This window comes from Salvelinus fontinalis, chromosome 5 (assembly GCF_029448725.1).
Source record: "Salvelinus fontinalis isolate EN_2023a chromosome 5, ASM2944872v1, whole genome shotgun sequence".
In the NCBI taxonomy this organism is placed as follows: domain Eukaryota; kingdom Metazoa; phylum Chordata; class Actinopteri; order Salmoniformes; family Salmonidae; genus Salvelinus; species Salvelinus fontinalis.
Window position 1 is genome coordinate 58445742 of NC_074669.1, and position 72089 is coordinate 58517830.

At 43.6% G+C, this 72089-nt stretch overlaps 1 protein-coding gene and 2 long non-coding RNA genes across 3 annotated transcripts in view; all 3 read right to left on the minus strand.

Moving 5' to 3' along the window:
• Window positions 1–17108: 17108 nt before the first annotated feature.
• Window positions 17109–45452, minus strand: LOC129855944 (uncharacterized). Its single transcript, XR_008759583.1, has 3 exons — window positions 44179–45452; window positions 21640–21692; window positions 17109–17202 (listed from the first exon to the last, which is right to left on the minus strand). It is a non-coding gene; the product is annotated as an uncharacterized LOC129855944 (long non-coding RNA).
• A 20006-nt stretch (window positions 45453–65458) lies between these two features.
• Window positions 65459–70483, minus strand: LOC129855941 (uncharacterized). Its single transcript, XR_008759580.1, has 2 exons — window positions 69815–70483; window positions 65459–67760 (listed from the first exon to the last, which is right to left on the minus strand). It is a non-coding gene; the product is annotated as an uncharacterized LOC129855941 (long non-coding RNA).
• Window positions 70484–70953: 470 nt separating this feature from the next.
• LOC129855924 (gastrula zinc finger protein XlCGF49.1-like) overlaps window positions 70954–72089 on the minus strand; it is a 3393-nt gene continuing 2257 nt past the window's right edge. Inside the window, exon 2 of the mRNA XM_055924036.1 lies at window positions 70954–72089. This exon is cut by the window's right edge and continues 977 nt beyond it. The gene's annotated coding sequence lies outside the window, so the exon portion shown is untranslated.

Here is a 72089-nt window from a genome sequence, read left to right on the forward strand (position 1 = left end):
GACAGTAGCTGGCTACTTATTTAGATTTAGTTTGACATAATGAACTGCCTTAAATGTGCTGTAGTAAAAGAAAATGTATTCGCACTAATCAATCAACACATTCCTGTCTTTGTATGTCTCAATATAATAGTATTATTTAATGAAATCCATTTAAAATAATATTTTCCTCAACTGCGTTTCCCACTCCAGTCAGCAGACGGCGATTTGCGTCGTTCAGGCGATGCTGCTATCGTGACGTATAATCTAGTGGACGGTTCTTCAAAAACAACAAGTCAACCACCTAGGTAGCTTGCTAGCCAACGTAGCCGAAAGATTCAAGCTGTTTTAACGCTTTCGGTGTATATTAGCTGCTGTGTTTTAGACACACTTCTATCGTATCTACTTGTTAACCTATTTAATTTAATATGACGTTATTTTTTATTAGTCAGATATAGTAGCTGGCTGGTTAAATTAGCACTAGCTTAGTTGCTAATGATAGCTAGCTAGCTAATATCCCCGAAACATGAGGTCACTAAGCTTCTCCCCTCCTGCTAAATAAGAGGTCTGCTGGACGGAGAAAGAAACTCTGGGGCTGAACATTGTAGTGAAAGAGGAGAAGGAAGAGGAGGATGTCACAGTTAAAAAATAAATTGAGGGCGAGGCTGTTACAGTGAAAGAGGAAGAAGCGTTCACAGTGAAAGAGGAGGATGAGAAAGAGGATGCCGTTTTTGACGTGAAGAAGGAAGGGGAGATTTCTGTCACATTGAAAGATGAAGAGGTGGAGGTAGGAGATATGATTTACATCAGTAAGTACCACCTTCAATTTGGTTTTCACTTTGGGTATTCGGAGTTGGCTCGTCAATACCTCATCAAGGGAGGGCCCTGGGATGATGACTGATATGTCTGGAATCAGACGACGTAGAGAGCAAGCTACCCCTTGTTTTCTCCGTTCCGTTTCCAAAAAGTGACTTAACATATATATTTGAGAAGGGTCTATCTGGGGGCCACGGCATGTAGTGATTTTAATGTAGTTATGATTTACTACACACAGTGCCCCCCAATAGTGCCTTGCGAGAGTTGGGTTGGCTACACCAACGATTATGGATATACTGACAATAAGTCTCTGCCCTAACAAGGGGAGTCGTTGTCCACAAAGCAGCACTGTGGGTTGTCTAGCTCCCGCCTATCCTTTCTTTGGATTGGTGGATCTTATTATTATTGTAATCTATTGTTTATATTCTATGAGGGTTGTTGTCGTCAACCGCCTGTATTCAATGGAGAGAGTTACTAAGCTACTAGCATGAATATGCATAGCGATCTGGAGACAACTTCTATAGTGTTTTTTATCAAAGTTGTCGGTATGTCACGTGTCAACATAACAATTTAAGAATTACGACACTTCTGTTAGATCAAGTAAACCTCACGTAGCAAATAAGCCATTCATTTTGTTGTTGACCAAATTCAACACTTTCCACATTGGGTTGATAATTGTTTCCACTAGAGAGACAACCAATTGGGTACCACCTACTGTAACCTACTGGCATGACCTAGAGAGAAAACCAATTGGGTACAACCTACTGTAACCTACTGACACGACCTAGAGAGAAAACCAATTGGGTACAACCTACTGTAACCTACTGACATGACCTAGAGAGAAAACCAATTGGGTACAACCTACTGTAACCTACTGACATGACCTAGAGAGAGAACCAATTGGGTACAACCTACTGTAACCTACTGACATGACCTAGAGAGAAAACCAATTGGGTACAACCTACTGTAATTGCATGAGAAAATAATGGTACCAGTCAAAAGTCTCCATGACTCTGCCGTTGTGCTGTAGAATTTGTGAACTTTGTCGCTTGTATAATAAGGGACTATCATTTGTCCCAACATCACAGGCCACAGACTTTGATAAAGACTTCCAAAAGTTTTTCCGCAGTTTTTGTAATGGGGTTTCTCCCTGTGCACCTGCCAATGTAAATCCATTGAACGAGACAAGTTACCAGACAGGACATATTGCTGATGCTCTTCCTATTGATAACCTGAATGACAATTAACTTGTGGGTGGTGGTCGTGATGACGGCCTATTCGAGGACGTCCATCGGGATTCCCCCCCCAAAAAAGAAGACGCTCTGGATTGATCACTGGAGTCAGATGTGAAGGAGGAGGTTGATCATCAGGAGTCAGATGTGAAGGAGGAGGTTGATCATCAGGAGTCAGATGTGAAGGAGGAGGTTGATCATCAGGAGTCAGATGTGAAGGAGGAGGTTGATCATCAGGAGTCAGATGTGAAGGAGGAGGTTGATCATCAGGAGTCAGATGTGAAGGAGGAGGTTGATGACCACATCAGTGAATTGTACTTTTTGGAGAAATGTCCTCTGGTCTGATGAAACAAATATAGAACTGTTTGGCAATAATGACCATCGTTATGTTTGGAGGAAAAAGGGGGAGGCTTGCAAGCCAAAGAACACCATCCTAACTATGAAGCACGGCGGTGGCAGCATCATGTTGTGGGGGTGCTTTGCTGCAGGAGGGACTGGTGCACTTCACAAAATAGATGGCATCATGAGGAGGGGAAATTATGTGGATATATTGAAGCAACATCTCACGACATCAGTCAGTAAGTTAAAGTTTGGTCGCAAACGGGTCTTCCAAATGGACAATGACCCCAAGCATACTTCCAAAGTTGTGGCAAAATGGCTTAAGGACAACAAAGTCAAGGTATTGGAGTGGCCCTCACAAAGCCCTGATCTCAATCGTATAGAAAATTTGTGGGCAGAACTGAAAAAGCGTGTGCGAGCAAGGAGGCCTACAAACCTGACACAGTTACACCAGCTCTGTCAGGAGGAATGGGCCAAAATGCACCCAACTTATTGTGGGAAGCTTGTGGAAGGCTACCCGAAACGTTTGACCCAAGTTAAACAATTTTAAGGCAATGCTACCAAATACTAATTGAGTGTATGTAAACTTCTGACCCACTGGGAATTTGATGACATAAAAGGTGAAATAAATCATTCTCTCTACCATTATTTTGACATTTCACATTCTTAAAATAAAGTGGTGATCCTAACTGACCTAAGACAGGAAATTTTTACTAGGATTAAATGTCAGGAATTGTGATGAGATTAAATGTATTTGGCTAAGGTGTATGTAAACTTTCGACTTCAACTTTAGGTACCGTTACTGTGTTAAAAACAGAGGCAGTTGTGGGACTGATGTGTGTGGTGTTAAAGGGGAAATCTGACATTTGTTTCTAAACATTGGAGTAAAAAATGAATGACAGCTTTGTTATTGTTTCAACTGCAGATTGGTTGTTTGTTGTGTGGCTTTTTTAAAGGGGCAACCTAGGTTTTAAACAGAAACAAAATGGCAGCCCAGAGACCTGAGCTGTGTTGGAATACTAATACTAACTGTACTATTTGTGACGTACATTGAGTTTGTAGTATGCTTATTGGTCGTAGTATGATATAGTTGGTTTAGCCAAAAGTTCCCTGGTAAGCAAGCATTTCTAAACTTTATTCACTGTTATGGGGTACTATTTTGGTGTGATGTCATTATGGGGTATTGTCTGAAGATAGATAATTTAAAAAATAAAATGTCATCCATTTTAGAATAATAGCCAAAGAACATTTTACTGGTTAAAGTCGTTTTTAAATACAAAGTAGTACATTTGACAAAAACATAAACATTATATTAATCAGGACATTCAAATGAACCTTACAATTATAATCCAAAGTAGTGTGAAATGCACTCATAAGTAACCTGTAAATGGAGGCTATATCTGCTGTCAGCCTCTGAGAACTCCCCTGAGTTTTCCCCCACGGTGGTGAATTAGTGAATAGACACAGAGCTTAATGTGAGTTTCCTTGAGTAGCACTCCTGATCTTGCACTGATAGTGTGTTGTCATATTCAGAATACATTGTGGAAAAACTCTAATCTTTGCTCACCTTTTTTGCTCCATGCAGATATACAACATCCATAACCATTGGTTTCTGCATTATCAGGGAGGTGTTTCTGCAACCAAATTGCATGTGCATCGCCCTTGTCGCAATTTTAGAAAGCACAGAAAGGGGCCTATATTGGAGACCAAAAGTCATCTGGCACACTGCTTAGGATTTCAACAACTTTTACTTTTTTCTAGCCTAAAATCATTGATGTTACTACTAATGTGAAAAAAAGACTAAATATGACTATTGTTGCTCACTTGACTGTCTTAAGACATTTGTCAAGTAATTTTAACATTCATTACAGACGTCAATTGTTGTACAACATCATGGCTACGCTGTTGGCATCACCTTTTACAGTGGATTTCTGCTGTTGTGGGCCTTTAACCATCTGTCTGACTTGATGTTCACACAGAAGAGAGACGTGACTATCGTGTATCCTCTGGGGAGCCTCAACAACATCATGAAGCTGACGAGGCAGAGAAGAGTCCCTCCCGATCAGAACACCTCAAGAAACACCAGCAGAGACCCACAGGGAAGAAATCTCACTGCTCTGACTGTGGGAAAAGTTGCAAATCTTCATCAGAACTTAAAATACACCAGCGAGTACACACAGGAGAGAAATCTCACCACTGTTTTGATTGTGGGAAGAGTTACTTAAGATCAGAATCACTAAAAGTACACATGAGAATTCACACTGGAGAGAAACCTTATAGCTGTACCCAATGTGGGAAGATGTTTAATCACTCAAGCTGCCTGATAGTACATCTGAGAGCACACACAGGAGTGAAACCTTATAGCTGTCATCAATGTGGGAAGAGGTTTACTCACTCAAGCTGCCTGATAGTACATCTGAGAGCACACACCGGAGAGAAACCTTACAACTGCGCTGACTGCGGAAAGAGTTTTGTTAGTTCAACAAATTTAAAATCACACCAGAAAATACACATAGTAGAGAAACCTTTTAACTGTACTCAATGTGGGAAGAGGTTTAATCACTCAAGCTGGCTGATTGTACATCTGAGAGCACACACAGGAGTGAAACCTTATAGCTGTGATCAATGTGGGAAGAGATTTGTTACATCTAGCCATCTGACTATACACCAGAGAACACACACAGGAGAGAAATCTTATAGCTGTGATCAATGTCACAAGAGATACTCTGATAAAATATCTCTGATCAAACATCAGAAAATACATACATGAAGTAGTTGTTTCATGATATCAATGAAATGTCACAATGTAGAATGTTTGAATGATGTCACAATGTAGAATGTTTTAACATTGTAGTAGGAATACAAAGGATTTGAATTTGATAAAAGTCCATATTGATACAGAAACATGTAGTGGGTCTAAAGTTTGTTTTAAATTATCACTCATTAAACACGAATCAATCAACACATGCTTCTCTTTGAAGGACTTAACATAATATTACACTTTTATGAAATAAATGAAAATAAACTTTTGGTTCCTCAACTGCGTTGCCCACTCCAGTCAGCAGAAAGAGACGCAGCAGAAGTGCCTCTTTTTATATTTGATTTGATTTATATATTTTTTTATTCAAAATGCAGATCTACAATTTACATTGTTACATCATACAGAACAGAACACAGGTATTAACAAGAAAATACTAAAACAGACAAAACATATAAATAATTAACTATTCTAGTGTAGTTGTAATCACTCTGAAAAAATCTATAATGATTCAGGAAGATGTTATTGTTGTTGTTATTTACTAGGATTAATGTTTTAATAAAATAGTTACATTCAATCAGAATAATGTAGAATTTTGGTATAGAATTTTGGAATTTTTGTTTGTGTATAAAGTATTTGGCAACAAGAATAAAAAAAAATGAACAATCATTTCAATGGTCTTGTTATCATTGCAATAGTAACATATTATATCTTTCATGTCAAAAACATGGGTCGTGTTCATAATGGTAAATAAGTATTTTTCAAGGTTTTCCCAAAATTCTGACACAAATTTACATTAAAGAACATTTACATTAAAGTGGGACAGATTCACACCTTTTTTTCACGGAAAACGCAGATATCATCAACAGCCACAAATGTGGATATCATAGAATTACATGGATATACAGTATCTTATGTAAAATTTTAAAGTGCACTTCCTTAACTTTGTTTGGTAACAATATTTGTAAGGCCTTAACCAGGCATTTATCCAGACAATGTCAGGAATAATAAGCATGTTCCAGAAACATTTTCCTCTCGGTGGAAGTTGGTTTTGTGAATGAAGAATTTGTCTTATATATGTATTACAACAAGATTTCTCAAGTAAGCCCACGCCTTCCAATCTGAGTTCTGGATAATCTTTGTGATCATTACCAAAGCTAAAATGAGTTTTCATGAGTGTAGTTAGACCACTGGGAACAGCTTTGATCACAGAAATAAACACTGAAAGGAATTGGAAACTCTTTCAATGTTATAAATTGTTCATATGTAAGAATATTACCTCTGTTGTCAAAAACATCAAGGACAAAGTCATTATTCCTCTCATGCCAGTTGGGGTAGAACAATGACTTATTCCTTACAGTTATGTCTGAATTATTCCACAAAAGAGCTTTATGAGGGGAACAATTGTGCAGGAAACATATTTTCCAGGCCATTAAAGCTTGTTGGTGAAACCTAGCCAATTTAGCAGGTAATCTTTCAGGAATATAATTACATTTCAGTAAAAATTGAAGACCTCCCAATTTATTAAACGCATTATTTGGAATGAAATACCATATTGAGTCAGTATCGAACAAACATTTTTTCAGCCAGTTTATCTTGAAAGTGTTATTTATGTCACAAAATCCAACACTTCTAGACCGCCTTCAGCTCTTTTGTTAGAAAGGACAGATTTTTTTAGTTTGTGAGACTTATTTTTCCAGATGAAGTCAAGAAAGGTCTTATTGATCTCTTTACAAGTAGCTGGATTTACACATAACGATAATGAGGGGTACACAAAGCGAGACAGTCCCTCTGCCTTGGACAGAAGTACTCTCCCAAGTATAAATATTTAACACAGTCCTTTACAGGAATATTTTCTATTTCTTTATCATCAGAGTCAAATAAACATCAGATTTCACATTTAGAAACATTCAGCATTGATCCTGATGCAATAGAAAATGCAGTTATAGCATTAAGGGCGACCTGGTCTTTGTCTCTTAAGAAAAGAGTAGTATCATCAGCCAGTTGGGAGATTTTGATTTCTTTGTTAAAAATGGTTAAGCCATACAAATTTGCATCATTCAGAATATCTAGAGATAGAAGATCCACAACCAAAATGAATAAAAATGGCGAAATTGGGCATCCCTGTCGTACACTTCTGCTGATACTAAATCTTTTGGAAGTATTAAGGTTTAGTAGCACAGAACTATTTATATCTTTGTAAAACATGCAAATGACTTTAATAAAATGTTCACCAAATCCAAAAAGTTTAAGAGACATAAAGAGAAATTCATGTTCAATTGTGTCAGAGGCTTTACAGAAGTCCAGAAATAGGACAACCGCATCTGAGTCAATTGCATCTGAATGATCTATAAGGTCCAAGACTAAACGAATGTTAGAGCTTATGTGACGGCCCTTCATAAATCCTGTTTGAGTCTCATTTATAATGGTATCTATTCCTTTCTTTAATCTTTTGGCATAAACCAGAGCAATCAATTTGTAATCAACATTTAATAAAGTAATTGGTCTCCAATTGTCAATGAGAGAAGGGTCTTTAGCAGGCTTCGGAATCAATGTGTGGAGACCATTTCCCCATTCTTAATGCAATCTTGAAACATATTGAAAATCGGGTCTTCTAGAAACTCCCAAAACTGTCTATAGAATTCAACTGATAGGCCATCAGGGCCAGGTGATTTCCCTTTTTTCATTGAATTCAGAGCCTCTCTAATTTCTCCAATTGACACAGGTGAATAGCAAACTGAGTGGAAATCATCCTCAATTACAGGGACACAATTCTGAATGTGGCAAATGTAGCTTTCACAACCATCTTCCTGAAATTGAGAGCTGTAAAGGTTTTCATAAAAGGAATTGACAAATTATGATATTGTAATGGGATCTTTGCATAAAACATCGTTAATTTTGAGTGCAGTTATAGATTTTCTTTTGTAGTTTCTCTTTTCAAGTGCAAAAAAGTAACTAGTGTTTATTTCCCCCTCTTCAATCCATTTTGCTCTTGACCTTACAAAGGCGCCCTTTGCCAGATCCGTGTAAGTCTGTTCTAATTCTAGTTGTAAAGACCTGAACACAGACTCCTCTTCTTCAGATAGATTATCTTTCTTTAGAAAACTTTCAAACTTACTCATCATCTCCTTTTCTCTATGGTTCTTTAATTGCATCAGCTCTTTGGCGCATTTAATGGCTACAACTCTGACTTTATATTTGAAAAATTCCCATCTACTTCCATGACCCAAGTCTTTTCTTTCTAAAATATCTTTATCTGATGATTTGATGTTTTCAATGAGATCAGTATCTTTAAGAAGTGTATTGTTTCATTTCCAATACCCTCGAGTGCCTTTTGATTTTTTAGTAGCTCGTAAATTCAGGGAAATCAAGTGATGATCAGAAAAGGGAGCCAACTGATGATCTACATCTATAACAAATTGTAACAAAAAAGGGGAAATTAGGAATAAATCTATTCTAGATTTAGGTGACATAGTTTTGTTGGTCCAGGTATAACCCTTAGCATCCGGATTGAAATAACGCCAGGCATCCTCAACACAGAGATCTTTGCATAATTTAGTGATGATATTGCTATTCTGAAGGCTTTGACTCGTTCTAGGAGGAAAACGATCAGCAGATGCATCAGGTGTTTTATTAAAATCCCCTGAAATAATTAGAAAAGCCTCTGAGTATTTGTTGTTTAAATCCTGTACTTTCCTGGTAAATTGGGTAAAAAGGGGTCTTATTAGGAGCATGTGAGTTATGTCCGTATACATTACAGATGATGAAAATAGCATTGTCAAGTTTAACAGTTACTATGACCCATCTGCCGTCTTGTGAAGATGTGGATTCTAGAACGTCACCTTTAAACTTGTGAATAAGTGTCAAAACACCAGCAGAATGGTTTGATCCATGACTGAAATAGGCCATATCTCCCCATTGTGATTTCCAACATTTCAAATCACTTTCACCCGAATGAGTTTCCTGAAGAAGGACAAAATCTGCATTACTGCGTTTACAGTATAAAAATAAAGCTTTCCTTTTTGTAGGATTTCTCAAACCCCTAGCATTCAGACTAACGATATTGAGTGAATTGAAAACGAACTCCTGCATTAAAAAAAGAAAGAACACAAATTAGATAACAAGTATTAATATGAACAATAAAACAAACGGTGAACCTTGAGAGGATTACTCGACGGAAAACTACGCTCAGCTGAGGTAGCGGTGGTTAACAGAATAACACATCTATTTACTTCCTTTTCTTTGGCAAGTGTTCATCAGTTGTAGTTCGAACGGTACGTGTATTATTGGCAGTACATTAACTGTACTCATGGTAGTACTCACAGTTCCAATTTGGTTCATGTCAACAGAGTTACCCAGTAATCATTCTTCCTTCGATAAACGCGTGTGGGCCCTTGAACCCCGCCTTCTTTCCCTCTTGTCGCGCCTTCTGTATCAGCGGCCACAGTTTCTCTCTGGCAGCCTGATCCTGCGGTATCAGAGCTTCTTTGATGCGGAGTTTCTTCTCGTCCAGAAACTTGTTCCCCTTGGCCATTTTCCATATGATGTCCCGGGAATGGCGCATTGTTAAGAGCAAGATGATATTACAAGGGGGTTCATCAGATCTTCGTTTCCCAAGTCGATGTACCACATCAATCACGTCTCTTAGCCTGTCTTTGATGCATGGTGCCACTTTTCCCAGGATATGAATAACTACTTCTCTAATATCCTCTCCCTCCTTTACACCTTGGATTTTCAGATTCCACCTGCCAGAGTACCTTTGAAGTTCAGCTACATTCTCACACAGCTCATTATTTTTGGATTGCATTTTCTTCAGCTCATTCTCTAGGAACGTTCTTTTCCTTGTTCTCGCTCACAATTTTGTGTAGTTGATTGACAGTTTCTGACAAATGATCGATCTTCTTTGATGTTTCTTCTGTAGCCCGCTCTATGATGGACACTTTGGAGAGCGTGGCGTCTTGTTTAGTAGACAGGGACTGGATTGCAGAGAAAAGTTCCGACATGGAAATGTCGTCTTTTACTTTTTTCACCGGAGGATTTTTACTTGGGGTCTGAGGTAAAGAGGTTGCAAGGATTTCATCCTGGTCAGTTTTGTTCTTTCTCTTGTTAGAGTTCGCGGCTTCTTGTGTATCCATGCAGCTCTGGTCCTCGTTGTGGCTAGCTAGCATGTCAGCCGTCTTCTGTGAGACTTGGATATTTCGTCTACTTTTGTCTTTCTGTCGTGTTCTTCCCATTCAACTTGACAAAAACTAACTCTAAACTTATCCCATGTCCATAAAAAAAAGTTATAGTTAGTTTCTTTCAATATTAATAGCCAATATTTGACTGTTAACCACCTAACCCTCAATATTGCTTTGAAGAGCGCAAAAACACTCCCTCTCACAGCGACGCCATCTTGGCCTTCCGACAGTAACCAGGGTAACGGGGATACCTAGTCATTTTTGCGTCAACATTGCATGCGATCATCATTCTCAAAGCCGCTGTTTACTTCTAAGATCACTTTAGCACCGCCCTAAAAACCCGATTCAAATTCGACACAAACCTTCAAATAGGTATGTAATGACACGTTATATAAACTCTTTATAGTGCTTTATTTACATTTTAGAGGCGATAAGGTGATAAGTTGGACAGATCGAGTGAAAAAAAAGCAATTTCCCACACAACATCTCTCCTTCTCACTATCATGCATTAGTTTCGCTTCCCCACCCGCCATTTAAAAAAAAGACCCGACGGGGCTCATTGCCTGTTTGAATTATGCAGAAACGGCAAGCGTTTAGTTCATGTAATAGATTCTGTTGGAAAGGGGAGAAATTGTGCTTTACAATGGTATTGACATTACAGTTGATCTGGAAGTATTACGTTTTTGGGGCGCTAAAATAAGGGCAATTGTACGGACCAAGGCAATGTACGAGTTTACGTGAGTTTACATTACTGTTGCTCCTATCTAACAGATATCTTGTGTCCTACCTAACCATGTATCACTACTGTTGCTCCTATCTAAAATATATATTGTGTCCTACCTAACTATGTATCACTACTGTTGCTCCTATCTAACATATATCTTGTGTCCTACCTAACCATGTATCACTACTGTTGCTCCTATCTAACAGATATCTTGTGTCCTACCTAACCATGTATCACTACTGCTGCTCCTATCTAACAGATATCTTGTGTCCTACCTAACCATGTATCACTATTGTTGCTCCTATCTAACAGATATCTTGTGTCCTACCTAACCATGTGTCACTACTGTTGCTCCTATCTAACAGATATCTTGTGTCCTACCTAACCATGTATCACTACTGTTGCTCCTATCTAACAGATATCTTGTGTCCTACCTAACCATGTATCACTTCTGTTGCTCCTATCTAACAGATATCTTGTGTCCTACCTAACCATGTATCACTACTGTTGCTCCTATCTAACAGATATCTTGTGTCCTACCTAACCATGTGTCACTACTGTTGCTCCTATCTAACAGATATCTTGTGTTCTACCTAACCATGTATCACTACTGTTGCTCCTATCTAACCATGTATCACTACTGTTGCTCCTATCTAACAGATATCTTGTGTCCTACCTAACCATGTATCACTACTGTTGCTCCTATCTAACAGATATATTGTGTTCTACCTAACCATGTATCACTACTGTTGCTCCTATCTAACAGATATCTTGTGTCCTACCTAACCATGTATCACTACTGTTGCTCCTATCTAACAGATATCTTGTGTCCTACCTAACCATGTATCACTACTGTTGCTCCTATCTCACAGATATCTTGTGTCCTACCTAACCATGTATCACTACTGTTGCTCCTATCTAACAGATATCTTGTGTCCTACCTAACCATGTATCACTACTGTTGCTCCTATCTAACAGATATATTGTGTCCTACCTAACCATGTATCACTACTGTTGCTCCTATCTAACAGATATCTTGTGTCCTACCTAACCATGTATCACTACTGTTGCTCCTATCTAACAGATATCTTGTGTCCTACCTAACCATGTTGTAGTCTGTCCAAGAGGAGAATCACACAAGACTGACAGTCTGTAATTTTATTAAAAGCATTCAGTTGATTACATGGCAGTTTAGAGAGCAACATCATAACAATAATCTACATCATAAACTATATCATAACATTTATAATCAATAACATCATTATCTATATACTATTAACAACATCATAACAATAATCTACATCATAATCAGTAATCAATATCATAACATTTATAATCAATAACATCATGAGAGGTAAACAACAACAACAAACCCCTTAATTAAAAAATGTTTCAAAATACAAAGAATGAACAGATGATTATAATACATGAACTAATAATGGAGACACTTCAAGATAAAGAATCTAAGAGACACTAAATAAGATAAAGAATCTAAGAGACACTAAATAAGATAAAGAATCTAAGAGACACTAAATAAGATAAAGAATCTAAGAGACACTAAATAAGATAAAGAATCTAAGAGACACTAAATAAGATAAAGAATCTAAGAGACACTAAATAAGATAAAGAATCTAAGAGACACTAAATAAGATAAAGAATCTAAGAGACACTAAATAAGATAAAGAATTTACGAGACACTAAAGAATCTAAGAGACACTAAAGAATCTAAGAGACACTAAATAATCTAAGAGACACTAAATAAGATAAATAATCTAAGAGACACTAAATAAGATAAAGAATCTGAGACACTAAATAAGATAAAGAATCTAAGAGACACGAAATAAGATAAAGAATCTAAGAGACACTAAATAAGATAAAGAATCTAAGAGACACTAAATAAGATAAAGACAAAAGCAAAAATCAATAAATTCTGGAACGCAAAACAGACGTAATTGAGCTACTCGCTTAAAATAATCAAAACCCCATGTTACCCAAAACCCCAAGTTACCAAAACCCCAAGTTATCAAAACCCCAAGTTACCAAAACCCCAAGTTACCAAAACCCCAAGTTACCCAAAACCCCAAGTTACCCAAAACCCATGTTACTAAAACCCCATGTTTCCCAAAACCCCATGTTTCCCAAAACCCCAAGTTACCCAAAACCCATGTTACCCAAAACCCCAAGTTACCCAAAACCCCAAGTTACCCAAAACCCCAAGTTACCCAAAACACCAAGTTACCCAAAACACCAAGTTACCCAAACCCCATGTTACCCAAAACCCATGTTACTAAAACCCCATGTTACCAAAACCCCAAGTTACCCAAAACCTCATGTTACCCAAAACCCCATGTTACCCAAAACCCCATGTTACCCAAAACCCCATGTTACCCAAAACCCCATGTTACCCAAAACCCCATGTTACCCAAAACACCATGTTACCCAAACGCCATGTTACCCAGAACCCCATGTTACCCAGAACCCCATGTTACCCAGAACCCCATGTTACCCAGAACCCCATGTTACCCAAAACCCCATGTTACCCAAACCCCATGTTACCCAGAACCCCATGTTATCCAAAACCCCATGTTACCCAGAACCCCATGTTACCCAGAACCCCATGTTACCCTGGTGGTAAAAACCAAACTAAAAGGAATAATGGTGGTTGCAGTCACTCCTTTTAGATTTCTTCCAAGGTTCTAGAAAGATAAACTAATTCTGAACTTGTTATTAAAATTAGAACCACTTCAGGTTTGTCACCACATTTTAAACACCAGTCCACTGTTGACCATCGATTTAAAACACAAAACTGACCTAAGATCAGCATGTAGGATCAGCTTCATTCTACTCCTACTCCGTCCCCTGGGCTGCTCTCTCCTCTCCCGGTCCAGCTTCAGCTCTGGAGCTCAGAGAGACCATCTCCATGGCATTGACATCAAGATCCATGCTGCTCACCCTGTTCACTCTCTTCTGCCTCCTGGTGGGCTAGGGAGACACAGCACCAACAGTCAGACATTTACTCTCTAGTATCTCCTTTCTCTCTCCCTCCCTCTCCTCCTCCCCCTCTCCCTCTAGTTTAAATGACTTGTAACGTCTGAGTAAATGTCTTTACCTTGTAGTACAGGTAGGAGGTGGTGATGGCTGTCAGTAGGAGCAGCAGCACTACAACGTGTCTGATGATGAAGGCTGGCAGAGGAGAGGCTGCAAACAGAAACACCTTTGATGAGGGGACTGATCATCATCACATAGATCTGTGGGAAATCTGTCAATGACAAAGTTATAAGTCTGGTTCATGTTCAGTTACCTGTGATGGTGAGGGAGAGGAGCTCACTCTCAGAGGAGAAGTTATGAGAGAAAACATAATTGTCATAAACACAGCTGTAGTTCCCTTGGTGGGAGTCATCTGCAGCAGGGAAGAGGAAGGCAGCAGAGTGATTGACAGCTGGCTGGGTCTGGGTTCTGTTGGAGCCGGTGAACGTGAGGAGGAAGGAGCCTCCTGGGTACTGTGGCTGAATGGAGCAGGTGATGGTGAAGCTGTAACCCCTGAACATCTCAGGCCCCTGGTGGCCCCTGAAGACCCCTCCCATTGAGTCAGTCAGGGAGATATCAGGCTGGACCAGGAGATCTGTAACAATAAAAGAGAAGAAGAAAAACCTCTTCAACTAGTTTCCTATAGATATGACAATAACATCAGCATGTAACAGTGCCAGCCACCCTCCCTCACAGGGCAACATGAGTAGTGGGCCTACAGTCACTGAGACAACATATGTTGATATCAGGCTTAAGCAGGACATCTGGAACAAGAGGAGAGAAAAAGAAAACGTAGCTCCTCAACTACTTTCCTCATTTAGATATGACAATAACATGACATGTGACAGTGGTAGTGAGTAGAGACGTTCACTGAGATAACACTCAAATACAAAAGCATTCTGGGATATTTAACTTGTATTTGATTCCTACTTGACTGAGTGATCTATTTAGTAAAGCAGACTTTCAAGCTAAACAGTCATCATGAGAGGTGCAGAGGAAGTTGTATGAATGAAGGAAATCAGTTGAATATAATTATAATATGTTGATATTTCCTGAGCAGATCACTGTGAGTCCAGGAAGGAGATATAATACATGGACAAAAGTATGTGGAACTCAGCAGTGAGTTTTACAACAGAGGATTATTTTTACGCTCTACGTGGTTCAACACTCGGCGGTCCGTTCTGTCAGCTTGTGTTGTCTACCACTTCACGGCTGAGCCGTTGTTGCTCCTAGACGTGCCACGTTAAGTCACTGAGATCTTCAATAAGTCCAATCTACCTTAAATGTTTGTCTATGGAGATTTCATGACTGTGTGCTCGATGATATACACATTAGATTTTATACAGCTGTCAGCAACAGTGTGGCTAAAATAGCCGAATCCACTGATGTCCACATACATTTGGCCATATGGTGTATCTTGTTATTACCTGAGCAGATCACTGTGAGTTCAGGAAGGAGATCATAGCTTCTGTAACACTCCCTCAGTGAAGACTGAGACCCAGAACAGTCAACTCCAAACCCTCTAGTGTTGTTTCCAGGAAGTACTGAAACAGTGGAGCCACAACCCAGCTGTCTACACACTACTGCAGCTATAGCCTTCATGTTCCAGTCAGTTCCCACAATCCTCCACTCTCCCTGGTCGTACCACTCCACTCCACCAGCACAGCGACTGCCTCCTCCCACCAGCCTCACATCATCAGGCTCTGAGAAAAGAAAAGAGAGAGACAGTAATCTTACTATTTTCTCACTAAAACACACCTATATTGTCTCTCATATTCTTCACTCCAGGTGAGAAACAATGTTGATTGAGTGACAAACTGTTTCTTACCTGAGCAGGTGAGTCCAACAGCATTGCCAGGTAGGCAGGTGTTGTGTTTTCTGTCTGAGGTGTCACAGTCCAGGAGAAGGGACTCTTTGCCTTTACACTGGAACTCTTTATCCCAGGTCTGACCCTCACCTCCTCCATAGAGCCCCCCCTGTAGAGCTGCAGGAGCCCCACAGCCAAGCTCCCCACAGACTACCTCTGCATCCTGCCGGTCAAAGTCAGCTTCACACACTGAGGCCCAGGACTGATTGGACTTCACCTCCACTCTCCCAGAGCAGAGACCAGCTCCATCCACAAGCCGCACAGACTCTGGAGAAAAAGAGTTGGTTGAACATTCAATCAGTTTTGTTGATGACACTGTCAAGGACTAAACACAAATATGTTGGATAAAAGATTGTAGTTTGCTATGTTTGATACTGTAAGAGGTAGAAATGGGTTCTTAGTCACTCAGGATCGGGTTGGGAATAATGCAGGCAGGAGACAGGAATAAGTTCACTTCACTTTATAGAAAATAAACAGCTGGACATCCATCAGGCAGCTTCACTTCAGTACCATCTGAACTACAATGATCTGCCCATGAACATCTCCCATAAACCAATATGACAAACACAAATATAATGTTTAAATACATCTGACATCTCTCCCTCTATTTAAATGAAATAAAAACACATAAAACATGATACATGGTAATATTGTATAATGTACAAATAAATCTCTCAATATGACCAGTCTCTTACCTGAACAGGTCACATGATGATAATATCCACCATCACAGACACCACGTCTTACTTTTATGATGTCACAATGTCTAATAGTAGACTCATCTCCATCACATCTCAATAGTGTGACTCTTCTTCCCAGTCTGAATCCTCCTCTTCCCTCTTCAATCAGACGTCCTCTAGATTCAGCTACAGGATTCCCACAGTTCAGCTCTCTACACACAACCTTAACCTCTCTCATGCTCCACCACGTAGGACATAGACCGAACCACTCTCCTTCATAGAAGAATTCCACTGTCCCAGAACAGGAAGTGGTCCCATTCACCAGTCTGACTGAGAGTTCAGCTGTAAACAGCAGAGAGGAAAACACAGTGGTGAGGACAGATGATGACAGTGATTCTGTTATTCTAACAGCAGTAATGCTTTGTGGTTGACAAGTATTAGTAGTTCCATAAAACACTACTTGTTATTGGGTTTTAGAATGGTTTGTATGGACACATGAATTTCTCCATGTGGGATAATAAAGTTGACTAATATTGAACTGTTATAGTCACTGTAGATTTATACTCTACCTACCTGGTGGACTGACGCTTTGAGCCTGGAGATCTGAGGAGAAAGACAGAGACAGAGGAGAAAGAGAGAGACAGAGGAGAAAGGGAGGAGTCAGAGGAAGAGTGAGACAGAGGAGAAAGGGAGGAGTCAGAGGAAGAGAGAGACAGAGGAGAAAGGGAGGAATCAGAGGAAGAGAGAGACAGAGGAGAAAGGGAGGAGTCAGAGGAAGAGAGAGACAGAGGAGAAAGGGAGGAGTCAGAGGAAGAGAGAGACAGAGGAGAAAGGGAGGAGTCAGAGGCAGAGAGAGACAGAGGAGAAAGGGAGGAGTCAGAGGAAGAGAGAGGCAGAGGAGAAAGGGAGGAGTCAGAGGAAGAGAGAGACAGAGGAGAAAGGGAGGAGACAGAGGAGAAAGGGAGGAGTCAGAGGAAGAGAGAGACAGAGGTTAAATGAACATCAACATGACCTTTCATGATGTGATGGGAAGATAGGCTTATCGTTGGTATGGTGCAACAACACCCATGTGTACATACACTATATATACAAAAGTATGTGGACACCCTTCAAATTAGTGGATTCTATTTCAGGCACACCCCTTCCTGACAGGTGTACAAAATCAAGCACACAGCCATGTAATCTCCATAGACAAACATTGTCAGTAGAATGGCCTTAATGAAGAGCTCAGTGACTTTCAACATGACAACATCATAGGATGCCACCTTTCCAAGTCAGACGGTCAAATTTCATAATCCACCAACTCCTCTTCTCCCTTCTCTCCTCTCCTCATCTGCCCCTCTCCTCCCCTCTTCTCTTCTCCCCCCTCTCCTATTCCTCTCCCCCTCTCCTCTCCCTCACTTCTCCTCTTATTGTCCTCTCTTCTCCTCTTCTCCTCATCTCTACTCCACTTCTCCCTCTCTCTTCTACTAATCTTCCCCTCTCTTCTCCCTCTCTCCTCCCCCTCTCATCTACTCTTCTCCCTCTCTCCTCATCTACTCTTCTCCCTCTCTCCTCATCTACTCTTCTCCCTCTCTCCTCATCTACTCTTCTCCCTCTCTCCTCATCTTCTCTTCTCCCTCTCTCCTCATCTTCTCTTCTCCTCTGTTCCCCCTCTCTTCTCCTCTGTTCCCCCTCTCTTCTCCTCTGTTCCCCCTCTCTTCTCCTCTGTTCCCCCTCTCTTCTCCTCTGTTCCCCCTCTCTTCTCCTCTGTTCCCCCTCTCTTCTCCTCTGTTCCCCCTCTCTTCTCCTCTGTTCCCCCTCTCTTCTCCTCTGTTCCCCCTCTCCTCTTCTGCCCCTCTCCTCTTCTCCCCCTGTCCTCTTCTCCCCCTGTCCTCTCCTCTCACTTTTCTTCTCCCTTCTCCACTTCTCCCCCTCTTCTGCCCCTCCCTTCTCCACCCCGCTCTCCTCTCCTCTACACTCCTCCCAGCTCTCCCTCTCTCCTCCCCTCTACTCTTCTCCCCCTCTCCTCATCTCTTCTCTCCTCTTATCCCCATCTCTTCTCCTCTTCTCCCCATCTCTTCTCCTCTTTCCCCCATCTCTTCTCCTCTCCTCAATTCTCTGCTTCTCACCCTCTCCTCTTTCCCCCCTTTCTCTCCTCTCCCCTCTTCTCTTCTCCCTTATCTTCCTCTCTCTTCTCCACCTCTCTCCGCTCTCCTCTTCTGCACCTCTCCTCACTCTCCCATCTCATCTACTCTTCTCCCCCTCCCCTATTCTCCCCCCTCTCCACACCTCCCCCTCTCTTCTCCTCTTTCCCCCCTCTCCACTCCCCCTCTCCTCTTCTCCACCTATCATCTTCTCTCTTCTCCTTCCCCACTTCTGCCCCTCTCTTCTCCTCTTTTGACACTATTCTCCTCTTCTCCCCCTCTCATTCTCCCTCATCTCCTCTCCCCTTCTCCTCTCACTTTTCTTCTCCCCTCTCCACTTCTCTCCCTCTCTTCTCCTCTTCTGCCCCTCCCTTCTCCACCCCGCTCTCCCTCCCCCCTCTACTCTTCTCCCCCTCTCCTCTTATCCCCCTCTCTTCTCCTCTTCTCCACCTCTACCCTTCTTCTCCTCAGCTCTTCTCCTCTTTCCCCCCTCTCTTCTCCCCATCTTCTCTTCTCCCCTCTCCCTTCTCTTCCTCTCTCTTCTCCACCTCTTTTCTAATCTTCTCCCCCCTTCTCCCCTCTCCTCTATCTCATCTACTCTTCTCTTCTCCCCCTCTCCTCCCCCTCTTCTCTCCCTCTCATCTTCTCCAACCCTCTCCTCTCTCGTCTTATCCCGCTCTCTTCTCCTCTTCTCCCCCTCTCTTCTCCTCATCTCTTCTCTTCTCCCTTTTCTCTTCTCCCCCTCTCTTCTCCCCCTTCCCCCATCTCTTCTCCTCCCCCTTCTCCCCCATCTTCTCTTCTCCTCTCCCCCTTCTCTTCCTCACCTCTCTTCTAATCTTCTCCCCCCTTCTCTTCTCCCTGTCCCCGCTCTCCACACCCCCCCCTCTCTTCTCTTTTGCCCCTCTTCTCCCACTCTTCTACCCTCTCATCTTTTCCAACCCTCTCTTCTCCTCCCCTTCCCCACTTCTGCCCCTCTTCCCCTCTCCAATCCTCTCCTCCTCTCATTTTTCTTCTCCCCTCTCTACCCCCTCTTCTCCCCCTCTCTTCTCCTTTTCTCCCTCTTCTTCTCTTCTCTTCTCCTCTCCCCACCTCTTCTCCTCTTCTCCCCCTTCTTCTCTTCTCTTCTCCTCTCCCCACCTCTTCTCCCCCTCTCTTCTCCTCCCCCTCTCTTCTCCTCTTTCCCCCACCGCTTCTCCTCTTTCCCCCACTTCTTCTCCTCTTTCCCCCACTTCTTCTCCTCTTTCCCCCACTTCTTCTCCTCTTTCCCCCACTTCTTCTCCTCTTTCCCGCATCTCTTCTCCTCCTCTTCCCCCTTCATCTCCTCTTCTCACCCTCTTGTCTTTAACCCCTCCCCTCTCAACATGGATCTAGTCCAATCAGACGTGTCTCGCCTCAACATGGATCTAGTCCAATCAGACGTGTCTCGCCTCAACATGGATCTAGTCCAATCAGACGTGTCTCGCCTCAACATGGATCTAGTCCAATCAGACGTGTCTCGCCTCAACATGGATCTAGTCCAATCAGACGAGTCTCACCTCAACATGGATCTAGTCCAATCAGACGTGTCTCACCTCAACATGGATCTAGTCCAATCAGACGTGTCTCACCTCAACATGTATCTAGTCCAATCAGACGTCTCACCTCAACATGGATCTAGTCCAATCAGACGTCTCACCTCAACATGGATCTAGTCCAATCAGACGTGTCTCACCTCAACATGGATCTAGTCCAATCAGACGTGTCTCACCTCAACATGGCTCTAGTCCAATCAGACGTGTCTCACCTCAACATGGATCTAGTCCAATCAGACGTGTTCACACTGATATTGATCTAATAGGCAACAGTGACTTTTTTAATGCAACAGAATAAACACTAAAAAACACATTACATTTCAATAGGTGCAATAACTTATCTCTGTACACTATTCTGATTAGATACTATTTAATGCTGAGTTTGGACACAGGTTTTTATAGGAAAACTAAGGCACCTGGACCACATATTGAGATGTGCCTTTGGTTAAGTAAATCAGTTGTTACATGAGGTGACAGTTGTAGGACTGTTAACAAAGTAGCTGAATTGTCAAAGACCGTAGCCTGAGGTCACCCAAAGAAAAGTAATCCAGCACTTTTTCTTGTAAAGAATTACAAATCTACCACTTTCATATAAACCCCTCGATACACAGCAGAAAATCTACATTGAATCCATCCACCAAACATCCTGATTTGTTTTAATCAATCAATCAATTTTATTTTATATAGCCCTTCGTACATCAGCTAATATCTCGAAGTGCTGTACAGAAACCCAGCCTAAAACCCCAAACAGCTAATAATGCAGGTGTAGAAACACTTTTTATGACACTAAAATAACCTTCAACTACAGTATATATGAAGGGATTATTGTCATTGTTACATTATATAGGCTACAGTAAGTTCTATTCTTCCATTTTAAATAACAGGCTCTCCCACCATCTAGAATCATCAGGTCTGCTTGCAGATGAACAGAATGTCTTGGAAAGACAGACCTTTACACCTCATAGGCCTGTCCAATACATTGTGGATTTTTATTATTTATACTTTCCTTACAAGTTGGGATTTAAATTGATGGACACGCCATGACGTCTCAGTGAAAATGTATTATATATATTTATTATAAAACAATTAAGAAAACGTCCCTCAAATCCTGTTAAATGTATATAGAGGTATTAGTCTCATGCTACAGTATATAAATGATATTGTTCCATTTTAAACAGCCTAACAGGCTCTCCCACCATCTCTAATGATCTGGTCTGCTTGATGATGAACTAAATGTAGACCACAGCATGATTATTATATGACTACCACATCTCTGTACCCCCCCACACACAATCCATGTTTGGTAGATGCTCTTTTCATTTACAATTTAACCTTTAGCCTACCATTTCTGCGGCCGTGTGGAAATCTGTAACGTCCGATCAGTTTGGCCTGTAAACTGTGGAAAGATGAGACTCAGGAACACGATGATGTTCTCCGTTTTGCTCTACGACCCCATAAGCATCGTCTGAAGTCATACAGTCCATCTGCCAACTTCTGTCTGTAGTGTCAGAACCGTTTGGACTACACACTAACATGACCCCACTATGGAAAGGTGAGTCTCTCAGGAACACATACAGGTTGTATTGATCTAGGACACACTAACATGACCCCACTATGGAAAGGTGAGTCTCTCAGGAACACATACAGGTTGTATTGATCTAGGACACACTAACATGACCCCACTATGGAAAGGTGAGTCTCTCAGGAACACGTACAGGTTGGTTTGATCTAGGACACACTAACATGACCCCACTATGGAAAGGTGAGTCTCTCAGGAACACATACAGGTTGTATTGATCTAGGACACACTAACATGACCCCACTATGGAAAGGTGAGTCTCTCAGGAACACATACAGGTTGGTTTGATCTAGGACACACTAACATGACCCCACTATGGAAAGGTGAGTCTCTCAGGAACACATACAGGTTGGTTTGATCTAGGACACACTAACATGACCCCACTATGGAAAGGTGAGTCTCTCAGGAACACATACAGGTTGGTTTGATCTAGGACACACTAACATGACCCCACTATGGAAAGGTGAGTCTCTCAGGAACAATATACAAATGAAGTGAGCATAGCCTTGCTATTGAGAAAGGATTGAAACAGGCAGAGAGAAGACAGGCTATGTGCCCACTGCCACAAAATGAGGTGGAAACTGAGCTGTACTTTCTAACCTCCTGCCAAATGTACAACGATATAAGAGACACATATTTCCCTCAGATTACAAGGACCCCAAAATAATTTGAAAACAAATATAATATTGACAAGCTCCCGTATCTGTTAGGTGAAATACCACAGTGTTCAATCATGTCAGCAGAATGTGTGACCTGTTGTGATGAGACCAGGGTAACCAGTGGAGAACAAACACCACAGTAAATAAAACCTAGGACTAGATTTATCACTTTAGTTCATTTCCCTTGACATTTGTACTTCTACTTTTTGTACACACAGCTCACGCTCTCCTACAGACACCAGCTGGCTGAGAGGGCCCTAGTGGAACCAGCTGACTGAGAGGGCCCTAGTGTAGCCAGCTGGTTGAGAGGGCACTAGTGGAGCCAGCTGGTTGAGAGGGCCCTAGTGTAGCCAGCTGGTTGAGAGGGCCCTAGTGGAGCCAGCTGGTTGAGAGGGCACTAGTGTAGCCAGCTGGTTGAGAGGGCACTAGTGGAGCCAGCTGGTTGAGAGGGCACTAGTGGAGCCAGCTGGTTGAGAGGGCCCTAGTGGAGCCAGCTGGTTGAGAGGGCCCTAGTGGAGCCAGCTGGTTGAGAGGGCCCTAGTGGAGCCAGCTGGTTGAGAGGGCCCTAGTGTAGCCAGCTGGTTGAGAGGGCACTAGTGTAGCCAGCTGGTTGAGAGGGCACTAGTGTAGCCAGCTGGTTGAGAGGGCACTAGTGTAGCCAGCTGGTTGAGAGGGCACTAGTGTAGCCAGCTGGTTGAGAGGGCCCTAGTGTAGCCAGCTGGTTGAGAGGGCCCTAGTGTAGCCAGCTGGTTGAGAGGGCCCTAGTGTAGCCAGCTGGTTGAGAGGGCACTAGTGTAGCCAGCTGGTTGAGAGGGCCCTAGTGTAGCCAGCTGGTTGAGAGGGCCCTAGTGTAGCCAGCTGGTTGAGAGGGCACTAGTGTAGCCAGCTGGTTGAGAGGGCCCTAGTGTAACCAGCTGGTTGAGAGGGCACTAGTGTAGCCAGCTGGTTGAGAGGGCACTAGTGGTACCGGGGTACCGGTGCAGAGTCAATGTGCGGGTCACCGGTGTCAAGGTTATTGAGGTAATATGTACATGTAGGTAGAGTTATTAAAGTGACTATACATAGATAATAACAGAGAGTCGCAGCAGCGTAGGCGAAGGGGGGGACAATGCAAATAGTCTGGGTAGCCATTTGATTAGATGTTCAGGAGTCTTATGGCTTGGGTGTAAAAGATGTTTAGAAGCCTCTTGGACCTAGACTTGGTGCTCCGGTACCGCTTGCCGTGCGGTAGAAGAGAGAACAGTCTATGACTAGGGTGACTGGAGTCTTTGACCATTTTTATGGCCTTCCTCTGACACCGCCTGGTATAGATGTCCTGGATGGCAGGCAGCTTGACCCAGTGATGTACTGGGCCGTACGCACTACCCTCTATAGTGTCATGCGGTCAGAGGTCGATCAGTTGCCATACCAGGCAGTGATGCAAACCGTCAGGATGCTCCTCTGTCCCATAGACACATCAAGTAGTTTGGGTGTGTAGAAATACAGCTAAACCTAGGGTATGGATAAATGGGGTGTGTAGAAATACAGCTAATCCTAGGGTATGGCTAAATGGGATGTGTAGAAATACAGCTAAACCTAGGGTATGGCTAAATGGGGTGTGTAGAAATACAGCTAAACCTAGGGTATGGATAAATGGGGTGTGTAGAAATACAGCTAAACCTAGGGTATGGCTAAATGGGATGTGTAGAAATACAGCTAAACCTAGGGTATGGCTAAATGGGATGTGTAGAAATACAGCTAAACCTAGGGTATGGATAAATGGGGTGTGTAGAAATACAGCTAATCCTAGGGTATGGCTAAATGGGATGTGTAGAAATACAGCTAAACCTAGGGTATGGCTAAATGGGGTGTGTAGAAATACAGCTAAACCTAGGGTATGGCTAAATGGGGTGTGTAGAAATACAGCTAAACCTAGGGTATGACTAAATGGGGTGTGTATAAATCCCCCCACCAGTTGAAGCTAATTTACTGTTCATAAAAACTCTAAAATAAAGTAGTAAAAAATAGGTATTGTAAAGTCTTTCGTCGTTGGATGGAAGAGAGGAGGACCAAATCGCAGCGTAGTACGTTTCCATACTTATTGGAACACTTATTAAACACGAACAAAACAATAAACAGAATGAAACCAACGACGCTACAGACCTGAACCTGTGAACCTAGTGAAAACAAAGAACGCAATGAACAGGAACAATCACCCACAAACAAACAGTGAACACAGCCTACCTAAATATGGTTCCCAATCAGAAACAACGTAAAACACCTGCCTCTGATTGAGAACCATATCAGGCCAATCAGACACACCTAAACCAATGAGACACAAAACATAGAATATACCCACCCAGCTCACGTCCTGACCAACTAAACAAAGACTAAACAAAGGAAATAAGGTCAGGAGCGTGACAGGTATTATGTGAACAATAGATTAGTAAGAGGAAAAAACAACAGTAAAAAGACAGTGAATAATAACAATAGTGAGGCAAAATACAGTAGAGAGGTTATATACAGTAGAGGCTATATACAGTAGAGAGGTTATATACAGTAGAGAGGCTATATACAGTAGAGAGGCTATATACAGTAGTGAGACTATATACAGTAGTGAGACTATATACAGTAGTGAGACTATATACAGTAGTGAGACTATATACAGTAGAGAGGCTATATACAGTAGAGAGGCTATATACAGTAGTGAGACTATATACAGTAGTGAGACTATATACAGTAGTGAGACTATATACAGTAGTGAGACTATATACAGTAGAGGCTATATACAGTAGAGAGGCTATATACAGTAGAGAGGCTATATACAGTAGAGAGGTTATACACAGTAGAGAGGCTATATACAGTAGAGGCTATATACAGTAGAGGCTATATACAGTAGAGGCTATATACAGTAGAGGCTATATACAGTAGAGGCTATATACAGTAGAGGTTATATACAGTAGAGGTTATATACAGTAGAGAGGTTATATACAGTAGAGAGGTTATATACAGTAGAGAGGCTTTATGCAGTAGTGAGGTTATATACAGTAGAGAGGTTATATACAGTAGAGAGGTTATATACAGTAGAGAGGTTATATACAGTAGAGGCTATATACAGTAGAGATGCTATATACAGTAGAGATGCTATATACAGTAGACAGGTTATATACAGTAGTGAGGCTATATACAGTAGAGAGGTTATATACAGTAGAGAGGTTATATACAGTAGAGAGGTTATATACAGTAGAGGCTATATACAGTTTTATTTGTATTTATTTATTTCACCTTTATTTAACCAGGTAGGCAAGTTGAGAACAAGTTCTCATTTACAACTGCGACCTGGCCAAGATAAAGCAAAGCAATTCGACACATACAACAACACAGAGTTACACATGGAATAAACAAAACATAGTCAATAAAACAGTAGAACAAAAGAAAACAAAAAGTCTATATACAGTGAGTGCAAATGAGGTAAGTTAAGGAAATAAATATGCCATGGTGGCGAAGTAATGACAATATTGCAATTAAACACTGGAATGGTAGATCGACAGAAGATGAATGTGCAGGTAGAGATACTGGGGTGCAAAGGAGCAAAATAAATAAATAAATACCAGTATGGGGATGAGGTAGGTAGATAGATAGATAGATAGATGGGCTGTTTACAGATGGGCTATGTACAGGTGCAGTGATCTGTAAGCTGCTCTGACAGCTGGTGCTTAAAGCTAATGAGGGAGATATGAGTCTCCAGCTTCAGAGATTTTTGGAAGGAAAGACGACCAAAAGTGGGTTTGGCGACGAGTATGAAGCGAGGGCCAACCAACGAGAGCGTACAGGTCGCAATGGTGGGTAGTGTATGGGGCTTTGGTGACAAAACGGTGTGTTTTGGTGTGTTTTTGGAGGCTATTTTATAGATGACATCACCAAAGTCGAGGATCGGTCAGTTTTACGAGGGTATGTTTGGCAGCATGAGTGAAGGAGGCTTTGTTGCGATATAGGAAGCCGATTCAATTTTGAATTGGAGATGCTTAATGTGAGTCTGGAAGGATAGTTTACAGTCTAACCAGACACCCAGGTATGTGTAGTTGTCCACGTATTCTAAATCAGAGCCGTCCAGAGTAGTGATGCTGGACGGGCGAGCAGGTGCGGGCAGTGATCGATTTAATAGCATGCATTTAGTTTTACTTGCGTTTAAGAGCAGTTGGAGGCCACGGAAGGAGAGTTGTATGGCATTGAAGCTCGTCTGGAGGTTAGTTAACACAGTGTCCAAGGAGGGGGCAGAAGTGTACAGGTAGGGGTTATGGAACCGGATGTGCTACCTGTCACAGACCTGCTGTTTTCAACTCTTAATGATCGGCTATGAAAAGCCAACTGACATTAATTCCTGATTATTATTTGACCATGCTTGTCATTTATGAACATTTTGAAAATCTTGGCTCTCTCTAATTCTCTCCTTCTCTCTTTCTTTCTCTCTCTCGGAGGACCTGAGCCCTAGGACCATACGTCAGGACTACCGGGCATGATGACTCCTTGCTGTCCCCAGTCCACCTGGCCTTGCTGCTATTCCAGTTTCAACTGTTCTGCCTGCAGTTATGGAACCGCCACCTGTCCCAGACCTGCTATTTTCAACTCTTAATGATCGGCTATGAAAAGCCAACTGAAAATTATTCATGATTATTATTTGACCATGCTTGTCACTTATGAACATTTTGAACATCTTGGCATAGTTCTGTTATAATCTCCACCCGGCACAGCCAGAAGAGGACTGGCCACCCCTCATAGCCTGGTTCCTCTCTAGGTTTTGGCCTTTCTAGGGAGTTTTTCCTAGCCACCGTGCTTCTACACCTGCATTGCTTGCTGTTTGGGGTTTTAGGCTGGGTTTCTGTACAGCACTTCGAGATATTAGCTGATGTACGAAGGGCTATATAAAATAAACTTGATTTGATTTGATTTGATACAGAATGGTGTCGTCTGCGTAGAGGTGGATCAGAGACTCACCAGCAGCAAGAGCAACATCATTGATGTATACAGAAAAGAGAGACGGCCCGAGAATTGAACCCTGTGGCACACCCATAGAGCATAGAGACTGTCAGAGGTCCGGACAACAGGCCCTCCGATTTGGCACACTGAACTCTATCAGAGAAGTAGTTGGTAAACCAGGCGAGGCAATCATTTGAGAAACCAAGGCTGTTGAGTCTGCCGATAAAAATACAGTGATTGACAGAGTCGAAAGCCTTGTCCAGGTCGATGAATACGGCTGCACAGTAATGTCTCTTATCGATGGCGGTTGTGATGTCGTTTAGAACCTTGAGCGTGGCTGAGGTGCACCCATGACCAGCTCTGAAACCAGATTGCATAGCGGCGAAGGTATGATGGGATTTGAAATGGTCAGTAATCTGTTGGTTAACTTGGCTTTCGAAGACCTTAGAAAGACAGGGTAGGATAGATATAGGTCTGTAGCAGTTTGGGTCAAGAGTGTCCCCCCCTTTGAAGAGGGGGATGACCGCGGCAGCTTTCCAATCTTTGGGAATCTCAGACGATACGAGGTTGAACAGGCTAGTAATATCGGTTGCAACAATTTCGGCAGATTATTTTAGAAAGAGAGGGTCCAGATTGTCTAGCCCGGCTGATTTGTAGGGGTCCAGACTTTTCAGCTCTTTCAGAACATCAGCTATCTGGATTAGGGTAAAGGAGAAATGGTGGGGTCTTTGGTGGGTTGCTGTGGAGGGTGCCGGGCTGTTGACCGGGGTAGTTGTAGCCAGGTGGAAAGCATGGCCAGCCGTAGAGAAATGCTAATTGAAATTCTCAATTATAGTGGATTTATCGGTGGTGACAGTGTTTCCTAGCCTCAGTGCAGTGGGCAGCTGGGAGGAGGTGCTCTTATTCTCCATGGACTTTACAGTGTCCCAGAACTTTTTTGAGTTAGTACTACAGGATGCAAATTTCTGTTTGAAAAAGCTAGCCTTAGCTTTTCTAACTGCCTGTGTATATTTGTTCCTAATTTCCCTGAAAAGTTGCATATCACAGGGGGTATTCGATGCTCATGCAGAACGGCATAGGATGTTTTTGTGCTGGTCAAGGGCAGACAGGTCTGGAGTGAACCAAGGACTATATCTATTCCTAGTTCTACATTTTTTGAGAGGGGCATGCTTATTTAAGATGGTGAGGAAGGCACTTTTAAAGAATAGCCAGACATCATCTACTGATGGGATGAGGTCAATGTCATTCCAGGATACCCCGGCCAAGCTGAAGAGAGAGATATAGTCTCTAGAGATGTTTAAACCAGGTGATGTCATCGCATATGTAGGAGGTGGGACAACATGGTTGTTTAAGGCATATTGAGCAGGGCTAGAGGCTGTACAGTGAAATAAGACAGTACTCACTAACCAGGACAGTAATGGACGAGGCATATTGAAATTAGAGAGAGGCATGCGTAGCCAAGTGAACATATGGGTCCAGTGAGTGGTTGGGCTGGCTGGGGACACGTCGATTCAGACGGTTAGCAGGCCGATGCTAACAAGCTAACAGTTAGTAGGCCGGGGCTAAACAAGCTAGCAGCTAGTAGACTGGGGCAAGCTAGCAGTTAGCAGGCCGGGTTAGCAAGCAAGCAGTTACCAAGGGCTAGCAGTTAGCAGACCGGGCAGGCAAGCTAGCAGTTAGCAGACCGGGTTAGCAAGCAAGCAGATAGCAGGGGCTAGAAAGTTAGCCTTTGGGGGACGTCGCGATAGGGGTAAGTCTGTTTTTGCCTCTTCGTGCGGTGACGTCGATATACTAGTCGTGGAATTAGTAGGGTTCCAAGTAGCTCTAGGTAGCTAGCAGGCCTAGCTGGTTAGCATAATTGGCCTTCAGCGGGCGTCGCGCCTGAGGGGCCTGTTGGAATCCTCGGGCAGATTATGTCGGTATTCCAGTCGTAGGGGATCTGCGGGGTTCCGTGCCCCGTACCGGCTGTAGAAGGGGTCTGGATATTATAGCCCAGGAGTATACTTTGGTGGTAGCACAGGAGCCCTGGCCGGGCTAGCTTCAAGCTAATTGGTGCTTGCTCTGGGATGGAAACGCTAGCCAGGAGTAGTCATCCGGGATTGCGGTTAGCTAGTTGTGAAGATCCAGATGAAAATGTTCAGTTTGCGGTAGGAATCCGGGGATAAAAATAACAGGTCCGTTATGCTCTGATTAGAGTCACGTTGTTCGAACTGGCGAGAGCTTTCCGAGCTGAAGGTTAGCTGATGACCGCTGGCAATGGTTTGCTGACTGATAGCTGGTAGTTAGCTGGCTAGCTTCAGTCGAGGAATTCCAGATCCGAAGTAAATCTAAATACTTTAGGGAAAAAAAGCAGATCCACGCCACATTGGGTGAGGCGGGTTGCAGTTGAGTATTTAGATGTTGAGGTTTAGCAAAATATTTTAAAGGATATGCGACGAAAAAGATGTAAAACGATACATACAAGGGACACGACAGGACAAAGACGTCTGACTGCTACGCCATCTTGGAACAATTGAGAGGCTATATACAGTAGAGAGTAGAGACAGTAGAGAGGCTATATACAGTAGAGAGGTTATATACAGTAGAGGCTATATACAGTAGAGAGGTTATATACACTAGAGAGGCTATTTACAGTAGAGAGGCTATATAGGGGTAGAGAAGTTATATACAGTAGAGAGGCTATATACAGTAGAGAGGCTATATACAGTAGAGAGGCTATATACAGTAGAGAGGCTATATACAGTAGAGAGGCGATATACAGTAGAGAGGTTATATACAGTAGAGAGGCTATGTACAGTAGAGAGGCTATGTACAGTAGAGAGGCTATATACAATAGAGTGGCTATATACAGTAGTGAGGCTATATACAGTAGAGAGGCTATATATAATAGAGAGGCTATATATAATAGAGAGGCTATATACAGTAGTGAGGCTATATACAGTAGAGGCTATATACAGTAGAGAGGTTATATACACTAGAGAGGCTATTTACAGTAGAGAGGCTATATAGGGGTAGAGAAGTTATATACAGTAGAGAGGCTATATACAGTAGAGAGGCTATATACAGTAGAGAGGCTATATACAGTAGAGAGGCTATATACAGTAGAGAGGCGATATACAGTAGAGAGGTGATATACAGTAGAGAGGTTATATACAGTAGAGAGGCTATGTACAGTAGAGAGGCTATGTACAGTAGAGAGGCTATATACAATAGAGTGGCTATATACAGTAGTGAGGCTATATACAGTAGAGAGGCTATATATAATAGAGAGGCTATATACAGTAGTGAGGCTATATACAGTAGTGAGGCTATATACAGTAGTGAGGCTATATACAGTAGAGAGGCTACATACAGTAGCGAGGCTATATACAGTAGAGAGGCTATATCTTCATCGGGATAGGGGGCAGTGTTTCCACTTTGAACAAATTGCCTGCCCAAACGAAATTTCCTCCTACTCTGTCCCAGAAGGTAATACATGCATATTATTATTACTATTGTATAGAAAACACCCTGAAGTTTCTAAAACTGTTTGAATTATTTCTGTAAGTATAACAGAACTCATTTGGCAGACAAAAACCTGAGAAGAGGTCAAAACAGGAAATGAGAACTCGATTTTCAAAACACTAGATGTCGCCGTCTTTAGATTTTAGTCTTATTATTCTACTATAAAGGAGGGGCTCATAGGAGCCGTTTTAGTGAGTGGTCGTCAGAATTCTCAGTCTGGATTTGCGAGCGAGGGAGAGAGAGAGCTCTCGTTCCAATGCTCTTTCTTCAGACAATGAAATTCTCCGGTTGGATCCTTATTGATGATTAATGTAAAACACATACTAAATATGGATTGCAAACATCATTTGACCTGTTTCTACGACCTGTAACGGAACTTTTTGAGTTTTTATCAGGAGGGATTTCTCGTGCGTCATGAAAATGGATTCGTGGGCTGAACATGCTAACAACAAGTGGCTAAATGATGGGCTTTATGGAACTTTTCAGTCATTTCTGTCGATCTGGGAATCCTGGGAGTGCCTTCTGATGAAGTTATTCGAAGGTAAGTGCATATTTATAGTGTTTTTGTAGCTTTTGTTGACGCCAAAAGGGCGACTATTTCTTTGGCTGGATTGTGCTCTAAACACCATTCTCAGATTAATCTTTTTCCGTAAAGTTTATTTTGAAATCTGACACAGCGGTTGCATAGAGGATAAGTTTATCTTTAATTATGTGAATAACACTTGCATCTTTTATCAATGTTTATTATGAGTATTTCTGCAAAATCACCAGATGTTTTGGAATCAAAACATTACTGCACGTAACGCGCCAATGTAAACTGAGATTTTTTTTATATATATATATGCACATTATCGAACAAAACATAAATGTATTGTGTAACATGATGTTATATGACTCTTATAAGCTTCCGGGTTAGAGTCCAGCACCTTGACAGTGGCAGCTCTACCCTTTAGATCAGTGCGAATGTTTCCTGTAATTCATGGCTTCTGTTTGGGGTATGTACGTACAGCTACTGTGGGGATGATGTCCCTGATGAAGATATTTATAAAGCCAGTGAATGATGTGGTGTACTCCTCAATGCAATCGGAAGAATCCCGGAACATGTTCCAGTCTGTGATAGCAAAACAGTCCTGTAGTTTAGCATCTGCTTCATCTGACCACTTTTTTAAAAACCCTCTGTACCTGCGTCTCTTTCTATTGCCAATAATGGGGATGTCGGCCTTGTCGGGTTTTCGCAGTATATCCTGTGCTTTCTGCTTGTTGAAGAAAACATCTCAGTCTAATCCGAGATGAGTGATCGCTGTCCTGATTTCCAGAAGCTCTTTCTTGCCGTAAGAGACGGTGGCAGAAACATTATGTACAAAGTAAGTTACAAACACCCCCCTCATAAGAGTACAACTGGTTAGTCACCCGTAAAACTGCTGCCATTTCTAAAGGCACCATTATATTTTACAACAATAAAAGAGAAGAAGAAAAACCTCTTCAACTAGTTTCCTATAGATATGACAATAACATCAGCATGTAACAGTGCTAGCCACCCTCCCTCACAGGGCAACATGAGTAGTGGGCCTACAGTCACTGAGACAGTGGTTCTTAACCTGGGTTCGATCGAACCCCAGGGGTTCGGTGAGTCAGTCTCAGGGGTTCGGCGGAGGTCAAGACACACATCCGACTCATATGATTCGTGATGACACTCCCCACTTGGCCATCATTGGCTGCAGGTGATCACGCTACATCGCTTGGCCTATCTGTGCTGCAGGGAATTTGGTGCGCTCAGTAGTCGACTTGTGACTGTCGTGATGGTACGTCTTTTCATTTCTTTCTTAATATTTTAATCCCTTCATACTTGCTATGTCGAGCAAAAAAAGAAAGTGGTCGGACGAATATGTACAATATGGATTCACATGTATAACGGAACGTGATGGGAGTCAGCGTCCTAACTGCATGATTTGCAATGCCAAGTTGAGCAATTCTAGTCTAGCACCGGCAAAACTAAGAGAACACTTCCTTAAGCTGCATAGAGATGGAAAATACAAGAACACAACGCTCGCTGAATTCAAGGTGAAGAGAGCCAGATTCGATGAAAAGGCTACTCTGCCTGTTCTCGGCTTTGTACCCATTAACAAACCGATCCTCACAGCATCGTACGAAGTTGCTTACCTGATCGCAAAGCAGGGCAAACCACACACCATTTGTGAAACACTCATAAAACCAGCTGTGTTGAAGATAGCGAATATCATGCTGGGAAAAGAGGCTGAAGTTAAGTTATCCCACATTCCTCTTTCAAATGACACCATCAGCGACAGAATAGAGGACATGAGCAAAGACATCTTGGCTCAAGTAGTTGCAGATCTGATTTCAAGCCCGGCAAAATTCAGCCTTCAACTCGACGAGACCACAGACGTTTCCAATCTAAGCCAGCTTGCTGTATTCGTGCGCTATGTGAAAGACGACGTGATAAAGGAAGATTTTTTATTTTGTAAGCCTCTTACAACAACAACTAAGGCAGCCGATGTGAAGAAACTTGTGGATGACTTCTTCAAAGACAACAATCTTTCGTGGGATATGGTTTCTGCAGTTTGTTTGGACGGAGCTCCAGTCATGCTGGGAAGAAAGTCTGGTTTTGGTGCGCTAGTGAAAGCCGATGCGCCACACATCATTGTTACGCATTGTATTCTGCACAGGCATGCGTTGGTAACAAAAACCTTGCCTCCAAAACTGGCAGAAGTATTAAAAATTGTAGTGGAATGCGTGAACTATGTGCGAACTAGTGCTCTGAGGCACCGCATCTTCAGTGAGCTGTGTAAAGAAATGGGCTCTGAATTCGAGGTACTTCTGTACCATTCTAACGTTCGGTGGTTATCCCGGGGACAGGTGCTGAACCGTGTTTTTGCCGTGCGTGTGGAATTAGCCCTGTTTTTGCAAGAGCACCAACATCGTCATGCAGATTGCTTCAAAAATTCTGAGTTCATTCTCATTTTAGCGTACATGGCTGATATCTTCACAGCTCTCAATCATCTCAATCAAAAGATGCAGGGCGCTGGAGTCAACATCATCGAAGCGGAGGAAAACCTGAAGGCTTTTCAAAAAAAGCTACCGTTATGGAAACGACGAACAGAGAACGATAACTTCGCAAACTTTCCCCTGCTGGACGACTGTGTAAGAAAGATCGAAGATGTATCTGGAATCGGAGACATTTCTGTACCCGCGGAACTGAAGCAAGCAATTGCCACGCACTTAGATGAGCTTGCAAAGTCTCTCGACGGATACTTCCCTACAAGAGAGTCATATCCAGCATGGGTGAGACAGCCGTTCACGTTTAGTGTTGAAACAACAGATGTCAATGATGAATACCTCGATGAATCATTGAAATTCAGCAGAGCCAGGTTCAACAGCAACTCTTCAGAACAACAACGCTTTCAACGTTTTGGTGTCAACAAATGGTAACGTACCCTGTTATTGCTAAGAAAGCTCTGGAGATTTTCATACCGTTTGTTACAACATATCTTTGCGAGCAATCCTTTGAGGATGCTGGACATAAAAACGAAGAAAAGGAACAGACTTTGTTGCGAAAATGACATGAGAGTGGCACTTGCCAAGGTGAAGCCGCGCATTTCTGAACTGGTCTCTGAAAAGCAACAGCAGAAGTCACACTGATTTGCAGTAAATATTCATTATTATGTTTTTGTTTTTGTGTGAAAATCATGTTTTGATGATTTTGTTCTTTGAACACACGGTGTTGATGTTGATGAACGGTTCATTTTGTGCACCAGTAAAATATATACCTATGTTTTGAATTTGAAAAAAATCATATTTTATTTTTCCAATTAAGAAGGGTTCGGTGAATGCGCATATGAAACTGGTGGGGTCCAGTACCTCCAACAAGGTTAAGAACCACTGCACTGAGACAACATATGTTGATATCAGGCTTAAGCAGGACATCTGGAACAAGAGGAGAGAAAAAGAAAATGTAGCTCCTCAACTACTTTCCTCATTTAGATATGACAATAACATGACATGTGACAGTGGTAGTGAGTAGAGACGTTCACTGAGATAACACTCAAATACAAAAGCATTCTGGGATATTTAAGTTGTATTTGATTCCTACTTGACTGAGTGATCTATTTAGTAAAGCAGACTGACAAGCTGAACAGTCATCATGAGAGGTGCAGAGGAAGTTGTATGAATGAAGGAAATCAGTTGAATATAATTATAATATCTTGATATTACCTGAGCAGATCACAGTGAGTCCAGGAAGGAGATCATACATTCTGGAACACTCCCTCAGTGAAGACTCAGGACCATAACAGGAAACTCTAAACCCTCTAGTGGTGTTTCCTGGTTGTACTGAAACAGTGGAGCCACAACCCAGCTGTCTACACACTACTGCAGCTACATTCCTCTGCTTCAAGTCAGCTCCCACAATCCTCCACTCTCCCTGGTCGTACCACTCCACTCCACCAGCACAGCGACTGCCTCCTCCCACCAGCCTCACATCATCAGGCTCTGAGAAAAGAAAAGAGAGAGACAGTAATCTTACTATTTTCTCACTAAAACACACCTATATTGTCTCTCATATTTTTCACTCCAGGTGAGAAACAATGTTGATTGAGTGACAAACTGTTTCTTACCTGAGCAGGTGAGTCCAACAGCATTGCCAGGTAGGCAGGTGTTGTGTTTTCTGTCTGAGGTGTCACAGTCCAGGAGAAGGGACTCTTTGCCTTTACACTGGAACTCTTTATCCCAGGTCTGACCCTCACCTCCTCCATAGAGCCCCCCCTGTAGAGCTGCAGGAGCCCCACAGCCAAGCTCCCCACAGACTACCTCTGCATCCTGCCGGTCAAAGTCAGCTTCACACACTGAGGCCCAGGACTGATTGGACTTCACCTCCACTCTCCCAGAGCAGAGACCAGCTCCATCCACAAGCCGCACAGACTCTGGAGAAAAAGAGTTGGTTGAACATTCAATCAGTTTTGTTGATGACACTGTCAAGGACTAAACACAAATATGTTGGATAAAAGATTGTAGTTTGCTATGTTTGATACTGTAAGAGGTAGAAATGGGATCTTAGTCACTCAGGATCGGGTTGGGAATAATGCAGGCAGGAGACAGGAATAAGTTCACTTCACTTTATAGAAAATAAACAGCTGGACATCCATCAGGCAGCTTCACTTCAGTACCATCTGAACTACAATGATCTGCCCATGAACATCTCCCATAAACCAATATAACAAACACAAATATAATGTTTAAATACATCTGACATCTCTCCCTCTATTTAAATGAAATAAAAACACATAAAACATGATACATGGTAATATTATATAATGTATAAATAAAACTCTCAATATGACCAGTCTCTTACCTGAACAGGTCACATGACGATAATATCCACCATCACAGACACCACGTCCTCCTATGATGTCACAATGTCTAATAGAAGACTCATCTCCATAGCAACCATCCAGTCTGACTCCTCTTCTTCCCTCTTCAATCAGACGTCCTCTAGATACAGCTACAGGATTCCCACAGTCCAGCTGTCTACACATAACCTTAGTCTCCATCATGCTCCACCGACTAGAACATAGAACTGACCACTCTCCTTCATAGAAGGCTTCCACTGTCCCAGAACAGGAAGTGGTTCCATTCACCAGTCTGACTGAGTATTCAGCTGTAAACAGCAGAGAGGAAAACACAGTGGTGAGGACAGATGATGACAGTGATTCTGTTATTCTAACAGCAGTAATGCTTTGTGGTTGACAAGTATTAGTAGTTCCATAAAACACTACTTGTTATTGGGTTTTAGAATGGTTTGTATGGACACATGAATTTCTCCATGTGGGATAATAAAGTTGACTAATTTGAACTGCTATTATCACTGTAGATTTATACTCTACCTACCTGGTGGATGGACGTTTTGAGCCTGGAGATCTGAGGAGAAAGAGAGAGACAGAGGAGAATGGGAGGAAGAGGAAGAGAGAGACAGAGGAGAAAGGGAGGAGTCAGAGGAAGAGAGATACAGAGGAGAAAGGGAGGAGTCAGAGGAAGAGAGAGACAGAGGTTAAATGAACATCAACATGACCTTTCATGATGTGATGGGAATACAGGCTTATCGTTGGTATGGTGCAACAACACCCATGTGTACATACACTATATATACAAAAGTATGTGGACACCCCTTCAAATTAGTGGATTCTATTTCAGGCACACCCCTTCCTGACAAATGTATAAAATCAAGCACTCAGCGATGTAATCTCCATAGACAAACATTGTCAGTAGAATGGCCTTAATGAAGAGCTCAGTGACTTTCAACATGGCAACATCATAGGATACCTCCTTTCCAAGTCAGACGATCAAATTTCATAATCCACCAACTCCTCTCCTCTTATCCCCCTCCCCTCTTCTCTTCTCCCCCCTCTCCTCTCCTCTCCCTCACTTCTCCTCTTATTGTCCTCCCTTCTCCTCATCTCTACTCCACTTCTCCCTCTCTCTTCTACTAATCTTCTCCCCCTGTCCTCATCTTCTCTTCTCCCCCTCTCTTCTCCTCCACTCCTCTCCTCTACACTCCTCCCCCTCTCCTCTTCTCACCCTTTCCTCTCCTCACCTCTCCCTCTCCTCTTCTGCCCCTCTCTTCCCCCCCTCTCCTCTTCTCCCCCTGTCCTCTCCTCTCACTTTTCTTCTCCCCTCTCCACTTCTCCCCCTCTTCTGCCCCTCCCTTCTCCACCCCGCTCTCCTCTCATCTACACTTCTCCCCTCTCCCAGCTCCCCCTCCCCATCTCCTCTTCTCCTCCCCCCTCTCCTCTTCTCCACCTCTACCCTTCTTCTCCCCCTCTCTTCTCTTTTCCCCCATCTCATCTCCTCTTTCCCCATCTCTTCTCCTCTTTCCCCCATCTCTTCTCCTCTTTCCCCCATCTCTTCTCCTCTACTCTTCTCTTCTATCCCTCTCTTCTCCTATTTCCCCCATCTCTTCTTCTCCTTCCCCTCTCTCCCCATCTCTTCTCCTCTTTCCCCGCTCTCGTCTCTTCAATTCTCCTCTTCTCCCCCCCACTCCCCTCCCCCTCTTCTCTTCCCCTTTCCTCTCCTTCCCCACTTCTGCCCCTCTCTTCTCCTCTTTTGACACTCTATTCTCCTCTTCTCCCCCTCTCATTCTCCCTCCACTCTTCTCTTCTTTTATCCCCATCTCTTCTCCTCTTTCCCCCCTCTCTTCTCCTCCCCTCTTCTCCCCATCTTCTCTTCTCCCCTTTCCCTTCTCTTCCTCTCTCTTCTCCACCTCTTTTCTAATCTTCTCCAACCTTCTCTTCTGCACCTCTCCTCTTCTCCCCCATCTCATCTACTCTCCTCCCCCTCTTCTCTTCTCTCCCTCTCATCTTCTCCAACCCTCTCCTCTCCTCTTCTCCCCTTCCGCCCCTCTCTTCTCCTCTTTTGACACTCTGTTCACCTCTTCTCCCCCTCTCATTCTCCCTCCACTCCTCTCATCTCTTCCCCTCCCCCCTCTACTCTTCTCCCCCTCTCCTCTCTCCTCCTCATCTCTTCTCCTCTTTCCCCCTCTGTTCCATTTTAAACAGCCTAACAGGCTCTCCCACCATCTCTAATGATCTGGTCTGCTTGATGATGAACTAAATGTAGACCACAGCATGATTATTATATGACTACCACATCTCTGTACCCCCAACACACAATCCATGTTTGGTAGATGCTCTTTTCATTTACAAATGTAACCCTTAGCCTACCATTTCTGCGGTCGTGTGGAAATCTGTAACGTCCGATCAGTTTGGCCTTTAAACTGTGGAAAGATGAGACTCAGGAACACGATGATGTTCTCCGTTTTGCTCTACGACCCCATAAGCATCGTCTGAAGTCATACAGTCCATCTGACAACTTCTGTCTGTAGTGTCAGAACCGTTTGGACTACACACTAACATGACCCCACTATGGAAAGGTGAGTCTCTCAGGAACACATACAGGTTGGTTTTATCTAGGACACACTAACATGACCCCACTATGGAAAGGTGAGTCTCTCAGGAACACATACAGGTTGTATTGATCTAGGACACACTAACATGACCCCACTATGGAAAGGTGAGTCTCTCAGGAACACATACAGGTTGTATTGATCTAGGACACACTAACATGACCCCACTATGGAAAGGTGAGTCTCTCAGGAACACATACAGGTTGGTTTGATCTAGGACACACTAACATGACCCCACTATGGAAAGGTGAGTCTCTCAGGAACACATACAGGTTGGTTTGATCTAGGACACACTAACATGACCCCACTATGGAAAGGTGAGTCTCTCAGGAACACATACAGGTTGTATTGATCTAGGACACACTAACATGACCCCACTATGGAAAGGTGAGTCTCTCAGGAACACATACAGGTTGTATTGATCTAGGACGCCCACAAGCTTTACAAGACTCGTCTGAAGGTCTCCTGGTACCAGTTTAACACATTTATGGAAGTATATATGGAGATAGTTTAGTGTAAAAAATAAGGGTTAAATACATGTCAAATATTAATATGAGTTTCCTGATCTTTTTCCCAAAATATACAAATCCCAAAACTATTTGGCCCTAAACAGACATTACATGGTGACAGACTATCTGATAGAAAACTGGCGAAAAAATGTACAATATACAAATGAAGTGAGCCTTGCTATTGAGAAAGGATTGAAACAGGCAGAGAGAAGACAGGCTATGTGCCCACTGCCACAAAATGAGGTGGAAACTGAGCTGTACTTTCTAACCTCCTGCCAAATGTACAACGATATAAGAGACACATATTTCCCTCAGATTACAAGGACCCCAAAATAATTTGAAAACAAATATAACATTGACAAGCTCCTGTATCTGTCAGGTAAAATACCACAGTGTTCAATCATGTCAGCAGAATGTGTGACCTGTTGTGATGAGAACAGGGTAACCAGTGGAGAACAAACACCACAGTAAATAAAACCTAGGACTAGATTTATCACTTTAGTTCATTTCCCTTGACATTTGTACTTCTACTTTTTGTACACACAGCTCACACTCTACTACACACACCAGCTGACTGAGAGGGCCCTAGTGGAGACAGGTGGCTGAGAGGGCCCTAGTGTAGACAGGTGGCTGAGAGGGCACTAGTGGAGACAGGTGACTGAGAGGGCCCTAGTGGAGACAGGTGGCTGAGAGGGCCCTAGTGGAGACAGGTGGCTGAGAGGGCCCTAGTGGAGACAGGTGGCTGAGAGGGCCCTAGTGGAGCCGGCTGGCTGAGAGGGCCCTAGTGGAGACAGGTGGCTGAGAGGGCCCTAGTGGAGACAGGTGGCTGAGAGGGCCCTAGTGGAGACAGGTGGCTGAGAGGGCCCTAGTGGAGACAGGTGGCTGAGAGGGCCCTAGTGGAGACAGGTGGCTGAGAGGGCACTAGTGTAGCCAGCTGGTTGAGAGGGCACTAGTGGAGCCAGCTGGTTGAGAGGGCACTAGTGGAGCCAGCTGGTTGAGAGGGCCTTAGTGGAGCCAGCTGGTTGAGAGGGCACTAGTGTAGCCAGCTAGTTGAGAGGGCACTAGTGTAGCCAGCTAGTTGAGAGGGCCTTAGTGGAGCCAGCTGGTTGAGAGGGCCTTAGTGGAGCCAGCTGGTTGAGAGGGCCTTAGTGGAGCCAGCTGGTTGAGAGGGCACTAGTGTAGCCAGCTAGTTGAGAGGGCACTAGTGTAGCCAGCTAGTTGAGAGGGCCCTAGTGTAGCCAGCTAGTTGAGAGGGCCCTAGTGTAGCCAGCTGGTTGAGAGGGCACTAGTGTAGCCAGCTAGTTGAGAGGGCACTAGTGTAGCCAGCTGGTTGAGAGGGCCCTAGTGTAGCCAGCTGGTTGAGAGGGCCCTAGTGTAGCCAGCTGGTTGAGAGGGCCCTAGTGTAGCCAGCTGGTTGAGAGGGCCCTAGTGTAGCCAGCTGGTTGAGAGGGCCCTAGTGTAGCCAGCTGGTTGAGAGGGCCCTAGTGTAGCCAGCTGGTTGAGAGGGCCCTAGTGTAGCCAGCTGGTTGAGAGGGCCCTAGTGTAGCCAGCTGGTTGAGAGGGCCCTAGTGTAGCCAGCTGGTTGAGAGGGCCCTAGTGTAGCCAGCTGGTTGAGAGGGCCCTAGTGTAGCCAGCTGGTTGAGAGGGCCCTAGTGTAGCCAGCTGGTTGAGAGGGCCCTAGTGTAGCCAGCTGGTTGAGAGGGCACTAGTGTAGCCAGCTGGTTGAGAGGGCCCTAGTGTAACCAGCTGGCTGAGATTGCCCTAGTGTAGCCAGCTGGTTGAGAGGGCCCTAGTGTAGCCAGCTGGTTGAGAGGGCCCTAGTGTAGCCAGCTGGTTGAGAGGGCCCTAGTGTAGCCAGTTGGTTAAGAGGGCCCTAGTGGTACCGGGGTACCGGTGCAGAGTCAATGTGCGGGTCACCGGTGTCAAGGTTATTGAGGTAATATGTACATGTAGGTAGAGTTATTAAAGTGACTATACATACATAATAACAGAGAGTCGCAGCAGCGTAGGTGAAGGGGGGGACAATGCAAATAGTCTGGGTAGCCATTTGATTAAATGTTCAGGAGTCTTATGGCTTGGGTGTAAAAGATGTTTAGAAGCCTCTTGGACCTAGACTTGGTGCTCCGGTACCGCTTGCCGTGCGGTAGGAGAGAGAACAGTCTATGACGAGGGTGACTGGAGTCTTTGACCATTTTTATGGCCTTCCTCTGACACCGCCTGGTATAGAGGTCCTGGATGGCAGAAAGCTTGACCCAGTGATGTACTGGGCCGTACGCACTACCCTCTATAGTGTCATGTGGTCAGAGGTCGATCAGTTGCCATACCAGGCAGTGATGCAAACCGTCAGGATACTCTCGATGGTGCAGCTGTAGAACCTTTTGAGCATCTGAGGACCCATGCCAAATCCTTTCAGTCTTCTTTTTGTCGTGCCTTCTTCACGACTGTCTTCGTGGGTTTGGACCATGTTAGGATGTTGGTGATGTGGAGACCAAGGAACTTGAAGCTCTCAACCTGCTCCACTACAGCCCCGTTGATGAGAATGGGGGCGTGCTCGGTCCTCCTTTTCCTGTCTTTCACAATCATCTCCTTTGTCTTGATCACGTTGAGGGAGAGATTGTTGTCCTGGCACCATACGGCCAGGTCTCTGATCTCCTCCCTATAGGCTGTCGCACTATTGTCAGTGATCAGGCCTACCACTGTTGTGTCATCGGCAAACTTAATGGTGTTGGAGTCATGCCTCGGCGTGCAGTCATGAGTGAACAGGGAGTACAGGAGGGGCCTGAGCACACAGCCCCCGTGTTGAGGATCAGCATGGCGGATGTGTTGTTACCTAACCTTACCACCTGGTGTCGGCCCGTCAGGAAGTCCAGGATCCAGTTGCAGAGAGAGGTGTTTAGTCCCAGGGTCTTTAGTGAGTGATGAGCTTTGAGGGCACTATGGAGTTGAACGCTGAGCTGTAGTCAATGAATAGCATTCTCACATAGGTGTTCCTTTTGTCCAGGTGGGAAAGGACAGTGTGGAGTTCAATAGAGATTGCATCATCTGTGGATCTGTTGGGACGGTATGGAAATTGGAGTGGGTCTAGGGTTTCTGGGAAAATGGTGTTGATGTGAGCCATGACCAGCCTTTCAAATCACTTCATGGCTACAGACGTGAGTACTACGGGTCGGTAGTCATTTAGGCAGGTTACCTTGGTGTTCTTGGACACAGGGACTATGGTGGTCTGATTGAAACATGTGGTGGATCTAATTTAATACATTTGCTTCTGTCTGTTTTTTAAATAATGAAATTCAAAGGTCAGGGTCAAGCTGAGCCGGACCAAGAGTGGAAGAGTGGAAAAGGTTACTGGTTGTGATGACATCACTGGTGAGAAGTCAGTAATGAAAAGATATTGAGTTGACTGCATGTTATTCTGTCAGCCCCATCTCTGTTGACATCTCCCTCTCTCTCCATCTCCCCTCCTCCTCTGTCCCATAGACACATCAAGTAGTTTGGGTGTGTAGAAATACAGCTAAACCTAGGGTATGGCTAAATGGGGTGTGTAGAAATACAGCTAAACCTAGAGTATGGCTAAATGGGATGTGTAGAAATACAGCTAAACCTAGGGTATTACTAAATAGGGTGTGTAGAAATACAGCTAAACCTAGGGTATGGCTAAATGGGGTGTGTAGAAGTACAGCTAAACCTAGGGTATGGCTAAATGGGATGTGTAGAAATACAGCTAAACCTAGGGTATGGCTAAATGGGGTGCAGAAATACAGCTAAACCTAGGGTATGGCTAAATGGGGTGTGTAGAAATACAGCTAAACCTAGGGTATGGCTAAATGGGGTGTGTAGAAATACAGCTAAACCTAGGGTATGGCTAAATGGGGTGTGTAGAAATACAGCTTAACCTAGGGTATGGCTAAATGGGGTGTGTATAAATACAGCTAAACCTAGGGTATGGCTAAATGGGGTGTGTAGAAATACAGCTAAACCTAGGATATGGCTAAATGGGGTGGGTAGAAATACAGCTAAACCTAGGGTATGGCTAAATGGGGTGTGTAGAAATACAGCTAAACCTAGGGTATGGCTAAATGGGGTGTGTAGAAATACAGCTAAACCTAGGGTATGGCTAAATGGGGTGTGTATAAATACAGCTAAACCTAGGGTATGGCTAAATGGGGTGTGTAGAAATACAGCTAAACCTAGGGTATGGCTAAATGGGGTGTGTCGAAATACAGCTAAACCTAGGGTATGGCTAAATGGGGTGTGTAGAATCCCCCCACCAGTTGAAGCTAATTAACTGTCCTATAAACTCTTAAATACTATTTGGAGAACAGCAAAAACTAACAAAAATGCCCCCAGACATTAACTATTTAACTGTACTAGAATGCTTAAAAGACCGCAAAATGTTTTATCGGTTATCGGTATCGTTTCTTTTTGGCAAGGAAAATATTGGATTTCGGAATTGGCCAAAAATGTAATATCGGTGCATCCCTAATAATAAGGTTGGTAACAAGATGGAACATCGTTGTGGAACTCTGTTGCAGCTCAAGTCGACTACAAAATCCACAATGCAATGCTCTTTGTGTGGGCTGGCTGGTAGCTAAACGTATCTACACACAATAATCCCAAAGACAATATCAGCATGTGAAGTAGCTAACTAGCTGTTAAATCACCTAAACAAACTGCACTATCAATGTAGGAGTCTACAATCTCACCATATTCAACCTGCAGATCGATGTGTCTCACAGAGTGGAATCTAACATTCACAACTTCAGAAATACTTTTGCGGAGATGGGAAACGGTGCCCTTGCTATGTCAATATGCGGCGCGGTGCATTCTGGGTGATTCTGGGACAAGGAGAGGCTCTTTCAAGGTTTGAATGGGAGTCTATTGGGCTCTAGATCAAAAATACAACATTATCATGAATTTTGTCAAAAAGAAGTACAAGATTACTGATATTTTCGGAGATGTAAGATAATTAACTTGCTATCTGTAGTATCGTATAGCTTTGGAATCGTGAAAGTACGTACTTTTGATGAAAATAGGCAGTTTCTCGACATAAAGTACACTGACTTTGAGAAGATATTACGTGACGATTGGTTTAGCAACCGCGTGACGCAGCATGACAACATGAACGTGATTGGTCGACAGTCCGCTGGGTGGGGCGTTATACAGGCACACAGATCTTTAGAAATGGGAGGATCATTTGTACATTGAAAAACGTCGTCGACCCCCTGCTATAATGTATATGAAGTCACCCTTGTGGAGCGGTTCCTATTGTGTATTATGACAGTGTCATTGTCTCATGTGCTTCCCAACAAAATTGTTGCTCTGCATTCAGAGATGTTCCTTATGATGTCTGCACCCAGCTCATTTTGTATTTGCCTGTCTGCATTATTCACCAGGGAAAGGAAACATTCGGTGAATACTGAAGCATTGCATCAACAAGGTGGCTCTGATAATATTGAAACATTGTATAAATGAACGAGGCGGCTCGGAGAAACTGAAACATTTAGTATCAACAAGACAACTCTGAGAATATTCATATTGCAACATAGTAGCCAACGCGGAGGCAGCAGGGCCAGTTTGTCTGTCTGATATTATTGTGTTGCCTACGCAGCATCTGGGTGCTCATTATATACTAAAACCAGCCCTACATCCACACTATAGATAAATAACTTAGCAATATTTAATGACGTTATGCAGCAATATTGATCTGTTCATCTTTTAATTCAGGAAGATGGACAAGCAACACTGATGGAGTGAGAGGTGGAAATGCATTATACCAGAGGTAGGTAGACTACAGGTAGGGATTAGGATGCAGACAGAGGATGATGATGTAGACCTATAGGTAAGAAGTTAATTTTGGGCTCGCTACAGAAGGCTATATCAAACCACTGATACAGTACTGGACTACTAGTGGGTGTGGCGTACAGCAGGTCAGCCACCAGGGGGAGACTCGTCGAGGCCTGGTGACAGACAGAGTATACATCACGAGCCGATGGCTCCATCTGCTGGACGTGCCAGGTCTCGACAGGCTCTCAGGCCAGGACTAATTGTGGCTGACTGGGAGTTGGTGAGTAATCAGGGGCTGATTGCTCACCAGCTGTACAAGGCCCATAGAGCTGCCAGAAGGGCAGCACACAGAGAGAGTGGGGAAGGAAAGGACTCCCGTATAGTTGGGGACGGTTGCAGAGGTATGAGGCGGGAGTTTTTGTGCTGGACAGGATACAGCAAGACCCGGAGCGTAGAAGACGGTATCCCGGAGAGGGTCTCATGGGGGAGACCTATCTTTATCTTTTTGATTTATTATTTAAATAAACACCCTTGAAACCGAGCTAATCCTACTCTGTTCGTGTCTGATCTGGGTAAACGTCTTGACCAAACCCCCTGGTCTACCACAGGGGGGGAAATGGTTTTACAAAAACTATAAAAATCTAATTACATTCATGTATTTTTCTCGGGTCGCCGCAGCACCCTCATAACGCCTACTTCCCTCGTCTATGCTCTGTCCCCTCCCCTCCTATCTCTCTCCTCTGCCCCCCCCCCCACCCCCTACTTCCCTCAGCTATGCTCTGTCCCCTCCCCTCCTATCTCTCTCCTCTGCCCTCCCCACCCCCTACTTCCCTCGGCTATGCTCTGTCCCCTCCCCTCCTATCTCTCGTTCTCTCTCTCGTCCTGCCATGTAGCATCAGGCCTGTTGAGCTTGACTCAGGTCACAGACCTCTGGCATCGACACCCCCCCCCCTTCTCCTGCTCTAACATAAGACCAATATTAAATAGATACATAAAATATACTCTCATTCATTTACATGGAGACAGATACAATCAATCATTGACACACTGAATATACAACAGTCAGATGCATGACACCATCACAACTTAACTGACATTAGTGGCTGTCCCCAGATGGACAGTTAGGCTACAGTAAAGTACATTTACAGGTGATCACATCATTTTCCTGCTTTGAGACACATTTTTACTGTCTGCTTCCAGTTGTATGTTATTTTACTAGCCCTGGAAATGGTAACATATCTTACAATATCAAAACATATCTCAGTAACTGTCACAAGTGTATATCAATATAACAGCCTCCTACCTGTGCTTCAGAACAGGGTAATCAGTACCACTGCAGGTATCATATCTGTCTCTAACTGGGGCTCCACTGAGCGAAACAAGACTACTGTCATGAAGAGAGGACTGAAGAGTGAGAAATACTGCTAGGCTTTATGACTTCTATCTCATTACTTCCTGACTTCTATGATATGACACACTTAAGATAAGATCAGTTAAACCCACCTACCTACAGGAAACACTGACATTAGAAAAACTCCACAGGAAACTGCTCACAGGGCAGCAACGTTTCACATAGCGTCTGCTATACTATCAACTCTAACTTTCTACTGCTTGAGTTCACCTTTTATAAAGGTGTACTGGACATCTTGAATAGGGTCTGGATGCCTTATATTGAAAACAGTACAACAAAAGGAGTCTGTATTGAAAAGATCCCCACTTCCTGTTTTCAACAGCTGCTGGGTTGTTCAGTCCTGTCCTGGGGGTCTGCTGTCCTGTGGGTTGTTCAGTCCTGTCCTGGGGGTCTGCTGTCCTGTGGGTTGTTCAGTCCTGTCCTGGGGGTCTGCTGTCCTGTGGGTTGTTCAGTCCTGTCCTGGGGGTCTGCTGTCCTGTGGGTTGTTCAGTCCTGTTTTGGGGGTCTGCTGTCCTGTGGGTTGTTCAGTCCTGTCCTGGGGGTCTGCTGTCCTGTGGGTTGTTCAGTCCTGTCCTGGGGGTCTGCTGTCCTGTGGGTTGTTCAGTCCTGTCCTGGGGGTCTGCTGTCCTGTGGGTTGTCACTCTGGCCTTGACCTAATATACCTGAAACCAATAATGAATGTTTCACTAAGACCCTAAAGCTGAGTGGGATGTGTTGGGTTGGGGCTCTGCAGGGCAGTGGACACATCGGGACAGGACAGGGAGAACCAGCTATATTGTGTGGATGTTAAAGAGCTCTACAGTACTACTAGGTCATATGAGATGAATTATATGGAGGATGTAATGTAGTGTATATTGTGTGGATGTTATAGAGCTCTACAGTACTACTAGGTCATATGAGATGAATTGTGATGTTTCTGTGTTAATGTATGTTTAGGTGTTTCCAATCCTTTCCCTTGGGATGAATACGTAATCAAAAAGTAGGAATGAAATTGTGTTGGAGAGAGAGTTGAGTTATGTACTAGACTGGTGGGGGTCAGGGAGAGAGTTGAGTTATGTACTAGACTGGTGGGGGTCGGGGAGAGAGTTGAGTTATGTAATAGACTGGTGGGGGTCAGGGAGAGAGTTGAGTTATGTACTAGACTGGTGGGGGTCGGGGAGAGAGTTGAGTTATGTACTAGACTGGTGGGGGTCGGGGAGAGAGTTGAGTTATGTACTAGACTGGTGGGGGTCAGGGAGAGAGTTGAGTTATGACCTAGACTGGTGGGGGTCGGGGAGAGAGTTGAGTTATGTACTAGACTGGTGGGGGTCGGGGAGAGAGTTGAGTTATGTACTAGACTGATGGGGGTCAGGGAGAGAGTTGAGTTATGTACTAGACTGGTGGGGGTCGGGGAGAGAGTTGAGTTATGTACTAGACTGGTGGGGGTCAGGGAGAGAGTTGAGTTATGACCTAGACTGGTGGGGGTCGGGGAGAGAGTTGAGTTATGTACTAGACTGGTGGGAGTGAGAGAGAGAGTTGAGTTATGTGCTAGACTGGTGGGGGTCAAGGAGAGAGTTGAGTTATGTACTAGACTGGTGGGGGTCAGGCAGATAGTTGAGTAATATACTAGACTGGTGGTGGTCAGAAAGAGAGTTGAGTTATGTAGTAGACTGGTGGGGGTCGGGGAGAGAGTTGAGTTATGTACTAGACTGGTGAGGGTCAGGGAGAGAGTTGAGTTATGTAGTAGACCGGTGGTGGTCAGAAAGAGAGTTGAGTTATGTACTAGACTGGTGAGGGTCAGGGAGAGAGTTGAGTTATGTGCTAGACTGGTGGGGGTCAGGGAGAGAGTTGAGTTATGTACTAGACTGGTGGGGGTCAGGGAGAGAGTTGAGTTATGAGCTAGACTGGTGGGGGTCAGGGAGAGAGTTGAGTTATGTACTAGACTGGTGGGGTCAGGGAGAGAGTTGAGTTATGTACTAGACTGGTTGGGGTCAGAGAGAGAATTGAGTTATGTACTAGACTGGTGGGGGTCGGTGAGAGAGTTGAGTTATGTTCAAGACTGATGGGGGTCAGGGAGAGAGTTGAGTTATGTACTAGACTGATGGGGGTCGGTGAGAGAGTTGAGTTATGTACTAGACTGGTGGGAGTGAGAGAGAGAGTTGAGTTATGTACTAGACTGGTGGGGGTCAAGGAGAGAGTTGAGTTATGTACTAGACTGGTGGGGGTCAGGCAGATAGTTGAGTTATGTACTAGACTGGTTGGGGTCAGAGAGAGAATTGAGTTATGTACTAGACTGGTGGGGGTCGGTGAGAGAGTTGAGTTATGTTCAAGACTGATGGGGGTCAGGGAGAGAGTTGAGTTATGTACTAGACTGGTTGGGGTCAGAGAGAGAATTGAGTTATGTACTAGACTGGTGGGGGTCGGTGAGAGAGTTGAGTTATGTTCAAGACTGATGGGGGTCAGGGAGAGAGTTGAGTTATGTTCAAGACTGATGGGGGTCGGTGAGAGAGTTGAGTTATGTACTAGACTGGTGGGAGTGAGAGAGAGAGTTGAGTTATGTACTAGACTGGTGGGGGTCAAGGAGAGAGTTGAGTTATGTACTAGACTGGTGGGGGTCAGGCAGATAGTTGAGTAATATACTAGACTGGTGGTGGTCAGGAAGAGAGTTGAGTTATGTACTAGACTGGTGGGGGTCAGGAAGAGAGTTGAGTTATGTACTAGACTGGTGGGGGTCAGGCAGATAGTTGAGTTATGTACTAGACTGGTAGGGATGATGGACAGAATGTAGTTATGTACTAGACTGGTGGGGATGATGGACAGAATGTAGTTATGTACTAGACTGGTGGGGATGATGGACAGAATGTAGTTATGTACTAGACTGGTGGGGATGATGGACAGAATGTAGTTATGTACTAGACTGGTGAGGATGATGGACAGAATGTAGTTATGTACTAGACTGGTGGGGATGATGGACAGAATGTAGTTATGTACTAGACTGGTAGGGATGATGTACAGAATGTAGTTATGTACTAGACTGGTGGGGATGATGGACAGAATGTAGTTATGTACTAGACTGGTGAGGATGATGGACAGAATGTAGTTATGTACTAGACTGGTAGGGATGATGTACAGAATGTAGTTATGTACTAGACTGGTGGGGATGATGGACAGAATGTAGTTATGTACTAGACTGGTGGGAGTCGGGGAGAGAGGACATAAGAGTGGAACATACTGCTAGGCAATATGACTTTAATCTCATTAGTTCCTTCCTTCAATGATGAAAGATAAACTTCTCAGCATCTTATCTTTGATCAGTGGTTGAACCCAGCTACCAACAGCAAACTCATCTGTTTTGAAAACCCCCACAGGAAACTGCTCTCATTGCAGCAACGTTTCACATAGCGTCTGCTATACTATCAACTCTAACTTTCTACTGCTTGAGTTCACCTTTTAGAAAGGTGTACTGGACATCTTGAATAGGGTCTGGATGCCTTATATTGAAAACAGTACAACAAAAGGAGTCTGAATTGAAAATATGCCCACTTCATGTTTTCAACAGCTGCTGGGTTGTTCAGTCCTGTCCTGGGGGTCTGCTGTCCTGTGGGTTGTCACTCTGGCCTTAACCTAATAAGTAAGAACTATCTCTCTCCTATCTCTCTCTCTCTACCTCCTCCCCTGTCTCCTCCTCAGTCTGTCAGTGAGTAAGAACTATCTCTCTCCTATCTCTCTCTCTCTACCTCCTCCCCTGTCTCCTCCTCAGTCTGTCAGTGAGTAAGAACTATCTCTCTCCTATCTCTCTCTCTCTCTCTCTCTCTCTCCCTCCTCCCCTGTCTCCTCCTCAGTCTGTCAGTGAGTAAGAACTATCTCTCCCTCCTATCTCTCTCTCTCTCCCTCCTCCCCTGTCTCCTCCTCAGTCTGTTAGTGAGTAAGAACTATCTCTCTCTCCCTCCTCCCCTGTCTCCTCCTCAGTCTGTTAGTGAGTAAGAACAATCTCTCTCTCCCTCCTCCCCTGTCTCCTCCTCAGTCTGTCAGTGAGTAAGAACTATCTCTCTCTCTCTCCCTCCTCCCCTGTCTCCTCCTCAGTCTGTCAGTGAGTAAGAACAATCTCTCTCTCCCTCCTCCCCTGTCTCCTCCTCAGTCTGTCAGTGAGTAAGAACTATCTCTCTCTCCTATCTCTCTCTCCCTCCTCCCCTGTCTCCTCCTCAGTCTGTCAGTGAGTAAGAACTATCTCTCTCTCCTATCTCTCTCTCTCTCCCTCCTCCCCTGTCTCCTCCTCAGTCTGTCAGTGAGTAAGAACTATCTCTCTCTCCTATCTCTCTCTCTCCTTCCTCCCCTGTCTCCTCCTCAGTATGTCAGTGAATAAGAACTATCTCTCTCATATCTCTCTCTCTCCCTCCTCCCCTGTCTCCTCCTCAGTCTGTCAGTGAGTAAGAACTATCTCTCTTTCCTATCTCTCTCTCTCTCCCTCCTCCCCTGTCTCCTCCTCAGTCTGTCATTGAGTAAGAACTATCTCTCTCTCCTATCTCTCTCTCTCTCCCTCCTCCCCTGTCTCCTCCTCAGTCTGTCAGTGAGTAAGAACTATCTCTCTCTCTCCTATCTCTCTCTCTCCTTCCTCCCCTGTCTCCTCCTCAGTATGTCAGTGAATAAGAACTATCTCTCTCCTATCTCTCTCTCTCCCTCCTCCCCTGTCTCCTCCTCAGTCTGTCAGTGAGTAAGAACTATCTCTCTTTCCTATCTCTCTCTCTCTCCCTCCTCCCCTGTCTCCTCCTCAGTCTGTCAGTGAGTAAGAACTATCTCTCTCTCCTATCTCTCTCTCTCTCCCTCCTCCCCTGTCTCCTCCTCAGTCTGTCAGTGAGTAAGAACTATCTCTCTCTCCCAGCCTTGTGGTTGATTAAAGACCCCCCCCCCCTCCACAAAAGGGGACATATTTGCGTATGTTGTGGTCTTGTGAATTCTGGCTGAATTCTGGTAAAGAGGATGCTCTTTAATCTCAGCATGTCTACAGATTCTCTTTTCTCTCTGTATTTGTTGGCTTGGAAATGTTGATACCGGAGACTGTTATCAGAAGAATCTGTGTAACCAAGCATTTATAGAGGCTGAGAAATGCATTATAGTTCATAGGAAGGTTGGTTATCCTCCAACAATGTCACAATGGACGGCAGAAATGTCTCGTTGTGTATCACTAGATTTGATTTACTGGTCAACGTTCATGAGGTCAGGATGCCTTATATGGAAAACTGTAGGACAAAAGGAGTCTGTATAAAAAACATGACCACTTCATGTTTTCAACAGCTGCTGGGTTGTTCAGTCCTGGGGGTCTGCTGTCCTGTGGGTTGTCACTCTGGCCTTGACCTAACACACCTGAAACTAACAATGAATGTTTCACTAAGACCCTAAAGCTGAGTGGGATGTGTTGGGTTGGGGTGGTGGAGGACGGGCCGACCCAGCTACACCTTACAGTAAATACAAAAGTATGTGGACACCCCTTCAAATTAGTGGATTTGGATATTTCAGGCACACCCTTTCCTGACCTGTGAAAAAAAATTGAGCACACCACCATGCAATCTCCATAGACAAACATTGGCAGTACAATGGCCTTACTGAGGAACTCAGTGACAATCAACATGTCACCATCATAGTATGCTACCTTTCCAACAAGTCAGTTCATCAAATGTCTACCCTGCTAGAGCTGCCCCGGTCAACTGTAAGTGCTGTTATTGTGAAGTGGATACATCTAGGAGCAGCAGTGGCTTAGCCTCGAAGTGGTAGCTCACACAAGCTCACAGAACGGGACCGCGAGTGCGGAAGTTTGTCGCGTGTAAAAATCATCTGTCCTCGGTTGCAACACTCACTTCCGAGTTCCAAACTTCCTCTGGAAGCAACTTCAGCACAAGAACTGTTCGTCTGGAGCTTCATGAAATGGGTTTCTACGGCCGAGCAGCAGCACACAAGCCTAAGATCAACATGTGCAATGCCAAGCGTCTGCTGGAGTGGAAACACTTTCTCTGGAGTGATGAATCACGTTTCCCCATCTGGCAGTCAGAACCACAAACCTGGGTTTGGCAGATGCCAGGAGAACGCTACCTGCCCCAAAGCATAGTGCCAACTGTAAAGTTTGGTGGAGGAGGAATAATGGTCTGGGGTTGTTTTTAATGGATCGTGTTGGGCCCTTAGTTCCATTGAAGGGAAATCTAATCGCTACAGCAGACAATGACATTCTAGACTATTCTGTGCAGACAATGACATTCTAGACTATTCTGTGCTTCCAACTTTGTGACAACAGTTTGGAGAAGGCCCTTTCCTGTTTCAGCATGACAATGCCCCTGTACACAAGGCGAGGTCCATACAGAAATAGTTTGTTGAGATCGATGTGGAAGAACTTTACTGGCCTGCACAGAGTCCTGACCTAAACCCTATTGAATACCTTTAGGGATGAATTGAAACACCGACTGTGAGTCAGGCCTAATTGCCCAACATCAGTGCCAACCTCACTAATGCTGTTGTGGCTGAATGGAAGCAAGTCCCCGCAGCAATGTTCCAACATCTAGTGGAAACCTTCCCAGAAGACTGGAGGCTGTTATAGCAGCAAAGGGGGGACCAACTCCATATTAATACCCATGATTTTGGAATGAGATGTTAGATGAGCAGGTGTCCACATACTTTGTCATGTAGTGTACATTCTCCTTCCATGCAAATGTGTAACTCTCTTTGCAGATGAGATTAAATCTAATTTAAAAAAATTCAATCATTTTTTAAACCATTAATTTCAGAGGTCAGGGTCAAGCTGAGCCGGACCAAGAGTGGGAAAGGTTACTGGTTATGATGACATCACTGGTGAGAAGTCAGTAATGACAAGATATTATGTTGGCTACATGTTAGTCTGTCAGCCCCATCTCTGTTGACATCTCTCTTTCTCTCCACGCCTTCTCTTGCTCTCTCCTTCCTCTCTCTCTGTTCCTCTCTCTCTCTTCCTGACAGATAGCATCAGACCTGTTGACTTGGGTAACAGACCTCTAGCATCTACACCCCCCCTTCTCCTACTCTAACATCAGACCAATATAATATATAATATGTCAAGTATTAGTAGTTCCATAAAACACTACTTGTTATTGGGTTTTAGAATGGTTTGTATGGACACATGACTTTCTTCATGTGGTATAATAAAGTTGACTAATATTGAACTGCTATAATCACTGTAGATTTATACTCCACCTACCTGGTGGACTGACGCTTTGAGCCTGGAGATCTGAGGAGAAAGAGAGAGACAGAGGAGAAAGAGAGAGACAGAGGAAGAGAGAGGCAGAGATTAAATCAACATAACATGACCTTTCATGATGTGATGGGGAAGACAGGCGTATCGTTGGTATGGTGCAACAACACCCATGTGTAAACACATTCCCCATCTCTCCTCCACCCTCCTCTCTCCTCCACCCTCCTCTCTCCCCTCCCCTCCTCTCTCCTCCACCCTCCTCTCTCCTCCACCCTCTCTCCTCCACCCTCCTCTCTCCCCTACCCTCCTCTCTCCTCCGCAAATCTCTCTATCCCCTCCACTCCCATCCTCTCTACTCTACCCTTCTCTCCTACCCTCCACTCTCCCCTTCCCTCCTTTCTCCCCTCCCCTTCTCTCTACCTTACCTTCTATCCCCTACCCTCCTCTCTCCTGTACCGTTCTCTCGTATCTACCCTCCTCTCTCCTCTACCCTTCCCTCTCTCCTACCCTTCTCTCTCCTCTACCCTTCCCTCTCTCCTACCCTCCTCTCTCCTCTACCCTTCCCTCTCTCCTACCCTCCTCTCCCCAACCCTCTTTTCTCCTTCTCAAATCTCTCTCCCCTCCCCTTCTCTCTCACCTATCTTGCTCTATGCCCTCCTTTCCCATCTCCCCTCCCTTTCTCTCTCCCCAACCCTCCTCTCTCCCTACCCTCTCTCTCACCTATCTTGCTCTATGCCCTCCTTTCCCATCTCCCCTCCCTTTCTCTCTCCCCTCCCTTTCTCTCTCCCCAACCCTCCTCTCTCCCTACCCTCTCTCTCTCTCCTCCTCAAATCTCTCCCCACCCCTTCTCTCTCTTCTCATCTCTCTCTCTCTCTCTCTCTCTCTCTCTCTCTCTTGTGCATGTTCTTTCTCTCTCTCTCTCTCTCTCTCTCTCTCTTCTTGACGTATAGTGTTGGACCTGTTGATCTTGACTCAGCTCATAGACCGCTATCATCTACACCCCTCCCTTCTCCTACTCTAACATAACACCAATATAATATATACTCTCATTCATTTACATAGAGACAGATACAATCAATCGTTGACACACTGACAATACAACAGTCAGATGCAAGACACCATCACATCTTAACTGACATTAGTGCCTGTCCCCAGATGGACAGTTAGGCTACAGTAAAGTACATTTACAGGTGATCACATCATTGTCCTGCTTTGAGACACATTTTTACTGTCTGCTTCCAGTTGCATGTTATTTTACTAGCCCTGCAAATTATAATATATCTTACAATATCAAAACATATCTCAGTAACTGTCACAAGTGTATATCAACATAACAGCCTCCTACCTGTGCTCCACAACAGGGTCATCAGTACCACTGCAGGTATCATATCTGTCTCTAACTGGGGCTCCGCTGAGCGAAACAAGTCTACTGTCATGTAGAGTCGACTGAAGTGTGGAAAATACTGCTCGGCTATATGACTTCTCTCTCATTACGTCCTAACTTCAATGATGTGAGATAAACTTCTTAGCAACTTATCTTGGATCAGTGGTTGAACACACTACAGCAAACTGATATGTTAAAAAAACTCCACAGGAAACTGCTGACAGAGCAGCAAAGTTACACATAGTGTGTCCTATAATATCGCCTCTAACTTTCTACTGCTTGAGTTCACCTCTTATAGAATATTGGCTTAATGTTCCAGCACCTAAATATAAACAGTACCAGTACCCAAAATGAGTACTGATGAGGTCTCATGTTAGAGCAGGAGAAGGGGGGATGTGGTGTAGAAGCTAGAGGTCTGTTACCCAAGTCAACTCAACAGGTCTGATACTATATGTCAGGGTCAGGCTGGGCTGGGACAAGAGAAGAACAGGTTACTGGTTATGATGACATCACTGGTGAGAAGTCAGTGAATAAAAGATGAAGGGGAGAGGAAGGAGGAGAGGAGGAGAGGAGAGGAGAGGAGGATGGGAGAAAGGGGAGAGGAGAGGAGAGGAGGATGGGAGAAAGGGAGAGGAGGTACTGTTTGTCTCCCACCGTTCCACTCAGAGGACTCTACCTTCTGTTATCAAGTGGGCGTTTCCACTATATTTAGTTTACCAGTCATTTCAGTGAAGGGAACAAGTGCACACTTCAGGAGAAAGGAGATATAATTGGGGCAATGCTTCTCTTTAGTCTTCAGTCCTGCGTCTGTGACACCAGATTACCACCTAGTGGCCATAAGAGGAACTGTCCTGTCAGTGTGTTTTTACTGCTGGCTCAAAACAACACATGACCTGCATACATGATATGATTCATGTGTGAGTACTAAAAGCATATGAATATAGTATATTATAGTATATTTATTATATATGTGGGTCTGATAAGTAAACACTCTTAATGTTTGCTGTTTTATCACTCAGAAGAACATTGGACACTATGTAACCAAACACATGTGAAACCTCATGATGTGAGTGATAAGAAGTGTTTAAAAAGGTGAGTTCTGAACCCTGTAGACTACTGCACTACTTCTGAAGAAGACCAGAGTCATTTCAGAATGAAGACTGCTATAGTTCTGACGCTGTTGCTGTTCTGTCTGTCTGGGGCCTGGACTCAGGGAGAGAGTGGAGGGGTGACTAGTAGTTCTGTCTGTCTGTCTGTCTGGGGCCTGGACTCAGGGAGAGAGTGGAGGGGTGACTAGTAGTTCTGTCTGTCTGTCTGTCTGGGGCCTGGACTCAGGGAGAGAGTGGAGGGGTGACTAGTAGTTCTGTCTGTCTGGGGCCTGGACTCAGGGAGAGAGTGGAGGGGTGACTAGTAGTTCTGTCTGTCTGTCTGTCTGGGGCCTGGACTCAGGGAGAGAGTGGAGGGGTGACTAGTAGTTCTGCCTGTCTGTCTGTCTGGGGCCTGGACTCAGGGAGAGAGTGGAGGGGTGACTAGTAGTTCTGTCTGTCTGTCTGTCTGGGGCCTGGACTCAGGGAGAGAGTGGAGGGGTGACTAGTAGTTCTGTCTGTCTGTCTGTCTGTCTGTCTGTCTGTCTGTCTGGGGCCTGGACTCAGGGAGAGAGTGGAGGGGTGACTAGTAGTTATGTCTGTCTGTCTGAGGCCTGGACTCAGGGAGAGAGTGGAGGGGTGACTAGTAGTTCTGTCTGTCTGTCTGTCTGTCTGGGGCCTGGACTCAGGGAGAGAGTGGAGGGGTGACTAGTAGTTCTGTCTGTCTGTCTGTCTGTCTGGGGCCTGGACTCAGGGAGAGAGTGGAGGGGTGACTAGTAGTTCTGTCTGTCTGTCTGGGGCCTGGACTCAGGGAGAGAGTGGAGGGGTGACTAGTAGTTCTGTCTGTCTGTCTGTCTGTCTGGAGCCTGGACTCAGGGAGAGAGTGGAGGGGTGACTAGTAGTTCTGTCTGTCTGTCTGTCTGGGGCCTGGACTCAGGGAGAGAGTGGAGGGGTGACTAGTAGTTCAGGCTGTCTGTCTGTCTGGGGCCTGGACTCAGGGAGAGAGTGGAGGGGTGACTAGTAGTTCAGGCTGTCTGTCTGGGGCCTGGACTCAGGGAGAGAGTGGAGGGGTGACTAGTAGTTCTGTCTGTCTGTCTGTCTGGGGCCTGGACTCGGGGAGAGAGTGGAGGGGTGACTAGTAGTTCTGTCTGTCTGGGGCCTGGACTCAGGGAGAGAGTGGAGGGCTGACTAGTAGTTCTGTCTGTCTGGGGCCTGGAATCAGGGAGAGAGTGGAGAGGTGACTAGTAGTTATGTCTGTCTGTCTGGGGCCTGGACTCAGGGAGAGAGTGGAGGGGTGACTAGTAGTTCAGGCTGTCTGTCTGGGGCCTGGACTCAGGGAGAGAGTGGAGGGGTGACTAGTAGTTCTGTCTGTCTGGGGCCTGGACTCAGGGAGAGAGTGGAGGGGTGACTAGTAGTTCTGTCTGTCTGTCTGTCTGGGGCCTGGACTCGGGGAGAGAGTGGAGGGGTGACTAGTAGTTCTGTCTGTCTGGGGCCTGGACTCAGGGAGAGAGTGGAGGGCTGACTAGTAGTTCTGTCTGTCTGGGGCCTGGAATCAGGGAGAGAGTGGAGAGGTGACTAGTAGTTATGTCTGTCTGTCTGGGGCCTGGACTCAGGGAGAGAGTGGAGGGGTGACTAGTAGTTCAGGCTGTCTGTCTGTCTGAGGCCTAGACTCAGGGAGAGAGTGGAGGGGTGACTAGTAGTTCTGTCTGTCTGTCTGTCTGTCTGTCTGGGGCCTGGACTCAGGGAGAGAGTGGAGGGGTGACTAGTAGTTCTGTCTGTCTGTCTGTCTGGGGCATGGACTCAGGGAGAGAGTGGAGGGGTGACTAGTAGTTATGTCTGTCTGTCTGTCTGTCTGTCTGTGGACTCAGGGAGAGAGTGGAGGGGTGACTAGTAGTTCTGTCTGTCTGGGGCCTGGACTCAGGGAGAAAGTGGAGGGGTGACTAGTAGTTCTGTCTGTCTGTCTGGGGCCTGGACTCAGGGAGAGAGTAGAGGGGTGGTAGGTAGGTAGGTAGGTAGGTAGGTAGGTAGGTAGGTAGGTAGGAGAGAGTGGAGGGGTGACTAGTAGTTCTGTCTGTCTGTCTGCAGTATATACACTAAATCATCAAAAGTATGTGGACACCTGCTCGTCAAACATCTCTAACCAAAATCATGGGCATTTGCATGGAGTTGGTCCCCCTTTGCTGCTATAACAGCCTCCACTCTTCTGGGAAGGCTTTCCACTAGATGTTGGAACATTGCTGCGGGGACTTGCTTCCATTCAGCCACAAGAGCATTAGTGAGGTCGGGCACTGATGTTGGGCGATTAGGCCTGGCTCACAGTCGGCGTACCAATTCATCCCAAAGGTGTTCTACGTTGTTGAGGTCAGGGCTTGTGAAGTTCTTCCTCACCAATCTCGACTAACCATTCATGTATTGAACTCGCTTTGCGTACAGGGGCATTGTCATGCTGAAACAGGAAAGGGCCTTCCCCAAACTGTTGCCACAAAGTTGGAAGCACAGATTCCTCTAGAATGTCATTGTATGCTGTAGGGTTAAGATTTCCCTTCACTGGAACTAAGGGTCCCAAACCATGAAAAACAACCCCAGACCATTATTCCTCCTCCACCAAACTTTACAGTTGGCACTATGCATTGGGGAAAGTAGCATTCTCCTGGCATCCGCCAAACCCAGAATAGTCCTTTAGATTGCTAGAAGGTGAAGCATGATTCATCACTCCAGAGAATACGTTTCCACTGCTCCAGAGTCCAATGGCAGCGAGCTTTACACCACTTAAGCCTACACTTGGCATTGCACATGGTGATCTTAGGCTTGTATGCAGCTGCTCGGCCCTGGAAACCCATTTCATGAAGCTCCTGACAAACAGTTTCTTGTGCTGATGTTGCTTCCAGAGGCAGTTTGGAACTTGTTAGTGAGTGTTCCAACCAAGTACAGACGATTTTTACACGTTACACGCTTCAGCACTCGGCGGTCCTGTTCTGTGAACTTGTGTGGCCCACTACTTCTTGGCTGAGCCGTTGTTGGTCCTAGACGTTTCAACTTCTCAGTAACAGCACTTACAGTCGACCGGGGAAGCTCTAGCAGGTCGGAAACTTGACAAACTGACTTGTTGGAAAGGTGCCATCCTATGACGGTGCCACGTTGAAAGTTACTGAGATCTTCAGTAAGACAATTCTACTGCCAATGTTTGTCTGTGGAGATTGCATGGCTGTGTGCACATGTTTATACACCTGTCAGCAACTGGTGTGGCTGAAATGGCCCAATCTACTAATTTGAAGGGGTGTCCACATTCTTATGTGCATATAGTTTATTCCCCCAGCTGTCTGGTCCAGGAGAATATCACCTCTGATGCTGTCTGGTCCAGGAGAATATCACCTCTGATGCTGTCTGGTCCAGGAGAATATCACCTGTGATGCTGTCTGGTCCAGGAGAATATCACCTGTGATGCTGTCTGGTCCAGGAGAATATCACCTGTGATGCTGTCTGGTCCAGGAGAATATCACCTGTGATGCTGTCTGGTCCAGGAGAATATCACCTGTGATGCTGTCTGGTCCAGGAGAATATCACCTGTGATGCTGTCTGGTCCAGGAGAATATCACCTGTGATGCTGTCTGGTCTAGGATAATATCACCTGTGATGCTGTCTGGTCCAGGAGAATATCACCTGTGATGCTGTCTGGTCCAGGAGAATATCACCTGTGATGCTGTCTGGTCCAGGAGAATATCACCTGTGATGCTGTCTGGTCCAGGAGAATATCACCTGTGATGCTGTCTGGTCCAGGAGAATATCACCTGTGATGCTGTCTGGTCCAGGAGAATATCACCTGTGATGCTGTCTGGTCCAGGAGAATATCACCTGTGATGCTGTCTGGTCCAGGAGAATATCACCTGTGATGCTGTCTGGTCCAGGAGAATATCACCTGTGATGCTGTCTGGTCCAGGAGAATATCACCTGTGATGCTGTCTGGTCCAGGAGAATATCACCTGTGATGCTGTCTGGTCCAGGAGAATATCACCTGTGATGCTGTCTGGTCCAGGAGAATATCACCTGTGATGCTGTCTGGTCCAGGAGAATATCACCTGTGATGCTGTCTGGTCCAGGAGAATATCACATGTGATGCTGTCTGGAGTATTTGCTTCTTGTCTTATGGTTTAGATGTGACTGTATTTTGACAGTTTCTTTATCTATTCCATACAATTGATGTAACATACAGTACAGTAGTTTAAATAGGACTATTTTTCCTCCTTTGCGTATGCTAAATATATTTACTGTATGTTTGCATTTTTACTTTTTGTGTGCTTACAGTATGCTGTTTGACATGTATTGAGTCATGTGCCATCCCTTTTGTCACCAAAGTCCCATATACTACCCACCACTGTGACCTGTACGCTCTCGTTGGCGGGCCCTCGCTTCATACTCGTCGCCAAACCCACTGGCTCCAGGTCATCTACAAGACCCTGCTAGGTAAAGTCCCCCCTTATCTCAGCTCGCTGGTCACCATAGCAGCACCTACCTGTAGCACGCGCTCCAGCAGGTATATCTCTCTGGTCACCCCCAAAACCAATTCTTCCTTTGGCCGCCTCTCCTTCCAGTTCTCTGCTGCCAATGACTGGAACGAACTACAAAAATCTCTGAAACTGGAAACACTTATCTCCCTCACTAGCTTTAAGCACCAGCTCACAGATTACTCCACCTGTACATAGCCCATCTATAATTCAGCCCAAACAACTACCTCTCCCCCTACTGTATTTATTTTGCTCCTTAGCACCCCATTATTTCTATCTCTACTTTCCACATTCTTCCACTGCAAATCTACCAGTCCAGTGTTTTACTTGCTATATTGTATTTACTTCGCCACCGAGGCCTTTTGTTTGTCTTCACCTCCCTTATCTCACCTCATTTGCTCACATTGTATATAGACTTATTTTTCTACTGTATTATTGACTGTATGTTTGTTTTACTCCATGTGTAACTATGTGTTGTTGTATGTGTCGAACTGCTTTGCTTTATCTTGGCCAGGTCGCAATTGTAAATGAGAACTTGTTCTCAACTAGCCTACCTGGTTAAATAAAGGTTAAATAAATAAATAAATGTTGAAATATACAACTTACATTTTTGCATTTGTGTTCAATTCTTATTTGAATACACAAACAATATACAGTATAACAACAGCATCTTAGTCTTTACACTGAAATAGGTTGTGATAGTTGTGTTTTGAATATGTCACATTAGAGTGAAGGGGTCACAAGGTGAGACGTGGTATGAAATAAAGTAATCATTTACAGCACACAGTATCTATCTACTGTAAAGACTGTTGTCATTGTGTGGATATCAGGGTCTGGCCCCGAAAACAAAGTTCCTCTCATAATTATCCATAACGAGCCATCTCCACCCTGGTACCTCCCTCCACACAAACACCAAGTCATTCTATGGAACGCGGCTCCGAGAGAGACAGAGTACAAGACCATCATCAATCAGTAGCTGGAGTTCCATCTCAGAAGCTCTACTGACCATCATCAATCAGTAGCTGGAGTTCCATCTCAGAAGATCTACTGACCATCATCAATCAGTAGCTGGAGTTCCATCTCAGAAGCTCTACTGACCATCATCAATCAGTAGCTGGAGTTCCATCTCAGAAGCTCTACTGAACATCATCAATCAGTAGCTGGAGTTCCATCTCAGAAGCTCTACTGACCATCATCAATCAGTAGCTGGAGTTCCATCTCAGAAGCTCTACTGACCATCATCAATCAGTAGCTGGAGTTCCATCTCAGAAGTTCTACGGACCATCATCAATCAGTAGCTGGAGTTCCATCTCAGAATCTCTACTGACCATCATCAATCAGTAGCTGGAGTTCCATCTCAGAAGCTCTACTGACCATCATCAATCAGTAGCTGGAGTTCCATCTCAGAATCTCTACTGACCATCATCAATCAGTAGCTGGAGTTCCATCTCAGAAGCTCTACTGACCATCATCAATCAGTAGCTGGAGTTCCATCTCAGAATCTCTACTGACCATCATCAATCAGTAGCTGGAGTTCCATCTCAGAAGCTCTACTGACCATCATCAATCAGTAGCTGGAGTTCCATCTCAGAATCTCTACTGACCATCATCAATCAGTAGCTGGAGTTCCATCTCAGAAGCTCTACTGACCATCATCAATCAGTAGCTGGAGTTCCATCTCAGAATCTCTACTGACCATCATCAATCAGTAGCTGGAGTTCCATCTCAGAAGCTCTACTGACCATCATCAATCAGTAGCTGGAGTTCCATCTCAGAAGCTCTACTGACCATCATCAATCAGTAGCTGGAGTTCCATCTCAGAAGCTCTACTGACCATCATCAATCAGTAGCTGGAGTTCCATCTCAGAAGCTCCTCTCAGTTCAGACACAGTGGAGTTCTAAGAACCTCATTCTGCTGCATTAAACAACCAGTTGATTCAGTATTATGACATCATCTTGTCATTTCACTAAGTGTCTAATGTGAACTGTGTAATCTACTGTAATTTACAGTACTGTAGTATATTACTGTCAGCACTTCTAAGGGTCATTTTGAAACACGTATCTTTCATTGTTTTCTATTGGATCAACTGGTAGTTAAAAGGACTACATTGAAAAGATATCTATATGTTGTGTTTTGGTGATTAAACCAACGTTCTCATTACATTTATCAATAAACTTCTATTCTGAATCAATGGTTGAGTGGTGAGAGATGTTTACAATCCAAATGAATGAATGACAGGTTTAGAATGAAAGACTGTCTGTGTTACAAGGTGACCAGTTAGGAGTTTTGTACTATGAGTTGTGAAAATGTACCACATAAAAGGTAGAATGTTTTAACTCTTCATCGTTGGGGTCTCGTGAGCATTTCACAGTAAAGTCTACACCAGTTGTATTCAACACATGTTATTCATGTTTCTGTATTTAAGACACTGCATCTCAGTACAAGAGGTGTCACTGAAGTAGCTGGTTTGAATCCAGGCAGCATCACATCCAGCTGTTATTGGGAGTCCCATAGTGTGGAGCACAATGGGCCCAGTGTTGTCCGGGTTTGGCTGGGATAGGCCAGCATTGTAAATAACAATTTGTTCCTAACTGACTGTGTGGGAGGATTGTCCAGTCATCTGGTGATTCTCAGTAACTATACTGTTCTCTTTGAAGTAGAAACATGAATGGATATAAGTTTAAATACTAGACATGTGTAAGCAGGATGAAGGCTGAGCCCATGTGAGTGAACAAAGCTGGATCAACATGGAGTCACTATTAGACATGTTAAAAACAGAACGTAAGCAGAATCTGTGTAGATGAGGCAAGGAGACTAACAAGACGTGTCTGGTCTGAGCCATATCTGATCTGGTGAAGGATACTGGACACACATGGGTTAATAATACATAGACAACATCAGTCTGATCTTGTGAAGGATACTGGACACACATGGGTTAATATACATAGACAACATCAGTCTAATCTTGTGAAGGTTACTGGACACACATGGGTTAATAATACATAGACAACATCAGTCTGATCTTGTGAAGGATACTGGACACACATGGGTTAATAATACATAGACAACATCAGTCTGATCTTGTGAAGGATACTGGACACACATGGGTTAATGATACATAGACAACATCAGTCTGATCTTGTGAAGGATACTGGACACACATGGGTTAATAATACATAGACAACATCAGTCTGATCTTGTGAAGGCTACTGGACACACATGGGTTAATGATACATAGACAACATCAGTCTGATCTGGTGAAGGATACTGGACACACATGTGTTATTAATACATAGACAACATCAGTCTGATCTTGTAAAGACCTTTGGACAGGAACATTAGATAATCAGTTATAGACACCAGTAGGAGTGTGCATGTCACCACCAATAGAATCTATGCCCCAATATCTGAGCCAATAAGAGAATGGACACTAAGCAAGACAACACGATTCATAAAGTGGAGTGACAATGATATGTAAGGATCAGACTGTATAGACTATATTACATGTATTTAGTGTATTATTGGGGCGGCAGGGTAGTGGTTAGAATGTTATGTAAGGATCAGACTGTATAGACTATATTACATGTATTTGGTGTATTATCGGGGCAGCAGGCTAGTGGTTACAATGTTATGTGAGGATCAGACTGTATAGACTATATTACATGTATTTAGTGTATTATTGGGGCTGCAGGGTAGTGGTTAGAATGTTATGTAAGGATCAGACTGTATAGACTATATTACATGTATTTAGTGTATTATTGGGGTGGCAGGGTAGCCTAGTGGTTAGAATGTTATGTAAGGATCAGACTGTATAGACTATATTACATGTATTTAGTGTATTATTGGGGTGGCAGGGTAGTGGTTAGAATGTTATGTAAGGATCAGACTGTATAGACTATATTACATGTATTTAGTGTATTATTGGGGCGGCAGGGTAGTGGTTAGAATGTTATGTAAGGATCAGACTGTATAGACTATATTACATGTATTTAGTGTATTATTGGGGTGGCAGGGTAGTGGTTAGAATGTTATGTAAGGATCAGACTGTATAGACTATATTACATGTATTTAGTGTATTATTGGGGAGGCAGGGTAGTGGTTAGAATGTTATGTAAGGATCAGACTGTATAGACTATATTACATGTATTTAGTGTATTATTGGGGTGGCAGGGTAGTGGTTAGAATGTTATGTAAGGATCAGACTGTATAGACTATATTACATGTATTTAGTGTATTATTGGGGCGGCAGGGTAGTGGTTAGAATGTTATGTATATAAAGTCTAAATGAATTCACAGGTTCAGGTATTGGTGAAATATTTGATTCAATATTTTCCACAACAGTTAATCTGTATAGACTGCAAGAACTTTGAAATTAAGTTGTTTTCAAGTCATTATTAACAACAACCCGAAAATAAATATTTAAACCTTTCAACTAAAACCAAACGTATATTTAACGTCGGGTATAGTCTTCTTTTCAACGTCTTTTCATTACATTTAGCTCGGTGGGATAGCCCAATGTCAACACACAGTTTTAAAGTGTCCAAATCAATAACCAATATGCAGAAACCATTTGTGATATTGAAAACCTAAACATAAAATATACTATCTGCACAAACATCTGCAACAATAATCATATTACTTGTATTTTTTAAAACAAGCACCTTTTAAAATGCACAAGCACCAGAAACACTGTTGTTTTGACAAGTAGCAATAAATCACTGATATCAATTAGGGGGGAAATCAGGTTGTACGTGCTGTTGAAACTAACACAACTAAAAAAACACATGGAAATGGGAGATATATTTTACCTCACTGGTTAGAGGACAACCTGCAGAAGACAGTCAGCTACATTTTGGAGTGATGCATTTAAACTTAGAGGTCCCTAAACAAAGGAACGAAACACTTATTTGTCATCACTCATCGATATCATGTTGAAATCATTTGCGTGAGAGTGGGGAGATGAGGTTGCATGTCATGTTAAAACTAACAGCTCAAAAACCAGATGTAAATCTGGGAATAATGTGTACATCACTGGTTAGAGGACAACTTGTAGAAAACAGCTAGCTACATTTTGATTCAAGTGGGTCACCAATGCTGTAAGTGTAACACAGCTCTTTTTTTGTTAGTCACTTTTTGTTAAATCACATAAATAGTACTGGATTAATAGCCTGGATTTTTCCATGAGGTTAATATCCATATCATGCTGAAATCAATAGAACAGGGGGCAAACGTCTAGTGTTCTACATTGTGACATTATTAAAATACTCCTTCTACTATGTTAAAACATTCTACATTGTGACATCATTAAAATACTCCTACTACAATGTGAAAACATTATACATTGTGACATCATTAAAATACTCCTACTACAATGTTAAAACATTCTACATTGTGACATCATTAAAATACTCCTACTACAATGTGAAAACATTATACATTGTGACATCATTAAAATACTCCTACTACAATGTTAAAACATTCTACATTGTGACATTATTAAAATACTCCTTCTACAATGTTAAAACATTCTACATTGTGACATTATTAAAATACTCCTACTACAATGTTAAAACATTCTACATTGTGACATTATTAAAATACTCCTACTACAATGTTAAAACATTCTACATTGTGACATTATTAAAATACTCCTACTACAATGTTAAAACATTCTACATTGTGACATTATTAAAATACTCCTACTACAATGTTAAAACATTCTACATTGTGACATTATTAAAATACTCCTACTACAATGTTAAAACATTCTACATTGTGACATTATTAAAATACTCCTTCTACAATGTTAAAACATTCTACATTGTGACATCATTAAAATACTCCTACTACAATGTGAAAACAAGCTACATTGTGACATCATTAAAATACTCCTACTACAATGTGAAAACAATCTACATTGTGACATCATTAAAATACTCCTACTACAATGTGAAAACATTCTACATTGTGACATCATTAAAATACTCCTACTACAATGTTAAAACATTCTACATTGTGACATAATTTCATTGATATCATGAAACAACTCCTTCATGTATGTATTTTCTGATGTTTGATCAGAGATCTTTTATCAGAGTATCGCTTGTCACATTGATCACAGCTATGAGGTTTCTCTCCTGGGTGTGTTCTCTGGTGTATAGTCATATAGCTAGATGTAGTAAAGCTCTTCCCACATTGACCACAGCTATAAGATTTCTCTCCTGTGTGTGTTCTCTGGTGTACAATCAGATGGCTAGATGTAGTAAAACTTTTCCCACATTGATCACAGCTATAAGGTTTCTCTCCTGTGTGTGTTCTCTGGTGTATAATCAGATGGCTGGATGTAGTAAAACTCTTCCCACATTAATCACAGCTATACGGTTTCTCTCCTGTGTGTGTTCTCTGGTGTGATACCAGGTTGCTTGACTGAGTAAAACTCTTCCCACATTGATCACAGCTGTAAGGTTTCTCTCCTGAGTGTTTTCTCTGGTGCGATAAGAGGCTGCTTGACTGAGTAAAACTCTTCCCACATTGATCACAGCTATACGATTTGTCTCCTGTGTGTGTTCTCTGGTGTACAATCCGATGGCTAGATGTAGTAAAACTCTTCCCACATTGATCACAGCTATAAGATTTCTCTCCAGTGTGAATTCTCATGTGTACTTTTAGTGAATTTGATCTTAAGTAACTCTTCCCACAATCAAAACAGTGGTGAGATTTCTCTCCTGTGTGTACTCGCTGGTGTATTTTAAGTTCTGATGAAGATTTGCAACCTTTCCCACAGTCAGAGCAGAAATGAGATTTCTTCCCTGTTGGTCTCCTCTGGTGTTTCTTGAGGTGTTCTGATCGGGAGGGACTCTTCTCTGCCTCATCAGTTTCATAATGTTGTTGAGGCTCCCCAGAGGATCCACGATAGTCACGTCTCTCTCCTGTGTGAACAACAAGTCAGACAGATGGTTAAAGGCCCACAACAGCAGAAATCCACTGTAAAAGGTGATGCCAACAGCATAGCCATGATATTGTACAACAATTGACGTCTGTAATGAATGTTAAAATTATTTTACAATTGTCTTAAGACAGTCAAGTGAGCAACAATAGTTATATTAAATCAAATGTATTTATATAGCCCTTCTTACATCAGCTGATATCTCAAAGTGCAGTACAGAAACCCAGCCTAAAACCCCAAACAGCAAGCAATGCAGGTGTAGAAGCAGGGTGGCTAGGAAAAACTCCCTAGAAAGGCCGAAACCTAGAGAGGAACGAGGCTATGAGGGGTGGCCAGTCCTCTTCTGGCTGTGCCGGGTGGAGATTATAACAGAACATGGCCAAGATGTTCAAATGTTCATAAATGACCAGCATGGTCAAATAATAATAACAGTAGTCGAGGGTGCAGCAAGTCAGCACCTCAGGAGTAAATGTCAGTTGGCTTTTCATAGAGAGTATCATTAAGAGTATCTCTACCGCTCCTGCTGTCTCTAGAGAGTTGAAAACAGCAGGTTTTAGTATTTGATTTTTTTCCCGTCCTAGAACATATACAGCAACACCTCCCCCATTGGCATTCCTGTCTTTATGTAGATGTTATATCCCTGTATTGCTCCTGCTCTATCAAAGGAATGATCTAAGTGAGTGTCAGAGGTGGCCAGTATATGAATGTTATCCGATGTTAACAAGGTATTGATTTCATGAACCTTATTTCTAAGGCCACATATATGAATAAGGGCCATTCCTTCTTCTTTCCTGGGCAGCTGACTGAGAAAACTAATACAAATGAAAACATTGTTTGGCTACTAGTCGGTCATTTTAAAGAGCTGATTGGTTCTCTACTTGACACCAACAAACACCCCATAATACCTGTCCCTCTGTCCTTCCTCCATGGTGACAAACAGTTCAGCAGACTACTAGTCGGTCATTTTAAAGAGCTGATTGGGTCTCTACTTGACACCAACAAACACCCCATAATATCTGTCCCTCTGCCCTTCCTACATGGTGACAAACAGTTCAGCAGACGTTGAGTCCTCCTGGCTAGGAGACTATTGCAGCTCTGAGGGTGGAACATTTATTGACAGGAGGGAGAGAGATGACTCAAGGACTAAACTATATAAAGTGGCATTATACGCCACCGGAGTTGTTCATCACATTTAACAAACCAAACATTGAAATCCCCTTATAGAAGGTCAAGTAAAAAACCAAACCAGTCCGGGTATCAATACTGGTATATGGTCAAATACGGTATACCGCCCAGCCCCAAGCCTAGTTTAAAACTATCCTTTTGACCTTATGGATGGCCAGTCCTCGTATTCATAGTGTAGTGAATTCAGGGGGAAGCCCTGAGCTGAACTCAAACCTGGTCCAGCGACTGTCAAGCCAACACTTTATAACTGTTACACCAAGATGTGTGAACTTCTTGACGAGGTCGCTAGGTTTTGGGTTAAGGTTGCTACAATAGCTTTCTTTATGAATGTGAGAGTGGTTACATTTCTACAGCCCCCATCCCACAGCGGTTTACCAAACCAAGTCTCAGGCAGCCATTTTGTTGCTGTTTAAATCCTAGGTTGTCCCTTTAAAAAAGCCAAATCAATCAATCAACCAATCTGCAGTTCAAAACAATAACAAAGATGTCATTCCACCACTGTTTTGGTCATAAGATGATGGATGGGGCTGGAGAAATGTAACTACTCTCAAATTCATAGACAGACCTATGGATGCAAGGACTGACCATCGATGATATCAACATTATAGTTTTAACCATGTTGAAGCTATACAGTGTTGGTTTACTATGTTTCTAAACATTGGCGTAAAAAAAGCTTGTTTGGGGTTCTGATGGGGTACAACAGTTGAACTAAGCTCATGAGGCATGTGTTATATTCTTCAAGAATCAATGGCTATAAATAATATAAATGTAGCAATTGCATATTTCCCCTTTAACACCACACATCAGTTCAACAACTGCAGTTTGTTCCTCTGGTTTTAAGACAGTACTTACTAGTGTTAATCACGGCCCGGTTTCTCAAAACCATCTTACGGATAAGTTCACCTCCGAACCATAGGAGGCCTTAAGATGCGTTTGGGTAACCGGGCCCAGATGTCCAGTTTCCTCCTCTTCGTCCTCTTCCTCCTTTTTCGATGTGACAGTCATCTCCCCCTCCCCCTTTTTCACTCCAAAAACGGCATCCTCCTCTCTCTCTGCCTCCTCTTATTTTACTGTAACATCCTCCTCCTCTTTCACTCTGAACGAGTCTTCCTTTTCTTCCACAGAAACGTCTTTCTCTTCTTCTTTCACGGTAACAGCCTCACCCTCTACTTCTTTTTGTATTGTAACATCCTTCTCTTCCTCCTCCTCTTTCAGGAGAGCTTCTTTCTCCGTCCAGAAGACCTCTTTTTTAGCAGGAGAAGAGTAGCTTAGTGAACTCATGGTCGGGGATGTTCGCTAGCTAGCATTAGCAACTAGCCTAGTTCTAAGCTAATTTAGCAAACCAGCTAGCTGACAAACAACGTAATTATATAATTAAATGGGCCAACAAGTACATACGACAGAAGTGTGTTTAAAACACAGCGACTAATATACACCATAACAGTGTAAAGACCGTGAATGTTGTAGCTATGTTTGCTAGAAAGCTACTGAGGTGTCTGACTAACTGTTGTTGTTGAAGGAGCGTCCCGTCCACAGCATTATACGTCACACTGGCAGCATCGCCTGAACCTAAAAGACGCACATCGCCATCTGCTGCCTGGAGTGGGCAACGCAGCTGAGGAACCAAAAGTTTATTTTTCATGTATTTCATAAAAGTTGATTATTATATTAAGTCGTTCAAAGAGAAGCATGTGTTGATTGATTCGTGTTTAATGAGTGATAATTGAAAACAAACTTTAGACCCACTACATATTTACATTGAACCATAGTTCTGACATGGATCATTTTGACCCCAGAGACATATCTTTTATCAGAGACAAAATGTGGTTTATTCCATTTTTCATGACTTTGTCAATCAACTTGTTCTTAATACATCTAAATCATGGTTTAGTGTTTCTGTATCAATATGGACTTTTAACAAACTCAAATCCTTTGGAGTAATTTTGACTCCAGCCAAAAGCTCCTTTGATAAATAGGATGTTTATTTCAAATCAAAATCAAATCACATTTTATTGGTCATATACACGTGTTTAGCAAATGTTATTGCGGGTGTAGCAAAATGCTTGTGGTTCTAGCTCCGACAGTGCAGTAATATCTAACAATTTCACAACATATACTCAATACACACAAATCAAAGTATTTGAATGTAGGTTTCTCTCTAGACATGATCCATCCCACCAGAGGGTGGAGGGGCACCTGTATCAGTGGTTTTGACCAGATAGACACCTGCAGACACACAGTATAGTGCCTCCCATGTACTCTCCTAAGATTGGACTTTTCTATACCACGTATCACATGACTGTGTACAAAACTGCCAATGGTAGAAAACTCTGCCAGTGTAATACAGTGCATTCGTTAAGTATTCAGACCCTTCACTTTTTCCACATTTAGTTACATTACAGCCTCATTCTAAAATTGAAGATTTTTTCCCCCTCATCAATCTACACACAATACCCCATAATGACATCACAATACCCCATAATGACATCACAATACCCCATAATGACAAACCAAAAACTGTTTTTTAGACATTTTTGCAAATGTATTTACTTAAGTATTCAGACCCTTTGCTTTGAGACCCGAAATTGAGCTCAGATGCATCCTGATTCCATTGATCATCCTTGAGATGTTTCTACAACTTGATTGGAGTCCACCTGTGGTAAATTCAATTGATTGGACATGATTTGGAAAGGCACACACCTGTCTATATAAGGTCCCACAGTTTACAGTGCATGTCAGAGCAAAAACCAAGCCGAGGCACAGATCTGGGGAAAGGTACCAAAAAATGTCTGCAGCATTGACGGTCCCCAAGAACACAATGGCCGCCATCATTCTTAAATGGAAGAAGTTTGGAACCACCAATACTCTTTCTAGAACTGGCCGCCCAGCCAATTTGATAAATCGGGGGAGAAGGGCCTTGGTCAGGGAGGTGAACAAGAACCCGATGTTCACTCTAACAGAGCTCCAGATTTCCTCTGTGGAGACGGGAGAAACTTCCAGAAGGACAACCATCTCTGCAGCACTCCACCAATCAGGCCTTAATGTAGCAATGATTAAATTGTCAACATTTATTTCAATGGACAATTCTGTGAAGTGTTCTGTGAAAGGTGTCGGCTAGAGATGACTT